The 72,089-nt window shown below is 32.4% G+C and overlaps 3 protein-coding genes across 3 annotated transcripts; 1 reads left to right on the forward strand and 2 right to left on the reverse strand.

The window, feature by feature from the left end:
* Positions 1 to 17,798: 17,798 nt before the first annotated feature.
* LOC139844351 (uncharacterized) lies at positions 17,799 to 20,824 on the reverse strand. The gene is made up of 3 exons (XM_071834572.1): positions 20,741 to 20,824; positions 19,193 to 19,518; positions 17,799 to 18,945 (listed from the first exon to the last, which is right to left on the reverse strand). Exons 2-3 carry the CDS (start codon positions 19,514 to 19,516, stop codon positions 17,890 to 17,892), a joined length of 1,380 nt encoding a protein of 459 aa, XP_071690673.1. The 5' UTR covers positions 19,517 to 19,518; positions 20,741 to 20,824; the 3' UTR covers positions 17,799 to 17,889.
* Positions 20,825 to 23,373: 2,549 nt separating this feature from the next.
* LOC139844353 (ATP synthase subunit d, mitochondrial-like) lies at positions 23,374 to 26,839 on the forward strand. The gene is made up of 5 exons (XM_071834573.1): positions 23,374 to 23,663; positions 24,990 to 25,071; positions 25,761 to 25,825; positions 25,917 to 26,003; positions 26,436 to 26,839. The coding sequence occupies exons 1-5, from the start codon at positions 23,493 to 23,495 to the stop codon at positions 26,535 to 26,537; spliced, it is 507 nt and encodes a 168-aa protein (XP_071690674.1). The 5' UTR covers positions 23,374 to 23,492; the 3' UTR covers positions 26,538 to 26,839.
* Positions 26,840 to 26,964: 125 nt separating this feature from the next.
* Positions 26,965 to 36,098, reverse strand: LOC139839433 (tetraspanin-3-like). Its single transcript, XM_071829495.1, has 2 exons — positions 35,333 to 36,098; positions 26,965 to 27,543 (listed from the first exon to the last, which is right to left on the reverse strand). The coding sequence occupies exons 1-2, from the start codon at positions 35,843 to 35,845 to the stop codon at positions 27,196 to 27,198; spliced, it is 861 nt and encodes a 286-aa protein (XP_071685596.1). The 5' UTR covers positions 35,846 to 36,098; the 3' UTR covers positions 26,965 to 27,195.
* Between the last annotated feature and the right edge of the window lie 35,991 nt (positions 36,099 to 72,089).

Genomic DNA, 72,089 nt, shown 5'->3' on the forward strand with positions numbered 1-72,089 from the left:
AGCGTTCCCAACATTCCATTCTTATTATCAAACTTCTGACCGTTTAGACCATCTATGATTTTTTTTGTTTCCTCTGCATTCAATGCTACGATATCTGAATCATCGGTTATCAATCCGAGGTGGTTTAAGGAGAATTGTGTTTTTAGATAATTAAACGCTGATGGAAGTATGGTGGAATGTAAAAGGTTCTCTGGTAACAATAATTGAGCACACATATATATCAAGGTTATAACAAGGTTGTTTTGAATGAAAAGTCGAAGTTGTCTTGCTGGAGCTGTGACAAAATTGGCTATTTTGAAAAGGGATCGTAAAGTTATTTTTTGTTAATAAATGCCAAAGGATCTGATGCGGCTACGTGTTAAACTTTTACTCAATTGTCGAGAGTTTCTCAGGTGCATAACTATATGCATAAATTTTTCCTTCCGTAGATGAAGTTCGGTTGGTTCATCCTCTCGATTGAGGTGTTTTCAAGAATCACGAAAGGTTTGAACGCAGATTGTAATCGTCAAGATACAAATGAGGTTTAAGATGAAATCAAGTGGCAAACTTGAAGAATTGTTTAGTTTCATATGTTATAATCAATATTTTAATTCATTTTAATTGTCCAGTGTTGGTAGTCCACAGTTGATATTTCACAGTAACAGTCCAGTAATTCATATATAATTTAATATATAATATTCGAATTGATTAATAAATATCGTGACCCGTGTACATGTCTCAGACTCGATCACAACTCAAAGTATATATATTATTTGAGAATCAACCTCAACCCTGTATAGAGAACTCGATCATTACTGCATATAGAGTGTCTATGGTGATTCCAAATAATATATATAGATGCGTCGATATGATATGTCAAAACCTTGTATACATGTCCCGATATTTAAAGTGCGTAAAATAAATAACAGAAAGTAAATGACGATAAATAAAGTGCGTAAAGTAAATAACAGAAATTAAATAACAATAAATAAAATTTAAGAGAATTAAATTGCGATAAAATAAACTGCGATGAATAAATTGCGATAATTAAATGGTAATACGGAATTAACAGTTAGCTAGGAACAGTTAGCTAGGATTTTGTTAGCGTGGATTCTTAATAGAATTTCATATTGTTAATTAATCTGTTTCTAATCAATTTTTATTGTGTCCATTATTTCTTCATTATGCCACTTGTTGGATTCTGATAGGTCAAAATCCAAATATGAAATTGAATTTGAATGAAAATAGTTATTCTTTGGTGAACGGATACGTATCTCGGTGGTTGTAAATAGGATAGTGAATAACTGTTGAATCAGATTCGAAGAATATACAGTGTAACTTATTAATGTGAAATTTAAATATTACTCGGGTATTACCTACCCGTTAAATATTTTCACCATTAACAGTTTGTACAAGAGAATTTTTAATTACAATCTTTATGAAAACATATATACATATATATTTTCTTCAGATGTATTCATGGATTTAATGAGTTAATATGATATTAAACTCATTTGCTTTTCGGTTGGAACTAGAATAAATAATCTCTAAAACTTTAGAGATTACATATTCGCCATGTCGAAAGAAGATAAATGAGATAGAACGATACGTAGAACGAAGATCATACTCAAAGTACATATGATGATATTGATGCATGGATTGTTGATGGTACTGATGCTGTTATTGATTGTACTGTTGGTGCCGGTGATGTTGTTGAAGCTGGTACATTTTGCACCATATTCTCCGAATTGATTATTCGAGCGCGAAGCTCGTCGACTTATTACTCTAGGATGATTGTCGGTAACGAGCGGATAAATAAGGTTCAGAATTGTGGATAGAATATAATCTTGTCGAGTTACCCTGAAAATAAGACTAAAAATGGTGTCTCGAACAGGTTCGCAGGTAAACACTTCAGGTTCATTGTCAAGAGGTGAATTCGGTTGGTGGAAGGGATTGCCTTCTACGTGTTTCTATTAATTAAGTCGACTACGAACCCATCAGATTAATTGATAATGGCTGATTGGTTGATTCATGCTGATGACGCTGTTTTCGGAGCTTAGGTGAACATTATGTCAGTATAGCTGTCGGAATAACTATCGGAATAGCTATCAGAATCTGAGGGACTCGAACTGGTTGCAGGAATCATCGCGTACGGTCAGATGAAGGATTTTTGATAAGAAATAGATTATAGGATGTAGATTAGTACCCTGCAATACATAATTTACATATGCATATATAATACGAAAATCCCATAAGTTACGGAGGAATCTACTGAATATGTTAGGCAAAGTTTACAGTAACAGACATGCTAAGATATGAATTAGCAGATACGCTAAGATATGAATTTGTCTATACACTATTCATGCAGTCAATGCAGTAAAATGTGTCTGGACTAAGAATGATAAGCAAGTGATTCTCAAAGAATGATAAGCAGGTAATTTTTGACACAAAATGATAAGCAAACTTTTGACATGCAGACACGGTCGAAGTCCAGACTCACTAATGCATTCTAACGACTTATCAGTTAGACACACTAATGCAGACATGGTTCGCTAAAACCTGGCTCTGATACCAACTGTGAAGACCCGTCCTAATCCATACGGACGAAGTCCATATCGATTATAAGCGATTCACAACAGTTGATTACATTGCGAGGTACTTGACCTCTATATGATACATTTTACAAACATTGCATTCGTTTTTGAAAAGACAATCTTTCATTACATCGAAAGTTGACGGCATGCATACCATTTCATAATATAGCTATCTATAATTGACTTAATAATAATCTTGATGAACTCAATGACTTGAATGCAACGTCTTTTGAAATATGTCATGAATGACTTCAAGTAATATCTCTAAAATGAGCAAATACACAGCGAAAGATTTCTTTCGTACCTGAGAATAAACATGCTTTCAAGTGTCAACCAAAAGGTTGGTGAGTTCATTAGTTTATCATAAATAATCATTTCATAACTTTTAATAGACCACAAGATTTCATATTTCCATTTCTCATAAACATACGTCCCATACATAGAGACAAAATAATCATTCATATGGATTGAACACCTGGTAACCGACATTCACAATATACATATAAGAATATCCCCATCATTTCGGGATCCTCCTTCGGTCATGATATAAATTTCGAAATACTAAAGCATCCGGTACTTTGGATGGGGCTTGTTGGGCCCGATAGATCTATCTTTAGAGTTCGCGTCAATTAGGGTTTCTGTTCCCTAATTCTTAGATTACCAGACTATATAGGGTGATATTCGATTTGATAATCCAACCATAGAATGTAGTTTCGATCACTTGTGTCTATTTCGTAAAGCATTTATAAAAACAGCGCATGTATTCTCAGCCCAAAAATATATAATGCAAAAAGCAATTAAAAAGTGAATAATGAAACTCACCTAATGTATTTTGTAGTAAAAATACATATGATGTCATTTAACAACTAAACAATGCAGGGTTGGCCTCGGATTCACGAACCTATATCATTCACATATATATATTAAAGTATATAATTGTATTTGAATAAGTTTATATATTATTATTAATAATCATACTTGTTATATTACATGTTATATAGATAAATTTAATATTTTTAAATTTATATGTTTTATATCACTAATATTCATTATAACATAATAATAATAATACTAATTTATATTAAGGTTTATATATACTAAAATATTTATATTTATATATTTATGGATATATTTTAGATATAGCTTAATTACTATAATTTTAGTAACAAAATAAAATGGTATGTAATGTTAATATTATTGTAGTATTTTTATAAAAATATCTATTCGTAATAATACTTCATTTTAACCATAAAATGATAATAATAATAATAATAATAATAATATTGTTTATGATAATAAGTTTCATCATAAACTCCGAGTTGAATTTTTATATCGCAAGTTACAGTTTCAATAACTAAATTTCATAATCATAATCATAATTGTACAGATATTCATATATTGTATAACCAGTTTCCAAATTTTTACCTTTACAACTTTTATTGCCAATATTATCATATAGTTATTATTAACATGTTCGAAATCGTATTAGTTAATGATAATAATGATAGTATAAATATTCCTACTTATAATAATAATAATACTAATGATAATAATAATAATATTAATACTAATACTAAGATTTGTAAGGCAATAATTTTATTAATCATTCTTATACTAATGATCATAATAATAATAATAATAATAATAATAATAATAATAATAATAATAATAATAATAATAATAATAATAATAATAATAATAATAATAATAATAATATTAATAAATAAAAAGAATAGGCTACCTTAAAAGAAGTCCCAAAAAAAATGTAATATCTCAGCCGGGTCTCGAACCCACGACCTCTCGAAAACCCGTTCATACTCTTAACCATTGGGCCATTGCCCTTTATCCGAAATATTACTGATGTGTTTTATACTTAACCCGATTTACATGCTTCCTATCTCCTTCTTCCTCCTAATTTTCAACTTCCATTTAACTCACATCTTAGTTCTTATCTTCACTAATTATCAGATATAATACAGAAACGATGTATACTTGCGATATCAACTAACAGAAAAATAAAAATAAAAAATTTGAGGAGCACAGCAGCCCCCTCTGCTCTCGTCGCTGTGATGAAGAAGAAAAAAAAATTATTTTGCAAGTGGTTACGATTTTGATGAAAATTATAACACGAATTAGTTTGTAAAGCGTTTATAGAAACTCATGGATTCATAAATTTTACCTTAATCTTAACATATAGCACTAATTTGAGTGAAGAACATTGGTTGACTTTTTAAGAACAAAACTTTGACTTCAAAATTGGTACTTGTTAGGAAGAATTGGAGATTAAAATTTTGAGGATAGTTTAAAAATAGAATTCCTATCGGAACTACATTTATACATTTTGGGATTTGATTTGATTTCGTAATTTCAGTTTAAAGAAGAAGACACAGAGGGTTCAAGCCAGTAAGGGGAAAAAAAAAATTTTGTTTAATATTTAATTTGCAGAGCATAGAGAAATCAAAAATGATATCGAGATATCAATTATCTTGCTTCTCATATTGGATTTGCTAGATTGAGTTATAGTCAAGAAAGTGATAGACAAAAGAAAAAGTTTCAGTACGTACGAATAAGAAAAAAAAATTTATTAATTAATGATAAAGGGGATTGTGATGTGTAACCAATTGATACAAAACAAAAATTACTTACAGTACAACTGATTTTGTTTAGATTTGAATTCACTATGTAATCAAGAGTTGGGACAGTAGTACAAATTTTATAAAGGTTGAAAGCAACCCTAAACCAAATCGTACTCAAGATTAGGAATTGATAATTAATTAAAATTTTAATAATATTAATAATATAATTAATAATAATAAATATAATATTATCAAATAATACTAAAATTTGATATTAATAATATTATTAAAGGTAAATGTAATATATTGTATTATTTTTTACTCCCTCCGTCCCACTACAAGTGTCCACTTACTTTTTGCACAAAGTTTTAGAAAATTCCACTAACTTCATTCTCCACCAATCAGAAATCTTCTCTCTCCAGAATAACCTCTTATCATTGGTTGAAACATCCAGTGGACACTTGAAATGGGACAGCCCAAAATAGAAAGGTGGACACTTTAGATGGGACAGCCCAAAATAGAAAGGTGGACACTTTAGATGGGACGGAGGTAGTATTATATTAATGTTGATAACTATAATAATAATGATGATGATGATAATATTACTCATGTTACTAATAATATTATTAATTACAATAATATTAGTAATAGTAATATAACAATTTGTATAACAATAATATTAATATCAAATTTTAGTATTATTTGATAATATTATATTTATTATTATTAATTATATTATTAATATTATTAAAATTTTAATTAATTATCAATTCCTAATCTTGAGTACGATTTGGTTTAGGGTTGCTTTCAACCTTTATAAAATTTGTACTACTGTCCCAACTCTTGATTATATAGTGAATTCAAATCTAAACAAAATCAGTTGTACTGTAAGTAATTTTTGTTTTGTATCAATTGGTTACACATCACAATCCCCTTTATCATTAATTAATAATTTTTTTTTTCTTATTCGTACGTACTGAAACTTTTTCTTTTGTCTATCACTTTCTTGACTATAACTCAATCTAGCAAATCCAATATGAGAAGCAAGACAATTGATATCTCGATATCATTTTCGATTTCTCTATGCTCTGCAAATTAAATATTAAACAAATTTTTTTTTCCCCTTACTGGCTTGAACCCTCTGTGTCTTCTTCTTTAAACTGAAATTACGAAATCAAATCAAATCCCAAAATGTATAAATGTAGTTCCGATAGGAATTCTATTTTTAAACTATCCTCAAAATTTCAATCTCCAATTCTTCCTAACAAGTACCAATTTTGAAGTCAAAGTTTTGTTCTTAAAAAGTCAACCAATGTTCTTCACTCAAATTAGTGCTATATGTTAAGATTAAGGTAAAATTTATGAATCCATGAGTTTCTATAAACGCTTTACAAACTAATTCGTGTTATAATTTTCATCAAAATCGTAACCACTTGCAAAATAATTTTTTTTCTTCTTCATCACAGCAACGAGAGCAGAGGGGGCTGCTGTGCTCCTCAAAATTTTTTTTTTTATTTTTCTGTTAGTTGATATCGCAAGCACTATTGTAAACGGCGTCCGTTGCGTCCGTTGCGACGCCCGTTGCGGCGTTTTAATGACTAAAACGTTTCGACCCCGTCCCGTTTTCTTATAAGCCGGTCAACGGTCAAAAGTCAGGTCAAATGATGAAAAAATTGGGTCAACGCCGGTCAAAAGTCAAAAATTCTGTTAAAATCGGTCATAAGTCGGTCAAATCAATCAAAATTGACTTAGTTTAGTATTCCAATTTGTATTATATTAACGCTAATAGCAATTATAGGTACAAACTTGTCAACGGATATTTTTAGCTTTAAAATATGTGAAAATATATATTTATATATATGAAAGTCAACATTAGTCAACATCCGTTTCGACCCCGTCTCGGCCCTGTTTTTTCCGTTGCGACATTTTGAGGTCGCTACCGTTTCGGCCCCGTCTCGCGTCTTTTTCAACCTTGATCGCAAGTATACATCGTTTCTGTATTATATCTGATAATTAGTGAAGATAAGAACTAAGATGTGAGTTAAATGGAAGTTGAAAATTAGGAGGAAGAAGGAGATAGGAAGCATGTAAATCGGGTTAAGTATAAAACACATCAGTAATATTTCGGATAAAGGGCAATGGCCCAATGGTTAAGAGTATGAACGGGTTTTCGAGAGGTCGTGGGTTCGAGACCCGGCTGAGATATTACATTTTTTTTGGGACTTCTTTTAAGGTAGCCTATTCTCTTTATTTATTAATATTATTATTATTATTATTATTATTATTATTATTATTATTATTATTATTATTATTATTATTATTATTATTATTATTATTATTATTATTATTATTATTATTATTATTATTATGATCATTAGTATAAGAATGATTAATAAAATTATTGTCCTTAGAAATCTTAGTATTAGTATTAATATTATTATTATTATCATTAGTATTATTATTATTATAAGTAGGAATATTTATACTATCATTATTATCATTAACTAATACGATTTCGAACATGTTAATAATAACTATATGATAATATTGGCAATAAAAGTTGTAAAGGTAAAAATTTGGAAACTGGTTATACAATATATGAATATCTGTACAATTATGATTATGATTATGAAATTTAGTTATTGAAACTGTAACTTGCGATATAAAAATTCAACTCGGAGTTTATGATGAAACTTATTATCATAAACAATATTATTATTATTATTATTATTATTATTATTATCATTTTATGGTTAAAATGAAGTATTATTACGAATAGATATTTTTATAAAAATACTACAATAATATTAACATTACATACCATTTTATTTTGTTACTAAAATTATAGTAATTAAGCTATATCTAAAATATATCCATAAATATATAAATATAAATATTTTAGTATATATAAACCTTAATATAAATTAGTATTATTATTATGTTATAATGAATATTAGTGATATAAAACATATAAATTTAAAAATATTAAATTTATCTATATAACATGTAATATAACAAGTATGATTATTAATAATAATATATAAACTTATTCAAATACAATTATATACTTTAATATATATATGTGAATGATATAGGTTCGTGAATCCGAGGCCAACCCTGCATTGTTTAGTTGTTAAATGACGTCATATGTATTTTTACTACAAAATACATTAGGTGAGTTTCATTATTCCCTTTTTAATTGCTTTTTGCATTATATATTTTTGGGCTGAGAATACATGCGCTGTTTTTATAAATGCTTTACGAAATAGACACAAGTGATCGAAACTACATTCTATGGTTGGATTATCAAATCGAATATCACCCTATATAGTCTGGTAATCTAAGAATTAGGGAACAGAAACCTTAATTGACGCGAACTCTAAAGATAGATCTATCGGGCCCAACAAGCCCCATCCAAAGTACCGGATGCTTTAGTATTTCGAAATTTATATCATGACCGAAGGAGGATCCCGGAATGATGGGGATATTCTTATATGTATATTGTGAATGTCGGTTACCAGGTGTTCAATCCATATGAATGATTATTTTCTCTCTATGTATGGGACGTATGTTTATGAGAAATGGAAATATGAAATCTTGTGGTCTATTAAAAGTTATGAAATGATTATTTATGATAAACTAATGAACTCACCAACCTTTTGGTTGACACTTGAAAGCATGTTTATTCTCAGGTACGAAAGAAATCTTCCGCTGTGTATTTGCTCATTTTAGAGATATTACTTGAAGTCATTCATGACATATTTCAAAAGACGTTGCATTCAAGTCATTGAGTTCATCAAGATTATTATTAAGTCAATTATAGATAGCTATATTATGAAATGGTATGCATGCCGTCAACTTTCGATGTAATGAAAGATTGTCTTTTCAAAAACGAATGCAATGTTTGTAAAATGTATCATATAGAGGTCAAGTACCTCGCAATGTAATCAACTGTTGTGAATCGCTTATAATCGATATGGACTTCGTCCGTATGGATTAGGACGGGTCTTCACAAAGAAGCCCGAATCACATTGCAGGTTCCTGATCCTTAAACCGTCCCGATGGGCAGGCGGGCTAGGTTTGAATCCTGAATGGATCTGGGAGAAAACCCCTCTAGGGTCAATCTGGAGCTCCATCTTTTAGGCAGATTGACGAGCGAGACTCGAACCCATGACCTAAACCCCAAACCCCACACACAAGGTGTGGGGATACCATTGAGGCAAACCTGCCATGGTGAACGGGTATATATGATAGTATGTAGTTTAGATGGATAAATTTGATATTTATATTTCATATCAAGTATTAAGTATATGTGGAAAATGGAAATGCTATTAGCCTAATTAAATTAAGGATAGGTCTAATGGTGGAAGACTGTATACAAGGAACGAGTAGAACTAAATTAACCTAAATATAACGATAACCGAAAAAATCGAACCGAATTAATTAACTTGAAGTTTGGTTAACATTTTGACATTAATCGAAAACTGTGATTCAGTTATGAAATGATTTTAACCAAACCGGAACTACATTATCCTATTTGAAACTTACAAAAAAATGTTATAAAATTGTTTGGACCGATATATATATATATATATATATATATATATATATATATATATATATATATATATATATATATATATATATATATATATATATATATATATATATATATATATATGTTGTAAATTTAGTAGTTAAATATGGATGGTAATTAGTCAAATATGGATAGTAAAATTTGTACTATATATATGTGCATAATGTAAGTTACAAAAACACACATATACATTAAAATACATCACACCTCTCTTCAACCTCTTTCTCTCCTATATCTTCTACAACACATCTCTCTTTTATTGGTTCTTTCAATTTGAATATATTGAACCAGGCCACTAAAGGTAGTTATAAGCCTACTGAAATATAACACGTTATCAGCACGAAGTGCTCCGTATAATCAAGGTTTGTCTAAGCAAGCACACGTCACTAATCAAGGTAAGAAATTATCTAACTTTTATTAACTTCACTAACATTTATATTTATGTTATTTAAGTTATATATGGTCGGTTATACCGCCTGAATTATATTTATGTAATCTAACTTTTATTAACTTCACTAACATTTATATTTATGTTATTTAAGTTATATATGGTCGGTTATACCTCCTGAATTATATTTCTGTAATCTAACTTTTATTAACTTCACTAACATTTATATTTATGTTATTTAAGTTATATATGGTCGGTTATACCGCCTGAATTATATTTTCTGTAATCTAACTCTTATTAACTTCACTAACATTTATATTTATGTTAATAAGACCTCATGATTGTACGCAACACGTCATTTGACAACACGGTACTTTATGTACGCAACATGTCATTTGACAACACGGTACCATGGGTCGAGATTAATTCCGATCAATACGAATACGATGGGGTCTTTATATGTTATCTAACATTTATGATTACTTATGCAATTAATCATTATTTATTTCATGCATACTAATGTTTATTCTTAAAAGTAAATCTTAAAAGTTAAAATAAGAAAAAATAGTTTGTATTTTTATTAAAAGTAAATCTTAAAAGTTAAAATAAGAAAAAGTAGTTTGTATTTTTATTAAAAGTAAATCTTAAAAGTTAAAATAAGAAAAAGTAGTTTGTATTTTTATTAAAAGTAAATCTTAAAAGTTAAAATAAGAAAAAGTAATTTGTATTTTTATTAAAAGTAAATCTTAAAAGTTAAAATAAGAAAAAAAATCTTGTCCTTTATATTACTCATACGCGTTTTGATATAGTGACTTTATTCGTTAACGTCAACTAACGACGTTACAACGGTCATATATACATAACGGTTGTTAACGTCAACTGACGACGTTACAACAACTATATTTTTCAAATATAAAATAAACATCTTCGTTTTCACATTTTCACAAATCAATCTTCATTTTTCAGATTACTACTCTCAAAAAGTTTTTGTAAAAATGATTCACACAAGGATGATTTTTCCTATTGTATTGGTCATATTAACTATCATCATTGTTGTTAATATACCACCGGGTGAACCTATATTCTATCCTGCCCTTGTGGTTTTATTATTTGTAATCATACCATTATTCTGTTGTTTGCTACTTATGAATTTAAAATGATTCTAATTTCATTTTATTATTTGTCTATGAATAGAAGTTGATTATGATTATGATTTATGTTATTCATCTTTTTGATAATAGAAAATGTCGAATTTGAAAAGGCTTAAATTTGCTCATTTAGAACAAGTGGGAACAACTACTTAACATGGGTTATGAATGTAGAAAAACATCTCGAATCAAACGGTATTTTAGAAACCCTGAATGAAAATAACAATTATTCCGAACAAGAGAAAGCAATAGTAAGTATTTTTCTTAGCAAACATATTGACGAGTCCTTAGAATCTACATATTATATGATCGAAAATCCAAGTGTATTATGGAAAATACTCAAAGATAGATACGATATTAATTATCAAAAAAAAAAAAAAATTATATAATAACGGTGATCCATGAAAGAATAAAATTAAAGATATTAGTAGACGCTCTTATAAGAATTCCGGAGATTCTTATTAATGATCTGGTAACGTGGATCATCAGTCTAGTATTTCTTGAATACATGAACATCTTGTTTAGCTCTACAAATAAGTCCCAAAAGAAAAGAAAACGAGAGTGAATCTGTTGACAAATCTTGATTAAATTAACCCTGAGCTACCTTGAGACTTGAATGGTTTGAATTTTCTAAGATGCCTAGTTTTTTTTTTATGTATCACTCATAAATAAATGGTTTTAGACCATAACGCATATGTTTTATTAAGTGTTATCTTTTATGTACTTCAGATTATAACTTGTTTGCAGGTAATATAATTTGATTATCTTGCTGAAATATAACTCATTATTTGCTTATCTTATTTGAAGTTTTAGTATGAATCCTGCTGAAATACAACATCAATTAAATGGTAAAGACCTATGTATTGCAGATAGTAGTAACATACACACTATGATCAAATCTAAGGAATATTTCATTGATTTAAATCAAATGAAGGAATTATAAATACTATATCAGCTCTTGCAAACTTGATATAAGGAACGAAAAAGGCAAAATTTCATATTACCAAATGGTACGAATTTTTTGGTAAACAATGTCTTGTTTTCTCCCAAATCAAAGAGAAATTTGTTAAGTTTCTCTGATATATATCATAATGGATATGATTATCAGTCAATGATAATCGAAAATGAGAAATATCTATGTAGCACCGAAAAGCGCATATGATAAAAAGCGCATATGATGAAAAGCGCAGCGCATATGATAAAAAGCGCATATGATGAAAAGGTCAGCGCATATGATTAAAAGCGCATATGATAAAAAGCGCATATGATGAAAAGCGCAGCGCATATGATTAAAAGCGCATATGATAAAAAGCGCATATGATGAAAAGCGCATCGCATATAATTAAAAACGCATATAATGAAAAGTGCATATGACGAAAAGCGCAGCACATATGATTAAAAGCGCATATGGTGAAAATGATATATGATGAAAAGCACATATGGTGATTAATGAAAATCACATATGGTGATTAATGAAAAGCACATATAGTGATTAATGAAAAGCACATATAGTGATTAACGAAAAACACATATGGTGATTAATGAAAATCACATATGGCGATTAATGAAAAGCACATTGAGAAATAATCACCAATGTTTCTTGAAAGAATTCAAGGGTATATATATGGACCAATTCATCCATCATGTGGACCATTTTTCTAATAGACGCATCTAACGCATGGTCTCATGTTTGTGTGTTATCAAGCCATAATATGGCATTTGCAAAGTTTCTTGCACAAATTATTAAATTAAAAACACATTATTCTGATTACACCATTAAAAGGATGAGACTTGATAATGCTGGTGAGTTAACATCTCAAGCTTTTAATGATTATTATATGTCTACAAGGATTGTTGTTGAACATCCAGTTGCTCATGTGCATACACAAAATTGGTTTAGCTGAATCAATAGATAAACGCTTACAGCTAATAACTAGACAATTAGAAATGAGTACAAAACTCTCAATATTTATATGGGGACATGTAAATTTACATGATGTGAAATTAATTCGCATTAAATCAAGTGCAAGTTATAAATATTCTCCATTACCAACTTAATTTTGGTAGAGACCAAATATTTTCCATCTTAGAACATTTGGTTGTGCGGTGTATTTTTAATTGAACAACCACAACAAATGGTTCCTCAAAGAAGGATTGAAATATATGTTAGATATGAAACATCTTCAATCATAAGATATATTGAACCCATGACGGGTGATGTTTTTACAGCAAGTTTTGTCGATTGTCACTTTAATGAAACATTGTTCCCTATATTAGGAGGAGAAATGAAATATAAATAAAATGATGTTTCATGGTGTGAACATCAATTAAGGAATATTGATCATCGCACAAAAGAATGCGAAAAGAAAGTTCAAATATAATGCATATGCAAGAACTTGCAAATTAATTACTTTATGCATTTAAAGATACAAAAAATAAGTGACTAAATCATATATACCAGCAGTAAATGCTTCAGCTAGAATTGAAATTACAAAAGCTGGCAATAATGTCACTCATGAGTCTTTGCTACGGCAGAAACGTGGGAGACCAATTGGTTCCAAAGATAAAAATCCTCGAAAAAAAAATCAGCTGATAATGAGGTAAAAGAAAGTGTTCAACAAGAACCACAAATCAATACTCCTTCTGCAGAGGATATTGATAAATGTAAATACATAAATTGCAATAAATTATGCAATATTATGAAACTGAAATGAAATGAAAAATCTTGATGAGATATTTTCATATAATGTTACAATGACATCATGAATAAAGATGATGATCTGGAACCAAAATCTGTCATTGAATATCAAAATAGACGTGATTGAACTCAACGGAAAGGAGCAATACGAGCTGAATTAGAATCGCTCAATAAAAGAAAAGTTTTTGGATCAATCGTTATCACTTTTAAAGATGTGAAACAATGGGATACAAATGAATTTTTATCCGAAAAGAAATGTGCAAATGAAGTTACAAGGCAAAACTAGACTTGTAACTCAAGATTTCCCACAAAGACCAGAAATGAATTAGGAGAAAAACTTATCCTCCTATAATGAATATAATTACTTATTAGATACTTAATCAACCTGGTAGTTATTTAAATGCATCTCATGGATGTTGCTACTACTTATCTGTATGGATCACTTAATAGTGATATATATATGAATATACCTGAAGGGTTAAGGTATCATAAGCATCTAATGCAAAATCCAAGGGAATATATTCCATTAAATCACAAAGATTTCTAAATGGGTTTATACAATCGGGACGTATGTGGTATAATCGATTAAATTACTACTTGATAAGAAAAGGGTATACATATAAACTTATTTGCACGTGTGTTTTATAAAAACAATGTTCGGATATGTGATCATAGCTGTTTATATCAATTATCTTAAATAAAGAAATCTATGAAGCCATTCAACTTCTAAAGAAAGATTTTAAAATAAAAAAAAATCAAGTATTACGTTGATTTACATATTGAGCATATAACTAATGACTTACTTATACATCAAACAACTTATACCGAAAAGATTTTAAAATATTTTAATATGGACAAGACAAAAACCATTAAGTACTCATATGGTTGTTAGATCTTAATATTGATACTAATCCATTTCATCCTCTAGAAGATCATGAAGATCTTCTTGGTTCAGAAGTTCCATATTTTAGTGCAATTGGGGCTCTTATGTATCTTACAAATTATACAAGATCTGACATTTCTTTTGCAGTTAATTTGTTGACAAGGTTCAGCTCAGCCCCTACCAAAAGACATTGGAATGGGATCAAACAAATAGTTTGATACCTTCGGGGAACTACTGATTTATAATTATTTTATTCTAACAACTCGAAACAAGATTTGTTTGGTTATACAGATGCAGATTATTTATCTGATCTACATAAAGCTAAATCTCAAACTGGATATGTATTCCTAAATGGAGGCACCGCAATATCATGACGTTCTCAAAACAAACACTTGTTGCAACATCATCAAATCATGCCGAAGTGATTGCATTACATGAAGCTACTCGGGAATGATTTTAGTTAAGATCAATGATACAAATCATTATTGATTCTTGTGGACTAGAACGCTATAAAAGCCCAACAACTATCTATGAAGATAATACAGCTTACATAGTACAAATGAAAGAAGAGTATCAAAAATGACAGAACAAAACATAAATGCTGACGAGGCGCTAAAGCTATAAACGGTCTTAACGGTCATAAGTTTGATGGAAAAGAATGGTATATTGGTAAGGCTCAGAAAAAGACTGAAAGGGAATAGGAATTGAAACAACAGTTTGAGCAAACCATGAAGGAGACTGTAGACAAATCACAAGGGTCAAACTTGTACATAAAAGATTTAGATGATACAGTTTCAGATGAAAACCTCAGATTCTTCTCATATACTCAAGATCTCGTAAAAGACAACCAGATTAAAATGAGATATGTTCAATCAACAACTCTGCTGATCTTTATACCAAAGCACTGTCAATCGCTGTTTTCAAAACATACGTTCACAATATTGGCATGAGGCAAGTTCAAAAGATGTGACGACTCAGCGTTGTCAACTTGAGGGGGAGTCAACTCTATGCTGCACTCTTTTTCCCTTAGCTAAAGTTTTATCCCACTGGGTTTTCTTTAGCAAGGTTTTTAACGAGGCAGTATTAATTGCTCTTTAAAAAAATTACCATCCAAGGGGGAGTGTTGTAAATTTAGTAGTTAAATATGGATGGTAATTAGTCAAATATGGATAGTAAAATTTGTACTATATATATGTGCATAATGTAAGTTACAAAAACACACATATACATTAAAATACATCACACCTCTCTTCAACCTCTTTCTCTCCTATATCTTCTACAACACATCTCTCTTTTATTGGTTATTTCAATTTGAATATATTGAACCAGGCCACCAAAGGTAGTTATAAGCCTACTGAAATATAACAATATATATATATATATATATATATATATATATATATATATATATATATATATATATATATATATATATATATATATATATATATATATATATATATATACTAGAAAAAATTCGACCGCGCGTTGCTGCGGTTGTGTTCAACTCGCGATCATATTTGTATATACGTTGTTTGGTACCTAATATATCTAGTTGGTTGGGTTGTTTGTTGGACGTGTACGTATATGTATGAAATATAGCTCGAAATATTTAGTGTTTTTTTGACGATGTCCGTTTCACGTATAGTTAGTCGCGTTGTGTTCGTAAAATAATATCGAGTTGAACGGTGGTCTCGAAAAAATTTAGCTCGCACCGAGCGAGAATATAGGGCCCGTTATTTAGTGTTTTTTAACGATGTCCGTTTCGCGCATAGTTAGTCCCGTTGTGTCCGTATGATTTTTTCGAGTTGAACGGTGGTCTCGAAAAAATTTAACTCGGACCGAGCGAGAAGATAGGGCCCGTTAAAAATACGGGTGGAGTCATTTTCTTTTGTTTTTTTTAAAATTATATATTTACGCTTTTTACCCCTAAAAAAGTAGAAAGTTGGGGGTCGTTTTGTATATGAAGCCGAATTTAAGGGGCCGTGTGTAGTGTGAACGCAAACTCAAAACGACATTCGGATTAAACTGAAACTACGATTTTGCCCATACATATTAGTATGTAGGGGTAATACATATATATATATATATATATATATATATATATATATATATATATATATATATATATATATAATTTATATTTTTATTTTTTTAATGCAAACTCATACACCAATACACGAGTAATCCACAAATGTATACATGTCCGACCTTGGACTTAAACTCCATCTTAATTGAAGAAGTCACATCGATATCGCTAGACCAATGGCCCTTTGATCGATATAAATATTATGGTTTGGTTTTAGAGTCAACCCATGACCCATATGAAGCACCTACATATAATGTTAATAAACGTTAATCCTTAATGATGTGTGCCTAGCAGAACACGTCAAGTGCTTTACGCATGACCAATAGAGTATGATTTATCCAACTCATATTTTTATGAGGCGTTTTGTAACACTTGTCCTTTAAGGTTTATTTTTATAAAGGAAAACGTCTTGGATATCATTGTAAGACGCTACGCTAGGTATAGCATGATGTATCCACAGCCAAAGGCCTTTCTTAAGTTCTCGCTGAATTCGGTCCACGTCAGCAAACGTGAGCTAGTACGTGGGTTGTACACGTAGGATGATAACTGCCATGATTCTGGAATATTCTTCTAAATGGCAGATATGGGTTAGTAGTCAATTGGTAACCGTCATTTACCATGACTATAAATACAAAGCTTGAGTTCCATCTGTGGGCAATCAACACTTAGTTCTCATGAACTTCTTTCATCAAATATATCATTACTTGGAGGCTCACAAAAAGACAAACAACCACAGGAACCCCTACACCCCTTAACTCTAACCGAGGTCCATAGATCGAAAGTTAGAGCCCTCATCTTTGTATTCAAGTCAATTTTGGCTTGATCAATACTGCTGCAAATACAGAATTTAAACAAAACAGCATATAACATTAATCAAAAGATCAGTATCGTGTACACATTGTACAAAACATTCCATAACAATCACATATATATAACACTATGCTGCTAATCTTAACTTATGTCCAACCATTCTAACCCAATCCTCAACCTCATCAGCCTGTAATTGCATCCAAGCTTCTCTATAAGTTGCACTTTCACAAAATATAACAAGCGCCATTTTGTGCAACGGGTTTTTAGCACCCCAACCAAGACTGCATAACTTATCTCGACAATCTTTAAACGAAGGTCCATTATTTCCAGTTACAAACAGTTTTAAAGCTTTTGACATGTCGTCTCCTGCAACAGAAATACTTGGATTTTTCAAAGTTTTCGCCTTTTTTGCTGGTCTTTTAGGTTCCGCATGAGCAGACCAATTTTGCTTTGAAGTTGAAGTTTCTTTTGTTCCGTTAATCGCTTCAGTATTTTGTATTGGAATAGGTTCGGCACTTGGATTCTTCAAAGTTTCGGTCTTTCTTGTTGGGCTATCAGGTTCGATACGAGAAGAACAATTTCGCTTTGAAGTTGAAGTATCTTGTGCTCCGTTTATCTCTTCGGTATTTTTGATTAGGAGAGGTTCGGCAGTTGAATTCTCTAAAGTTGTGGCCAATTTTGTTGGGCTTTCGGGTTCAACATGAGAAGAATAATCTTGCTTTGAAGTTGATGTTTCTTTTGTTCCGTTTATCTCTTCGGTATTTTTGATTAAGAGAGGTTCGGGACTTGAATTCTCTAAAGTTATGGTCATTTTTGTTGGGCTTTCGGGTTTGGCATGAGAAGAACAATCTTGCTTTGAAGTTGATGTTTCTTGTGTTCCGTTTATCTCTTCGGTATTTTTGATTAAGAGAGGTTCGGCACTTGAATTCTCTAAACTTATGGCCCTTTTTGTTGGGCTTTCGGGTTCGATATGAGAAGAACAATCTTGCTTTGAAGTTGAAGTTTCTTGTGCTCCATTTATCTCTTCAACATATTTGATTGAGATGGGTTCGGGAGAAAACAAAAACTTTCGTAAAGATGATTCCCCAATTTCATCTTCTATAATTATCCCGTCGTAAAGTTGTGCACAAAGATTAGGAAATAGGAGTGTTGTACTCTTCAATGATTCTACGTATTTGTTTTCCTGCGTTAATCAATATATAAGATATGTAATACTAATACTAATTAACATATACGTTTACAAATTCAACTATACGTTTACATTCGGTTTTGTTGAAACAAAATGTATCAGGGGTAGAACGGGAAAATTGATCACTTCTACCTATCTTACAATAATTTTGGAACAAACAGAAAAGCAAAGACGGACAATAGTTTTCAGATGCAAGGGGTAAATAACAAAATATAAAAGGTATATAGGGTAAAAAGGTTACCTGAATTTCTACTTCCCATTCCTCTTCGGTTAGATTAAACGTATTAGTCACAGGATCATACACATTCTCGTATTTGTTTTTTAACTTTGACCATGCTTTATACTTGGATTTGAGATAGTCGTAATGATTCTTCATTTGTTTTCGATCGACTATGAAATTATGACTACTTTTTAGCTTTTCTGCAACTTTCTTCCATGAAGATGCTTGCATGTATCCATTTACTATTTCCGCAATACATGCTTGCAGAAATGTTTCAACCACCTTTACACTTTTCCAACTAATCCTAAATTTCTTTCGTCTTTGAGATTCACCATTTTGTTCCATACCTAAGAAGTAAAAGAAAACCAACATATTACATTCAAACAAGTAGTTACTTTAAATGCAGTTAAGACACATAATAAAAGGTTTTTTTTTTTTTTTTTTTTTTTTTTTTTTTTTGCATGTTACCTTGAGTGCTAAATTTTCCGTTGGGACGCTATTCTTACCAAGTATTACCTTACATTAACATTTACCAAGAGGTAAACTATTGTTCATTTACTATCTACTATCCTGTACCAAATTATAATTAAAATTCATATGTTTATTAACAAAATGTAAGCTTTTCTACTCTGCCAAAGCGCACTGATAAAACATGCCTGTTCAAACAACAAAACACATATTACAATGTAACGATAATTTGCTATATTGAAATAATGTGCCAGTATAGATATAAAGTATCCAAAATTTTGATGTCCCATCAACAAACTGCTAAGAAAACCATGAATAGTACTCCGTAACAAATAACATACAACCTAGAGCAAGACATTATTAAATTTATATAAGCAATACTTGAGATAGATCAATATATCTATCGCCTTTTCGGTGATCTATTATCAGGGTTGCAGAACTCGGAATCACTCAGCGCGTACTCGGTTAAAACTCGGCCATAACTCGGAAATTCAGTCAAAATGGTCAACACTCGGTCAAAATCCGAGTACTTGGTCGACATCCGAGTACTCCCTAAAAAGTCATAGTTAAGTATTCCCTGAGTAGCATTTTTTGCAGCCTAGTCTATGATCCTTGTTTTATGCAATTTCAATTTAGCAGCATTATAATTTTTTTCCACATATGTAGTTATATCCTACTCCATAGCCATGTTTGCACCATGCCATTGTGGTAGTTAGCAGGCGTTTGGGTCGGGTTCCGTAAGGGAATCGTTTTCGAAAATAATTAGGATGATTAGATAACTAGCTATTTTAACTTTTTAATGATTCAGTATAAGCATAAATTATCATCCAAACTAGATTGTTTCCAACAAAGGGTGTTCTTCAAAATGAAAAAACAAAAAAATAAAAAATAAAATAAAATAAAATAACATCTTTAGTCTTATATAAGCATGATTCATCAGTTAGGCTCTTAGTTTACATGATTCCACAGTGTAATAAAGGAAAATAATTAATTATATCGGAACAGATATATATTCATGTTCCAAACAACAATAGGTGTAAAATTACTATTATTACAATAATAATTAAGTAAATATAGGTAATATACGAATCGATTGTATACCTCGTTCGATTTAAGGGATGAAACTGGTAATCTCCGAGTGTTCTAATTTAATCAGAAAATAAACCCTAGAAGAGGAAACAAAAAAGATACCCAAATTGAAAAGAAGTCCGTGCGTTAGTTTTTCTGATTTTAAAATTTTAATTTTAATTAAATTAAAATTAAAATTAAAATTAGAATGAATTAGTCAATTAATTAGATTAAATTAATAAATTAATTGATTCTATATTACTGTAAGGTTGAAAATTAGCTATACGGGGATTAATCGGTCGGGATTTTAAAATGATTAATCGGTAATTCGAAGATTACTCGGGGATTAATCGGATTGTAATTTATACAATTAATTAATAAATTATAGAAATTATATGTGTAAATATAGAAAAGAAAAATCATATTCATAAACATAAATTTTAACAAAATTGTTTAATATTGTTCACTTTATTAAAAAAAACTCTAAAATATTAATTTAAATTAATGTTAAAATGTTGATCAATTTCGACTTTAATCGATTTTGATTACCAAATTCGATTTTGATTACAAGCCATCCCCTCCCTTAGCGTAGTGAGATATGCCGCCCATTGCCTTCAGAATTGTCGTTGCCAGAAAAAGTTGTCCCAGGAACCTAGGGTCGCCCCTAAAGTTGCGGAGCTAGCTAAAAGTGTTATTTGTAGGGTCTTGAGGAAGTAGTATATATGTCTACGAACATGAAAATTAATTATATGTTTGCATCTATTTTTTTATATATTTATATATGTATATACGTATTTAATTTCGAGACATAACAGATATATATACAGTAACTCGTAATCCACAAATTATGAGTATTCAAATTTCATTAATTTACCCATCATTAAGCAGATGAATCCGATAGATATCCACTTAATCACTGTTATTGTCATACCTAGTGTGTCATTTTGGTACAGAAAAAGATTTAACTTAATGAATGATTTTTACGATTTGTGGGTATAGTTAGTATAATTTTACCACACACATAATTTAAATATAAAACATGTCACGATTCAGGTCTTTACTATTATCGAAACGAATTTTAAAGTTTATCCATGCAAATAAAATCAAAGAAAGTGCACAAAGTAACATGGTCAAACAACCCATTGTTCTTTGATAGACCTTGCTGTTAATTTATCCTTCTTTTGTAGTATATGTAGTTGTTTACGAGAATGCGACAAATTAACTTATATAATGTACACTCTTTCATGGTTTCAAAAACAAACTCAAGACTAGGAGCAATACACATCGAGATTTAAGATATATTTGACATCATATATGGCCGAGTTAAATCACATTGTCGTTGTATTATCGATTTTGGTTGTCGTGCTACATCCAACCACCACCATAGCAACACCGTATATTGTGGGAGATGACTATGCTTAGACCATCGACTACGACTATCAAGCTTGGGCAGAAGATAAAGTGTTTTATGTTGGTGACCATCTAGGTAAATAATTTTAACATTGTTGTTTTTAAGGTTCTATTTTGAAATGCTAAAACATCTTATGTTGCTATATTTACAGAGTTGGTTTATCAAAACTACACACATAACCTATATCAAGTGAGCGCAACTGCGTTTGATGATTGCGATATTACAAACCGCAACATTATTCCCATTCTGGATATGATGTGATAGGCTTAACCCAAGAGGGCACATTTTATTTTATTTGTGGTACACCAGGACATTGTTCTAATTATAACCAAAAGTTGACAATCGATGTCAATAATGCTTGATGACGAGTTACATGAGTTGATGCTAAATTCCAAGGTTATTATTGTAAACAAGTAATAGAACGGATGTTAAGTAAACAGTTGTATGTGTTGTGTAATAACAGATTCTTCTTCTTTATAACATACATTTCCATGTTTGGTAGTACACAACTATCATGTTATGGACATGTGTGACTATAATGGTTTTGCTTCTTTAGGTTCATGTTGTTCTTGAATTTATACTTTATTGGGGAGAAGAGTTTTTTATTTTTATTTTTTATTTTTTTTATGAAATACAAACTATAACGACCGTGATAATTTTGCCTTTTTTACAGTTCAAGTGTGCAGAGCACACTTATGTGGGCAGAGCGCACCCATTCCCAAGGTTGTCGTCATAAAAATTATAACGTCCATTCTTTTAAATTCGAGAATCAGGCGAGAAAGAGGATTGGCCGGGAGACGGTTGGCGGTAATTTAGAAAATGTTTCGCCATAGTTTGTTATCTTCCTTTCGAGTGTAGTTTGAGGTGTTCTTCGGTTTATTTGTATGTAGTTTGCTTCTTGGAATCAGTCACAGAGGATTTTTTTTGTGTGTGGTTAATTCCTTGTTATACTAGATTTGTTTTTCGGTTTGCTAGATATGTCAGGAGAGACTCGGTTATATATAATTTATTTTATTTGTTTTTGTAGTTTTCTAGGTTCGAGTCTTGTCCCGTCTCTCGCTTTTGTATCTTTCGGTTGTCAACGTTTTCTTTTTTAAAATGTTCACGTTTCTACATGATTTATCGTAGTTTTAGCAAGCACAAAAAAAAAAAAAAAAAAAAAAAAAGTTATTTCATTTTTTATTTCAATAAAATTTATATTTTCACATTTAACATTTTCATGATTTTTATCGTGTCAATCACGTTGAAACCCTAGTTCCCAAAAACACCCCTAAATTGAAAAGCTACAAAGTGCAATCTGCGCGAGTTCCATATCTCCGAACCTACATTCATTTCATCATCTTATCAAATCAAATTTTTTTTTTCTGCAAGAAAATGAGCGGAGTAGGAAAGAAAGTGGCTGACGTTGCATTCAAGGCTTCAAAATCAATTGATTGGGATGGCATGGCGAAAATGATCGTCACCGATGAAGCCCGTAAAGAGTTTTCTTCACTCCGCCGTGCTTTTGAGGAAGTCAATTCAACTCTCCAGACTAAATTTAGTCAGGTAATATTCAAATCAATCAATTGATTATGATTAATATATATCTATATCTATATTATATATTTATATAGAAGATTATCGTAATGAATCCACCGATTTCAGTTGTTGAAGGATACGGATCTACGTCCGATAAACGATAGCTAGGGTTCCGTTGAATCGATTTGATACAGAAATGATAATTTATTCATTGAATTGATGTATTTTGTAGAGCTGGAGATATTGTTTTGCTGATATATATTTGATTATATCTATCCATGTATATCTATCTATTAAATTTTGTCGTGTTAATGTGCTGAACGATGTGGATCCACATTTGATATTAGATAGAGTGTCGTTGAAGTAAATAAATTTGTGTTAGGTTTTATATGTGAATGAATTTATACTTGATAGTTTGATGTATTTTATAGAACTGGAGATAGTTTATATCCTAATCAATTGCTCTAAATGCCTCAAACTAGCTAATTATATTTATAATGTATTATGCACGTGTGCGTATTAAATCTGTTGATGTTGATATGCTGATCAATGTTCGGTCTAAATTAAAATTCGGATTAGGTTTATTACTGAAATGATTTTTTATCCGAAAATTTGATGTTTTTATATAACTGGTGATTTTGATATTTCCACGTAAATCACTCAACATATACGTGGTTATATGCATCTCTATGTGTATGTATTAAATCTTTTGATACTGATGTGTTATGGGATCTAGATCTATTTTTGGTATTAGAGAGTTAGGGTTTCTATGCTTTGAATTTTACATTTGGTTTGATATTGAAATAGTCTTTATTCAATGACTCGATGTATCTTACAGAACTGAGATATGTTTTATTCTAATAATTGCTTAACTATAGCTGATTGTATGCATGTTGAAATAGTTATGATTTCGGTGAACCAAAAGCATTCAGAATAGGTATAATGTTGAAATGATTTTTATTCGACACATTGATGTATTTCTTGAAGTAGAGATGATCTTTATCTTTATTAATCTATAAATTAATTAAATTGTCTGTTCTGAATATAATCTAGTAACTTGGACTGTGCACCGAGAAGATATTGATAGATTGTTGTGTGAATTTTACTTTGAGATAATTGAACTTATTGATTCAGATACGCTTCAAAAGTCATAGGTGTTAAAATCGACTTAGTATTTCATATATTGCTTTCATATTCAGATTAATAACTCATCTTTATGGTAAAGCATACTGCCTAACTGTTATTTTCTTGTATCTATGACTCTTTTGTTGCTACTTTACTATGACACTTGAAAATCGAGTGTTGGAAATGTTATATTTCAAATGGAATGATTTTTCTTATTGGATACTGCAGGAACCTGAACCTATTGATTGGGAATATTACAGAAAGGGACTTGGATCTCGCATAGTTGATTCATACAAAGAATATTACAACAGTATGTCTTGTTTTGCCTATGTTTAACGTGTATACTTCATTGCATAGAGCTATAGACCATGTTTAGAGAACAATTTAACTCGTAAACTACAATGGGAATTATATAGTACGTGTTATCTTATCCAAAATCTCATATTGGTGGTGGATCTCCTTGCAGATCTCGCATGTATAGTGCAATATGCTTTATTTTGTATGATTGTTTTTGATTTATACGCAGTTTTTCCCAAATACATATTTATTTAATTCTTGCTTGATAACGTATATTTCAAAATCAATACCAAAATTGTGCAGGTATCACGATCTTGCGTAATTAACATGCTTACTTGTAAATGAAAACATAAGTGACATGCACTTTAGTTAGGCGATCCTTGTCACAAAGTTTCATCTTTTGATTTTTTTATGTGCACAAATGATGTGGGAATGAAAAACAATGTGCAAGTAGTTATAGGCATTTCTATTTGTAAATCATATTCTTCCTTATGTTGCTTTGTTCCTTTCAACTGTCATCTGTCAGAACAAGCAAATCTTTATTTGTTTAGGCACTGATTGATAATTATAGCGTAATGCAAATGGTAGAAAATGATCCAGATTTCATCACTTAGCATGCTGCATTTCTGATTCTTAGTTGATTTAGTAGGTAATGTCTACATTCATGATCTTAAGTTATGATAACCCATCTTCACTTTACAGGTGTTGAAATCCCCAAGTTTGTCGATAAGACAACTCCGGAATATAAACCCAAGTTTGATGCACTGGTATGAAATTATACATGGCTGGCAGTACTAAACAACGATTATCTTAACATGCATTTGTTAAGGCCATCTTATATTCTTATTTATATGACAGTTGGTTGAATTAAAAGAGGCTGAGCAAAAATCTCTCAAGGAATCTGAACGACTTGAGAAAGAAATTGCTGATGTCCAAGAACTGAAGGTAACAAATTTAGATGTGTCAAAATGGGTGGTTTGGATTGGATTGGATTGGATTGGGTCGAAATGGGTTTGGTCGAGACAAGTAAAGTTTATAACTGGGGAGACAGGTATGGTTGGATCTGGTTGGTAAATAATAAGATATTATTTGACGATCCAAACAATTGGGTTGGGTAAATTTTTAACTATTGTGCTCAGTGCTTTAACCCTGTTCATGGCCCATTCTGATCAAACAGTTAATTTTAAACCCTTTATGACCTTGTTGATTCAGATTTCCACCATTCCGCACCCTTTAAAGCGTTCACCAAATGGGTCAGTTGGGTTAATTTTTAGCTTTTGGGCTCAGTGCTTTGCTTCACTTTTAGTTTTAATGACCTATATTTATTTATATTTATTTTCATTTTTTGGTATCATATTATTCTTTTCGTAATAACAGAAAAAGCTTAGCACTATGACTGCCGATGAGTACTTCGCGAAGCATCCAGAGTTGAAGGAGAAATTTGATAACGAAATCAGAAATGATTACTGGGGCTACTGATTTTCAATGGTGGTTTCTTAAGGTGAAGCATTATGAATCAGTTCCTTTTTGTTTTAGCGTTTACTAATAAAGCAGAAGGAACCAAAATAGTGGGTCTTTGGTTTGTTTGAGCAAATTAAATTGGAGTTTGGACTCCATTATGATGACGAATACAACCCAACATAATCAAACTTGCATATTTGAGTATGACTGGATATGTCGTCATGTTGAATACAATCATTGCTCACTTTCGTATTTGAATTTTGCATTCTCATTTGTGTACCGCTATTGTGCAATCGTGTGTCTAATTACAATGTTTGATATGGAATCAAAACCTTTAATCTGGACACGGCAAAATTGATTCGTCGGCTCAGTGAGCCTTTATAACGTACGTTTGAGCTCTGCTAAGTTGAAACTCGAACAAATTGAATTATAAAACAAGCATGCTCATTACGTTTTCATTCATTCATTCAAAAAAAAGGTATACACATATACAGATGTTATTTTCAAAAGGCACTCCTTGTAATTTCGGTTACTAAATTGATAAACGGGAGACAAAACACAAAATGTTACAAAGAAATATGCAAATACTATATGTACTTTCAACTTCCATCACAACCCTTCAAAAACCTAAAGAAAAAAAGGAAAGTAGAGTGTCTGAATTTCCTTTTAAGAGCAACTAAAACCGTATCCAGCTTGGGCGTGCTTTCTCCATTCGGGTCTCTCCATATGGTTCGTCATTATCCATCCTCTTATTGTTCCTAAAAGCGGCAATTGCAATAACATATGCAATAACTAAAATGATGAGAACAACAATGTTGATTATAGACACTTTTCGCCAACTCTTTCTGACATTAGCCAACACCCCAGCCTTGCACGAGTTACAACTATAGCACAATTGCTCTTGGTCATTGCTCCAACGGTTACAGTCACGATTGTTCACCGCCAAAGTTGAATCAACTGGGTTCCATGTCGTCTCGTTTATATATGTATACCCACATTCAGTTGGTGGCTTGCAACATCCAGACTACAATTAGACACCAACAAAAGATTAGAGAATAGAATGTGTATGGAACCATATTTCATAATGCAAAAAAATGTCCTAAGAAGTAAGAATAGTTATCAAGTTCCTTTATCTATTGGGTCGAGTTTATGGGGTTAAATATTAGTCATTTGCCAATTTAGACCAGAGATAATGCGCCCGTGCTTCACCCAACCCACTGTGATGTGTCACCATAAATGCCCCACAAACGCATGTAATGAGGCGTTTGTGTTTGGGAGTTTATCAAAGGAACATGAGAGACTTCGGGTGCATTAATTTGTGAATTTTTTTTTTTTCCCCTACACTTTTCAACACTTTCTAACCCGGACCCTCAATTATATTTTGCCACATCACCCACAAACGCCCTCAACAACATTCCTCATTACAATCCCGATACTTAAAACATCACAGACATAACCCAAATAAATCTCCTCATCCACTCCACATAAGCGTCAACATTATCCTTGGTCTTATTGCCTAAATGGACCCATTGGCTACACATTATTACCCTTGTTCAAAAAATATATATGAATATGGCATATAAATATATAATACTTTATGGTTCAAAGACAAAGGATTCACCAACTACAATAATAAAGCAAATATTTCAACATCATCCTTATCATAATTGAAATCATAATAATATCCTTAGATGACCCTAAAAATCCAAATTTTGCGAGGTCACAATCTCATGTTGGTCACTTTACACATGGCTATGATGAAATACACGAAAATAATATCAACAATGTTTTAAATAATACATCGAATGTCTCAAAATGAGTGTTGAACTTAGAGGTGGATCTTATAGAATTTTCTTGATGGAGTGAAAATGATTAACATGACATATAACTTCAATTATTTTAGGGGATACAAGTAACGTATAATTATAATAATTATTAATTATTAATTATTATTACCATTACTCAGCGTAATATTTATGTTTGTGAGGAGACTACCCATTTGTCCCCACAAATATCCACTTTTGATTGAACTCTTAATTTGTTAATTAAGTTTCTTGTTTTTAATAGAATTGCTCTTTGCCTTTCAAAAAAAAAAAAAAAAAAAAAAAAATTTGTTAATTAAAAACGTATGTTATATATTACTAGACCAAATGTCTTTTTTTTTTTTTTTTTTTTTTTTTTTCCTTTTCGAAAAGCATATATATTAAAACCACAAACGAACCGGGAAAACCCGTACAACACGAGCAGAAAAAACGCAAACATGTTAAGACATACAGAAAAGATTTTTTTGGCAAAAGGACTGTAAAGGTTATATTATTATAATGTTCATGATAAGTATCTTTAGAATTACAAAAAGCTTATACTTTAAACAAATTTTGATTAGATGTTTCAAGTGTTGAAGTGAGAGTAAAATAGAAGCAAATAAACAAGTTAAGACAGTAGAGGTGTGGAGTGTAATTAAAGAGAAAATACAAGGTCAGAAGAGTAAACATCAATGAATGTGAAGTAAAAGTGACCAGTTGAGATTTGAGATATTTCTCTTTGCAACTTTGACCAAGCAACCTAATTTAAATCACTGTGTATTTTATTTTAATATATACCGATAGAAAAAGACTTTACACCATTTTTAACAACATGACATAAAAACAAACTTAGTTAAACAGTTTGATGCTTTTTAGTGTAATTAGGCTTAAATTGTTTATGTATTATGCTTGAGAAGGGTTTTATTCGACCGAGTGCTTCGCCATGGGGCGATCCGGTTTTAGAAAGTTCGGGTTAATCTTTAGCAAGATGTTGTACAACTCTACTCAAACTTCGTTGCTATCAAATAAGTCAGGAATGACCAGATGTAACCGGGGGCCCAGGATTCTTGACCAGAATTTCAAAACTGTGCAAGATCCTTTAATGTTGTTAATACTGAAAATAATCTTGCAATTCCCGACCTCTTGTAAAGCGAGCAACGGTCCAGAATTCATAGATATGAACTTCGTTATTAACAATGTGGTTGTGTGTTTGTCTTTTTTTTTTTTTTTTTTGACCAGTTGAGATTTAAGGTATTTCTCTTTGCAACTTTGACCAAGCAACCTAATTTAAATCACTGTGTGTTTGTCTTTTAATATAGAAAAACGTTGGTAGCTGTGATTTATTCATATTTGCATCATTATACCTGAACTTTTTTTTGCGTAATTATTACCTCAGTTTTGCTTAGTATCGTGATTGATACTCAAACTTAACTGCAGTCAAAGATTAATAGTTAACCATCACATGTGTCATGTGTCATGCATGTGGGGACAAATTCCTCCCTTTCCACTCAAATTAAAACTCAACAATGGAAGCCCCCAATCATGCATTGTTTTAGTCTAATTTTGACATGGTTGTTCATTTACTAAACCCTTTTCCCTTCCGCTATACAAATATCTCAAAATACTAAAACTAGGTATAATTCTTGAATAGTAGCGGTCATCTTCTATTTATCATTTTTTATATGCATATAGGCTACGTTTGTTGTGTTTTGCCTGAGGCTTTTAATAGCTCGGTTTGTTTGTCACTTGTGTGTGTGCCTTTCATCTATTTGGTAATTGATTCGATTCATTTTTTATATATTCTTGTTTTCAGAAAGAAAAAAAAAAAAAAAATCCTATTTTTGTTATTTTATATTAATATTTTATTTAATTATTTGTTTATATATTGTAGGAAATAATAAAAGGTGGAAGGAATTGTCAACTATTATGCGTGTGTAAGAATATATAGTACGTGTGATTTACAAGATTAGTCCCTAAAGTATTCATCAACTTCTCCAATTTTTGTTTGTTTAAAAAGTACTCCGTAGTACTTGTATCTTTTTCATCGTCTAATTCCCTTGCGTCTCTCACTCTCATTCTCTCGCTCTCTTATTCTCTTAAGTCTTAACCAAAGTCATCGTTTATTTTTAATATATTTATATTTTTCTTAAACGATCCCTACCATGAAAGTGACTACCCACCATCAACTATAAATTGACCATTAAGCGTTTTAGATCCGTCCACTACACTGAATTAACGACCTTCATCGACATAAAATGATTATAGAAAAAAAAAAATATCTTGATTAACACTTGCATTAAAAGAGTAGCGATACCGAGGGGTAGGAGTGGTCAGTATTTGGTTTGAAACCGTGGAACCCGAAAATCAAACCGAAACCAAACCGGAAAAAAATCAAACCGAAATTGAAAAATGGTTTTCGGATCGAGTCAAACCGAATTTGAATTCGGTTTTCGGTTTTGAAAATTCTGAATTCGGTTTAACCAAAAACCGAATTCAAAACCGAATTCAAAATTTTTAAATATTAAATTTGTATATTTATATTTTAATGTCATTATAATTTAAGATCCAATCAATAAAATATATTCTCACCCATATGACGAGTTGGTAGCTTACATTATAATTATGCTACTCAAATTATTATGTTCTTCTTCTTAATAACAGAAGCAGTAAACGTCATAATTAAGCTGTAAATATTAATAAATCATCGAATTCTTGATAATTTAATAGTACGTCATTGTTTTAGGATATAAATAACTAAGACATCAGTAACGCTACAATTAAACTACCATCGTTCTTAGTTTTTCATAATATTCGATTTTAACCGAAAACCGAACCGAATCCGAATTCGAATTCGGTTTTCGGTTCGGTTTTCGATTTTGCCTAAAAAAATTTCAAAACCGAACAAACCGAAAACCGAACCGATGAACACCCCTACCCAGGGGCATCCGAGTTCATGGAATTAGAACTCCGTGACTTCGAATTCAGGAGGAGTCATCTTTAAACTGTGTCTTTTGGACAGTTAACTTGAAATTTCACGTAGATAATTTCTCTAGATTATGCATTATAGACAGTTAATTTGGAGCTTCCAGCTGACACGTGGTCCGAATATGATCGGGTGAGTAACTTTTGACACATATCAGTGACTCCTAACATGTTAAAAAAATAGTCTTGGTTGATTTTAGTTGCATAGTAACAACTTTTGCATATTTTAATATGGTAAGAAGTAAAGATTAAAAATCTATACTATACCGTATAAACCGTATAAAATTATTAAGTGGTAGGATCAAGAGGGAAGTAATCATTCGGGGGAAGCGGGGGGAAGCAATTTTTTTTTTTCGTTTTTTTAAAAAACTTTGTTCACGAACATTATATATTGGATGAAAATATGAACATTTAATAAAGATACTTTGTGATAAATGTTTTTATTTTGGCGGGAAAACGCTCGAAGAAGTAATATATAACAATTGTGTTTTCGAGCGTATGTTGAGGTTTTAGATATTAGGGTTTAGATATTAGGGTTTATAGGGTTTAGATATTAGGGTTTAGAAATTTAGGGTTTAGGGTTTAGATTTAGGGTTCAGATTTAGGATTTAGATTGAGTTTTTAACACGAACGGTTTAGAGTTTAGGGTTTATGGTTTAGGGTTTAGGGTTTGGTGTTTTGGGTTTATGGAATAAACCTAAAACACCAAACACTCCATAAACCCAAAACACCAAACCCTAAACCCTAAACCATAAACTCTAAATCGGGCTAAATTTTACTTCACAAAACATGAAAAAAAAACGTTCACATTGTTCACGAACAATATTATCTTCAATGTTATTTTTGTCGATCGTTTTCCCGCCTAAATAATAACATTCATCACGAAGTGTCTTTTCTAAATGTTCATATTTTCGTGTGATCTTGATGCCCGGAAAAAAATCCAAAAAAAAAAGAATTTTTTTTTTGTTTCCCCCGCTACCCCCGATTGGTTACTTCCCCATTGATCCTGCCCCAAATTATTAATACAGAATTATAGAATAAACATATATAGGATATACATGTTTTATACTAGTTCATATATAATCAAAGAGACAAAAAATGAGATTAGGTTCACTGTCACGTGTCAGATTCAGATAGCCGGATGTGGTTCGGTTTATTCACAACATCAATTTAATATTCTTATCTTAAAAAATGCTAAATTACACTTCGACTCCCTCTCACTTTTTTGCCTGATTTAAATACTCGTCAAATTTTTAGTTTCAACTCTCTGCTATCTTTTACTCGATTTCAACCGTCTATATTATTTATGGTTTGCTCCCTTCAATTTTTTTGTTTAAAAATATAAATTCTTCGACTATCATAATTCATTCATCAACCTTTTTTACAATTTTTTTATAACTATTTTTTTTTTTACTTTTTCTCCACATTATATATATATACACACACACACACACACACACACACACACACATATATATATATATATATATATATATATATATATATATATATATATATATATATAATCAAAAAGTAAATAAAAAAAGGATGGTACGTTAGGTATTTCATATGTTGAAACAAATTATTGATTCTTAAGTTTTATTAAACTCATTAACGTTATTATATTTTTATTGAAATATATAGGCCGACACAATACGCGGCTAACCACCCTGCTTGTTTCAAATCACCTTAAAATTTAAAATAACAATCTAATGGATAAGGCTCACAACACTGTAAAAAATCTAAATTCGCCACTACATACAAGGTTGAAAAAGACGCGAAACGGGGTCGAGAAAGTCGGGACCTTAAAATATCGAGACGGGGTCTAGGCGCTCGAAACGGGGTCGAGACGGACGTTACACACACACACACACACACATATATATTTTAAAGCCAAAACATTCGCTGATCAGTTTGTACCTATAATCGGTATAATTGTTAATATAATACAAAAAAATAACTCTAAAGTACGTCAATTTTGATCGATTTGCCCGATTTTTGACCTATTTCCCGCATTTGACCTGACTTTTGACCGTTAACCGAATTATTAGACGACGAAGGTCGAGACGGGCTAGTCACTAAAACGGCACAACGAGCTTCGCAACAGACGTCATTTAAAATACTAACTACATATACCATACTTATTTTTATCTTTATAATTTTAAAGTTGCAAATTTGAAGAACGGACAAGGCTTATGAGCTACCTTTACGATAAGTTATAGCACCGTCCAGCAGCTTTAAGAATGTTTATTTTTGCCACTTATGTTATCATTCTTATGTTCACTCGTTAACACGTATATAAATTATTAACATGCATTATCCTAAAAAGTGCCAGTCGACCCTATAGTAAAAGATAAATTATAGTAATTTTTATTTTAGTAAAATTAAAATGAAAAAGATAGAATAACGTTTTGTAATAGTAAAATGTTACCCCCTCTCTCACATATTAATTTTCTCCAGATAAAAAACACACAATATAAAAAATGTTACTACGTATAAAAGTAGTATACTTTCTGTTTACTTTCCAGTTTACCTTATTCTTTTTCTCTTTCGATTTTATCCACATACATCAAAGACATCTTAAAACTTAATCTTCCTATTATTTTCTATTTACTGAAGTAAATAAACAATTAATTTAGAACATTTAAAAATAAAATAATGGACAATAAAATAGGGACGGAAAACACAGTTATATAAAAAAAGCAAAGTACTCTAGCTTTAATAAAATGTTAAATAAGAGCCTTTCTAGCCAATAACGCGGGAAAGCCTAATACTACGTTAAATTATTTATTTACGGTATTTATTTATTATAAACTTTTTTTTAGGTAAGCGAGGAAACCCTCCTATGAACGAGCAAATTGGCTCCCCCATAGAAGGTAAAAACCTTGGTTAATCAAGCCCCCAAGCGCGAGACCTGGTACCGGGTGAATTGCGCATTATGCGCACCCTTTAGTCACACTCCTTTTTTGAACAATTTAATTATATTAATATTAATAATTAATTGAATATTTGAATTACACATAAAATATAAATATTAATATTTTCTTTGAACGTCCATATTTAATACTATTAGTTATGCCATATAAGATTATTGAATCTACTGCTATTTTAACGTTATATAAAATTTTCTTGAAATATATGTATTTGATATTTGATCCCCCAATAGAGAATTGGTGCTCAATCACTAATGAGCACGACATTACTCACACATATTAAAAGATAAATAATAAAATAATAAAATAATTAATTTACATTATATGTTTATAATTTAATTATTAATTAATATTAATATTAATATATTATTATCCAAACGTACCTAACCGTCTAATCTCTTGGCACCATCATGCCTTATCATTTTCTTTCACATTTTTTAAGTTTAAAATAAAAAATCACAGTGAAACACTAATACAACTGTATTAAATTACACAAATAACCTACAAATAACCTATGTAACAGGATCAAGTTTTACTCAATTCTTAGTATTTCCTTTAATAATTTAATAATGGGAGTATAAGTTTAGTTTTTCGCAACAAATAAAGACCATCAAGTTTTACTTAACATAATAGATAAGGTTATAACTATGATGTAATTAACATATACTTTTAACTATAAAATGTAATGTAATTTATGTATTAGTGAGTTGTATGAATATATAAGGTTAAAAAAGTCATTTAACTTTCAATATTTTGCATATGTAAAGCCCAATTCAGTTGAACTCTCAAGACTTTCCATTGTAAATAAAGTTTCTAATAACAAACTACATAAACTACAACTAGAAATTCAAAATTAAGCAAGTATAATTTAACATCATAAACATGAACACAGCTTATGTTTATGTTGGAAGTGTTAGTAACTAGTATTTTAATTTGCTTACCAATATAATCTCTTTCTAATTTTAATAATAATAATAATAAGGATTTTACTAATGACAATTATAAAAACTTTAGTTGACAATAACATTGATTAGTATATGTTGAGCCAAGATTTATGATTATTGCTTGTAAACAAAATTTAATAAAACTAACTAACCTCAATAGGAGCAAGTTTCCGTTGATAATACATATCAGCAGACTCTGGAAACCCACCAATAACCCGACCCGTTTTCTTACAAACACCCGAATCATGAACACACGAACTAATCTTCCTCCAATACTCGTCACTCGCGACCCGATCCTTCAACCAACCCGAAAAGTCAGGCAAATAATAGTCCTCATACGCACGGTTCATAACGGGTCGACCCGACCCTTTATCCGTTACCACGTAAGCAAATATAACAAACCCAAGTAACACAGCGATAATAAAAAACATAGCCCAAAGATATAAATACATAAGAAAAGTATTCCGGTAACACGCGCCGGCGAACCCCGCGAGTGAGACTACCATGATCGCAACTCCGATAACAATTAACGGCCATTGTAAAAAGGTTAAGCAATCGGTGTTGTTTGCGCGTGTGCTTAACCAAATTCCACCACCAAGAATCGGAATTGATAGTAGGAATGTTAAGAAATTCAACATTCCTATTAAGTGATTACTTGTTCTCATGATTGTTGTGTTTATTTAGTGTTTGTGGAATTGGATGTTTTTGTTATGTTTGAAGGTTGGTTTGGTTACATGTGATGAGATGTATGTGGTATGTATGTTTGTCTGCTGTGTGTGTGTTTGAAGGGAGGGAAGAGTACAAAGAATCAAAGATGAAATAGTGTAGTATGAAAGATGTGTCTTGTGAAATGACTAAATTGGGGTTCATCAAGATTATTTGTACACGTGTATTAACATGTCGACTAAAGATTATTGATCGAACCTAGCATGTTTGTTTGCGGGATATTTAAATATATGAGGTCCCGTGTGTGTGTGTATATATATATATATATATATATATATATATATATATATATATATATATATAGGGGCAGGATCAATGGGGAAGTAATCAATCGGGGGGAAGTAAAATTTTTTTTTTATTCGTTTTTTTTGAAATTTTTTTTTTCCGGCATCAAGATCACACGAAAATATTAACATTTAGAAGAGACACTTCGTGATGAATGTTATTATTTAGGCGGGAAAACGATCGACAAAAATATCATTCAAGATAATATTGTTCGTGAAGAATATGAACGTTTTTTTCATGTTTTGTGAAGTAAAATTTAGCCCGATTTAGAGTTTAGGGTTTAGGGTTTGGTGTTTTGGGTTTATGGAATAAACCCAAAACACCAAACCCTAAACCCTAAACCCTAAACTCTAAACCGTTCGTGTTAAAAACTCAATCTAAATCCTAAATCTAAACCCTAAATCTAAACCCTAAATTTCTAAACCCTAATATCTAAACCCTATAAACCTTAATATCTAAACCCTAATATCTAAACTCCAATAGCTAAAACCTCAAAATACGCTCGAAAAACACGATAATTGTTATATATTACTTCTTCGAGCGTTTTCCCGCCAAAATAAAAACATTTATCACAAAGTGCCTCTACTAAATGTTCATATTTTCATCTCATCTATAATGTTCGTGAACAAAGTTTTTTCAAAAAACGAAAAAAAAAAGTTTTTGCTTCCCCCCGCTTCCCCCCGAATGGTTACTTCCCTCTTGATCCTACCACTATATATATATATATATATATATATATATATATATATATATATATATATATATATATATATATATATATATATATAGTGGTAGGATCAAGAGGGAAGTAACCATTCGGGGGGAAGCAAAAACTTTTTTTTTCTTTTCGTTTTTTGAAAAAACTTTGTTCACGAACATTATAGATGAGATGAAAATATGAACATTTAGTAGAGACACTTTGTGATAAATGTTTTTATTTTGGCGGGAAAACGCTCGAAGAAGTAATATATAACAATTATCGTATTTTTCGAGCGTATTTTGAGGTTTTAGCTATTGGGGTTTAGGTATTAGGGTTTAGATATTAGGGTTTATAGGGTTTAGATATTATGGTTTAGAAATTTAGGGTTTAGGGTTTAGATTTAGGATTTAGATTGAGTTTTTAACACGAACGGTTTAGAGTTTAGGGTTTAGGATTTAGGGTTTAGGGTTTGGTGTTTTGGGTTTATTCCATAAACCCAAAACACCAAATCCTAAATCCTAAACCCTAAACTCTAAATTGGGCTAAATTTTACTTCACAAAACATGAAGAAAAAAAACGTTCATATTCCTCACGAACAATATTTTCTTGAATGTTATTTTTGTCGATCGTTTTCCCGCCTAAATAATAACATTCATCACGAAGTGTCTCTTCTAAATGTTCATATTTTTGTGTGATCTTGATGCCGGAAAAAAAAAATTCAAAAAAATGAAATTTTTTTTTTTGCTTCCCCCGCTTCCCCCCGATTGGTTACTTCCCCATTGATCCTGCCCCTATATATATATATATATATATATATATATATATATATATATATATATATATATATATATATATATATATATATATATATATATATATATATATATTAAAAAGCAAGATAGAATTTTATAAATCACGAAAGATATAATACACGAGATTTAGTACACGAGTGATTACATGCCTAAACTATAAAATATATAAAGGGTTGTAAAGATGGCAACCCATGTACAATGAAGACTAAATCGCAAGATACACACTCAGATTATTCAACCAAATTAACCACTGGAGTTTCTTTTCTTATGCCCTTTGCGAAATCCATTCAAAAGACTCGATTTGAATTTCGTTTGACACGGCCGGAGTACACCACGATTTGTCTAGAAATATCTTGTTATTTCGGTTCTTTCAAATAAAATATGGGAGATGATACTCACACACCAAGAATTGATCCATACACACCAACTTATTATTATACCCTTAATTTAAATTATGAAGGTTCAAGTCCCTAGATAAACTTAAGGTTATAACTGTCAATTTTGTGCTAAAAAGTGTGGATGGATCAATTTTGGGTGTGTGAGTATCACCTCCCATAAAATATGCACACACCCACTCGACCGTTTGTCAAACCTTTTTTTCCTAATTTGACGTTGTAGCCGGTGCCATTCCTTTGAAAATTTCGTTAACACTAAGGTTCGTGAAATTACCAAGACCCCACCAACTAAAAAGACGACTTCACGCACCATAGCTTGCGAACATGAAATGAAAGTATGATCCACAGATTCCAGGCTGTCGTCACAAATGGGGCATCTAACACTATGAAAGTCGATTATCCTTTTGTCAAGTTCAACTCGGACCAGAAGCCGCTTCTTGATTAACCGCCAAACAAATACTTCGAGCTTTTTAGGACCAAACCGTTACGTATCGTTGTTGTAGTACCCACGTGCGAATGCAGCAGAACCTTATCAATTATACCCGATAACTTCTTCACTGTAAATCCTTCGTCACCTGCTAGCTGCCATGTCCACTCGTCTTTGCGATTAGGATTAAATCTGCAATTGGAAACTAGCGTTATAAGGTTATCTAACTCTCCCATGGCTCGTCCAGTAGGTTCGTGCGTCCAGTTCCACACCCAAATTGCCTCTGTACCGTCGCTGTTGAATCTGTCTTTTAATCACGACATCTTTATCAGCTTCTAACGTGTATATTCTTGGAAATCGCTCGTACAATTTGCTGTTATCGACCCATACTTCATGCCAAACCGAGGTAGTAGATCCGTCCCTAATTGACTTTACAAACGAATTCTTGAACGGAATGTTTAAATCTTCCAACGAACAACATGAAAGAATTATGTTTCTCCACTGCCTACGGTAGGAGATTGATGTGAATCTACCCCCAAACTTAGACCTCCACATGGACCATTGATGCTATGAATGACCTTCACACAAAGTGAGTTGGTTTCGGTTTTAAATCTCCACCATCACTTTTCCAAGTGAGCAAGGTTTTTACTTTTGAGATGCCCAATATTTAGCCCCCCATCCCCATAAGTTGATAAAACATTTTCCCATTTGACCCAAGCCATTAGAACCCGAATCCGACCAGCCCCAAAAGAAAGATCGTCTCACACCCTCAAGAATTTTTAGTACACTCGGCGGGGCACGAAAGAGTGAGAAATAGTACAATGGGAGACTAGAAAGAACCGATTTTATAAGAACTAATCGACCACCAAACGACATCGAACACATTTTCAAATTGCAATTCTAGATTGAATTTTATCAATGACCGGCTTCCAATCATTAACTTTTTTCATTCTAAAACCAATTGGCAACCCAAGGTATGTAAATGGAAGCGATCCAACTTGACATCCCATGTAATTAGCCATCGAGTTCACCTCCACCGACTCGAACCCAATGCCATATAAAATACTATTTTGAAAGTTCACTTTTAAGCCCGATGCTAGCTAGAAATATTTGAGAAGGTTTTGAAGGCTAAGAGCATTCAACCGACTCCATTCCCCTATGAAAATAGTGTCGGCCGCGTATTGTAAATGAGAAATTGGAATCTTATCATTTCAAACTTTGATGCCTTTGAACAAACCTATATCACAAGTCGCCTTTGTCAAAATATTTAATCCTTTAGCTGTAAGGATGAACAAAAACGGGAAAAAGGGTCACCTTGTCGGACTCCTCTACCTAACAAAAATTCATTTGTTGGTGAACCGTTAACAAAGATAGAAACCGAGGCCGAATTAAGACATGAAAGTATCTGATATGGCCAAAACGGACGGTTTTATTTGTGCGGTGTCGTTAGGTCGTAACATGTCAGAATCAGCTACCAAAAGAGAGTAAGAGTTTTATCATTTATATTTAGCTGGGGTTTACTAGCTATAACTCACCTTCTTGTCTTCCTTTTAACGAGTAACTGGTAAATATAACTCAGGTTAGTATTTTTGTATGTTTTCTCAGTAACGTGGGACAAAAGTGTCTATATAGTTAACCCTATTGACAAAAGGTGATAGATTAAGAATAACTAATAATACGGTAATTTAACTGGAAAGATAAAGATAGATAGGTATGGAGAATAGAACTCTGATGGTGAATTATCACAAGAGTTCAACTTCCTAGAATAAACACTAAACCTCAATCAACTGGGCTTTGAACCTAATTATTTGTCACAAAGAGTTTAGGCTTTGAAGATTCTGGCTAAGACGGATATCCCTACTCCCAACGTTAACCTAAAAGGGTTTAAACGATCTTATGGATAGAATCCTAGGCACATGAACAAAGTGGAATACCCATAAAGGAAAGTCTCAGCTTTTCTTAATCCTAGTTGGTCTAACTAAAGCAATATTCCACCGCTTAACACTACGCTATGCCTTAACATTAACAGACGTGCAATCTTAGATATTCTAAGGTACTACTAATTGGATTAGAGGTCTCTCCTTTGCGATCACTTATTTAACCCCGGATCATCTTACAACATCTCAAGAACGTTGCTTCTGACGCGAATCATGCTTTTGAGTAAGCCAGTGTTCACTTAACTCTATGCTGCCTACTCTAATCACAACCTAAATGGGCAGCTCTTCTTTGACGAATAAATGGTTACTCGTACGTAGGTACTATTTTCCTATTGTGACGTTAAGCACACATAACTACTTACCTTGTATCCTAGGGTTGATCAGGTCCTAATACTAGGTTATTGCTACGTGAATAAGCGGAAAGGGTGATCCGTAAATTAAACTTCTAAACCGTCAGGGTTTCAGCATAACAATAGGATAAGGTTCAGATAAATTATTCAACATATAATAAACATTTGTAACAGATAGATAAGCATGTAAGATGAAAGCAACTTAAAATAGCAATATAACTTCATTAAATTAAGGAAAGCGTTCACCGTTTACAGACGAGATCTGGACCATTACAAGTGCTGACATCCTCTAGACCGCTCCTATTACAATCTTCGGCGTTCGCCTCCGGGTACTTAATTTCCCGCTCGGAGGTGAGAAGGCCTTGAAAGCTCTAGTGAGAGAAAGTGAATTGTAATGAGAGAGTGAGGAGAGGTGTTTTGAAATTGGATGACAAAAAACCTTTAAATAGACTTGGATTTTGCCTGCAAACGGCTGGCAGGCCGTTTGGCAGGCCGTTTGCAGGGGCCGTTTGCCAGGTCAGCCCATTTGCAAGGGGCCATTTTCCCTGGCCGTTTGGCAGGTCGTTTGTGAGCCAGGCAAGCCGTTTGGCTTGCCTGGTCAGCTAATTTTCCTGGATCGTAACTTGATTTCTTGTCTTTCACCGTTTTCGCTCTAGAATCTTCGTTTTAGCTCCGTTTCTCTTGATTCTTCTTGCATCGTCTTCGTAATTACTTTATCTACAAATTTAACTGAAAAACGATTATTTTACCGACAAAATTTTGAACTTTATGCTTTTGAGACTCGATATCGGGGATAAAAACATGACTTTTTAGCCGATATCAAATATCTCACACTTTGACTTTGCTTGTCCTCAAGCAAACTTTCGAACCTTAAACACTGAAGACTTTTATTCGTAGTGATCAAGTGGTCTTTGTTTCGCATGACGGAGGAGCGAAAACTTAGTTTTATTCTTTTTGTTATTCTCAAACCCTTTTCTGCAAGCATGGGAGGAGGTTACATAACTGAGTCTATCTCACTCGGGTCACTCGTTTCACCAAAGTGTTTAGGGTGTCCTATGATTCTAAGAAATGAAATCGCTCTTAGCCAGTCATGCTCACATCCTTCGTCATAGGCTTGATCAAGACTCAAATCTCCATCACTTATTTGAGAGAATTTTCAGTTATTAACTCAGCTTGGATCGTGAAGAGATGGTGATTTGGAGATTTCTGGGGTGCGAAGGGTTTTGATAGATAGGAGTTTCTTTTGAAAGATCGAATTTTAGTCATCCTTTCAGCTTTTTGTCAGGAGTTTCACGGTGAGCATCCTTCTTTTTGACTGCCAGGAGTTCTTTTACTCGAATCTTTTCAGAACCTTTATTCATCGAAATATTTTTTTTAAATAACAAGCATCTTTCGCTTTTCTCTTCGAGGTCTCCTTTTCTTGGCGGTCTTCTTTGATAGTTGACTCGGATGCTCGCATTTTTTTTAATGCGGTTTTATAGAGGGTTTCCCGAAAGGAATGATTTTGTCAGGATTTATTTCTTTATTTATGAAGCGAATAGAGTAGATAAGTAGTGGTGGATGGAATTGTGGAATGAAGATGGGAATGAAGGTGTGTAATGGGGGATGTTTTTGTCTTCACGAATAGCCGAGGTTCTAACTTCGTCATCCTTGTCAAAATGTGTGATTTCGAAATGTAGATCAAGAGCAAGTTCTGATTCCGAGATGTTAACATTGGCGCGCTCAACGGAAGTATAGTGAAGCACTAAAATTGAGTGCTTATAAAGCCTTATTTGGGGGTGCCTCACAACAATTATAATAGGTCGAATCGTGCCTTTCGTTCTGCAATGCTCTTTTGGAAAATTTGGTTTGATTTTCGCAAAAAGTTTTAACCTTGTTTTACTCTTTGGTCTATTTTGTAGCAAAAACTTTTTGATCTTTTATAGAATTTTATAATCCTTAGTGCTTATAGTCCGGAAAGTTTTAAATTTTGTGAAAAATTTAGTTTTATCAACACTTGAGGGTTTTACAAAAATCGTTATGTGCAATATTTGCTATCCCGCACTTTAAAATAACATTGTCCTCAATATTAAGGATACAGCGTATCCCACACTTAGGTTTTAAAAGAGGCGTTTTGTCATTAAAAGTTTATGTTGATAGGGTTGCCAATCCCACACTTAGTTTTTAAAGTGGTATAGTAGTTTGCGTATATTCTATTTGAAAAAGTGGTGAAGACGTAGTACTCCCCTATGGTTGCTAGGCGTGCAGTCGGATGGTGTGCTAATTATGGTTTCTTCAGTTCTCGTGTTGGCGTCATCCTTGTTCAGCGCGTCTTTGCTCCAAGTTGTGCTTCCATCTCGTATGGTCTCGATCGTCGTTTGTTTGTGACGTTTTATTCATGCAATTTTATTCTAAACATCATACATACTTAAAAACATAAAGTAGTTATGCCCGAGATCGAGCGTACAAACATAGAGTATCATAAGTAATTATCAAAATAGTTCAGAATTAAGGACAGTTATTGTTAAGGTGGAGGATGTGGAAGGGAGTAAGATACACTGGTGCGCGGCTGATAATGCTAAAAACTAACATATATTTCATAGCATTATCCCTCAAGAAAGACAAGCTTTTAGTTGCAATTGTTCTATTTACAAGTGATATTCGTTTAAATAATAAAAGGTAAAGACAAAAGACAGATTGGACGATTTGAAGACGCAAAGGATCAAAATGCTAAAAAGTACAAGATACAATTCAAGTGGTTCAATTTTTTGATGAAGAACGTCTAAAAATTACAAGAGTACAAGCCGCTAAACGCAAAGTACAAGATATCTCAGCGTACAAAAGGACGTTCAAAAATTCGGAACCGAGACATGAACCAACTATCAACGTGCGACGCAACGGACCTAAAATTACAAGTCAACTATGCACATAAATATAATATAATATATAATTAATTATGTAAATTATATATATTATATTTATATATTATAAAAATAAACGTCGGCAGCCTAGGATCCAATTTGTGTGAGCTGGAATTCGAACCTCCGCACTCGCGGAGCTGTGAAGCACAAATGCTCCGCACTCGCGGAGCTGTACAGTGAAACGTGGGCCTATAAAAGGCCGCACATTCTGATCGATTTCAACATCCTTTTTCTTTCTTTCTATCTACGTAATATATATATATATATATATATATATATATATATATATATATATATATATATATATATATATATATATATATAATTTTAATTTTAATTTTAATTTAAGTTTAATAATAATAAGGTTATAGTGGAGAATGTTTTAAGTTTGTAAGTCGAAATTCTGTCCGTGTAACGCTACGCTATTAATACTCATTGTAAGTTATGTTCAACCTTTTTAAATTAATGTCTCGTAGCTAAGTTATTATTATGCTTATTTAAATCGAAGTAATCGTGATGTTAGGCTAAATATTAAAGATGGGGTAATTGGGCTTTGGACCATAATTGGGGTTTAGACAAAAGAACGACACTTGTAGAAATTGGACTATGGGCTATTAATGGATTTTATATTTGTTTAACTGAATGATAGTTCGTTAATTTAATATAGAGATTTACAATTTGACGTATATAAAAATAACCATATACACTCGATCGGACACGATGGGCGGGATATTTATAAATACTAATAATCGTTCATTTAACCGGACACGGGGATGGATTAATAGTCAATGGACTCATTAAAATAGGGGTGAATTATGTACAAGGACACTTGGCGTAATTGTTAACAAAGTATTAAAACCTTGGGTTACACGCAGTCGATATCCTGGTGTAATTATTAAACAAAGTATTAAGACCTTGTTACAGTTTAAGTCCCCAATTAGTTGAATTATTTGACTTCAGGTATAAGGATAATTTGACGAGGACACTGGCACTTTATATTTATGACTGATGGACTGTTATGGACAAAAACCAGATGGATATATCAAATAATCCAAGACAAAGGACAATTAACCCATTGTAATAAATTAAAATCAGCATGTCAAACATCATGATTACGGAAGTTTAAATAAGCATAATTCCTTTATTTTATATCTCATCGCAATTTTATTTACTGTCATTTTATTTATCGCACTTTAATTTATCGCACTTTAATTATCGTTATTTAATTTACGCTTTAAATTAAGTTATATTTATTTTTAATATTTTACATTAGGTTTTAATTGCGACTTAAGACATAAAATCGACAAACCGGTCATTAAACGGTAAAAACCCCCTTTTATAATAATAATACTACTTATTTATATATATATATATATATATATATATATATATATATATATATATATATATATATATATATATATATATATTTTACAATTATAGGTTAAAATAATTATAGCGTTAAACTTGTTTACTGTATCCCTGTGGAACGAACCGGACTTACTAAAAACTACACTACTGTACGATTAGGTACACTGCCTATAAGTGTTGTAGCAAGGTTTAGGTATATCCACTTTATAAATAAATAAATAACTTGTGTAAAATTGTATCGTATTTAATAGTATTTCGTAGTAAATATATAACTATTTCGTACCCCTCTGCTTTAACATCAAGTATTTTTGGCGCCGCTGCCGGGGAAAATTCAACGCCGAAGCGAAACGCTATAAAAAAAACCTGCGTAATTTGAGCCTGCTACTCATTTAAACCTGCATACTCCGCACTCGCGGAGCTTTTTGGCCAGCTAGGATCCGCACTCGCGGAGCCGTCTGACAGGCTGAACCTCAGACTGCATTAATTACGGATTAGGGTTAATTATTTAATTATTATTATTATTAATTAGGGTTTAATTAAATTAGTAATTAGTTTTAAGTTTTAATTAAATTAGTTTTATTAAGTTTTTATAATTATATAAATTAATACTTTTATAAAAAATAATAATATAAAAATAATATTTTTATAAGAAAAAGTAATTTTATCATTTTTTGTTCCTTTTTATAAATCGTATCTTTTTAATCGTTTATTCGTAATATTTGTATATTTTTCGTTCGTAATTAGTTTTAAGACTAGTTTGTGCCGTAGTTATTTTTATATTTCTAGTTTTTAGGCTTTGCCGTAAAATCCCTTAAGTGCTTTTCCTTTAGATTAAGATTTAGACGCCTTAAAATTTTACGACGTCGCTTATCGTTTTAATATTTTATAGATTTTAGTGCCTAATTAAGTTATTGCCGTTTTGGATATAGAATTCCTTTTAAGCTTTAATATCATTAGACGCAACTTTTAGTCTTAAGTTTTTTTTTTTTTTTTTTTTTTTTTTTTAGAATTTTAAGTTTCGACGCCTTACTTTCTTTTTATTATTTTTCGATTTTTATTTTTCAACGTTTTTCGACGCACTTATTCTTTCTTATTTCTCGACGCTCTAGTTTTTAGGACATAGAATTTTTTTTTTATTATTTTCTTTAAATTTCGACGAAAAATTATTTTAAGCGGTTAAATTGATAGACATCCAAAATTTTCTGGTTCGTAATAATAGTTGAATTTGTTAGTGGCGAGTTGTGGGCTTCCGATTTAAAGGGTCCTGGCTACCTGCTGCATCTATTGGCTATTTGAAACGTGGGCAAAATCAGAAAAGTCTATTAATTTGATAACTTATATAATTTTTATTTTTATAACTAATAGGATATTCAGTGAATGCACCGAGCAAAACGTTCACCACCTTTCATACGTTCACCACGTGTAACTTGATTAAGACATCCAGCCAATATTGTCGCCGTTGATTTTTCTTTAGAATAGTCATCTAGTCGACCAAGTACTCCAATTCAAATTTCTGATAATCCATTTTTTGAACCCGACTTCAAAATTGAAAACCCGGAGGATATTCAAGAATAATTCCAAGATCCAGAACCACTAATCATTACTCCTGAACCACAAACCGTTAAATCAGAATCCTCTAGTGATTCGTATTCAACAATTTCAATTATGGAAGTAACGGAACCTCTAAGTATGGAAGATCGAATGAGAGCCACACGCACGGGCCAAGGACACGCCATTATTAAACCATACATTAATACACCAGATTATGAAATCAAAGGACAAATCCTACACATGGTAACTAATCAATGCCAATATAGTGGTACGCCAAAAGAAGATCCAAATGAACATCTTCGAACCTTTAATAGGATCTGTACTCTATTCAAAATTAGAGAAGTTGAGGATGAACAGATCTATCTCATGTTGTTTCCCTGGACTTTAAAGGGAGAAGCCAAAGATTGGTTAGAATCGTTACCTGAAGGGGCGATTGATACATGGGATGTCTTAGTTGAAAATTTTCTTAAACAATTCTTTCCGGCATCTAAAGCCGTGAGACTTCAAGGAGAAATTGTTACGTTCACACAAAAGCCAAATGAAACTCTATATGAAGCGTGGACAAGATTTGGAAAGTTGTTGATAGGATGTCCTCAGCACGGTTTAGATACTTATCAAATAGTACAAATATTCTACCAAGGTATCGACATTGCTACACGAAAAGACATCGACATAGCAGCTGGTGGTTCCATTATGAAGAAAATCGCAACTGAAGCTTACAAAATTGTTGATAACACCACCTCCCACTCGCATGAGTGGCACCAGGAAAAAGATATTTTTCGTTTTTCTAAAGAGGCTAGAGCCGATTCTAGCCATGACTTTGATTCCGTTTTCGCAAAAATAGATGCTTTCGAGAGACGAATGAAAAAGATGAATAAAGATATTCACGCAATACGAATCAGTTGTGAGCAATGCGGTGGACCACACTTAACGAAAGATTGTCACATCGAGCAAACGATGGAACAACGTGAGAATGTTTACTATATGAACCAAAGGCCGGGAAATAATTATCAAAATAATTATCAACCGCCAAGGCCAAACTTTAATTGAAATTAAAACATTCTTTACAATCCAAATGGACCCAACAATAACTCGTACAACCAACAAGGTCCGAATAACCAACCAACTCAAAACAACACTTTCAATCAACAAAGACCTGGCTTGTATAAACCACCATAACAAACCGAAGAGAAAAAGCCAAATCTGGAAGAAATGATGGCAAAGCTAATGGAATCTCAAACACAATTTATTACATCTCAAACCCAAACAAATGAGAGGTTTGATCAGTCATTAAGAACTCAACAACCTTCCATTTTGAATCTAGAAAAACACGTAGGTACTCTTGCTAGCATGATGAGTGAGAGGGAACAAGGAAAGCTACCGAGTAATACTGAAGTAAATCCTCGGAATGAGAATGTTAATATGGTATCAACGAATTCTGAAAAACCATCTCCAGAAGATGGGAAGGTTTTAGATGTGAGTAACAATGAAAAAGTTACACCACCACCACCACCCGAGTATGTAAAGCCAGTGGTGGCACCTTATAGACCACCCATCCCATTTCTAAGAAAAGGAGTTGAGTATGAACAAGTAATAGGTAATAAAGTTTGTGATACCTCTGAAAAGAAGAAGAAGAATAAGAAAGTACAAGAAAAAAAACCCGTAAAGATAAACCCGGTGAAGACAGTTCCACCAAAACCTCCACCCAGGTTGGGTGATCCGGGTGAATTTATTGTTCCTTGTCAACTTAGTGATTGTGTCATGTATGATGCACTAGCAGATTTAGGTGCGAGTGTGAGTGTTATGCCTCTTTCATTATATAAGAGATTAGGAGTAGGTGAGTTAAGTCCAACAGAGACGAGTGTTGGACTCTTTGATCAAACCATTAGGCACCCAGTTGGAATAGCTGAAAACCTACCCGTTCAAGTGGGTAATTTAACCTTTCTAGTCGAATTCATTGGCATTGACATAGAAGAGGACTCAAACATTCCTCTAATATTAGGTCGACCATTCTTAGCATCCACCGAGGCGTTATTTGATGTAAGAAAAGGTAGAATGACACTTAGTGATGGTGACAAATCAGTCACCTTTGTGATTCGAAAGTCTAAATCTCCACCAACCAAAATCGTTGAACCAACAAAAACGATTGGTAATAACCATGTTATTTTACCAACTCCAACGGTAGTGCTTAACAATAATAAAACGCCTAAGTGTAGGGAAAATAAAGTAACACCTAATGATGACTTGATAACAAAGAACCCCGTTGTTGATACGAAATTAAATGACCCCATTATTAATAGTTCAATGAAGAAACTTATTAACCGAATTCGCGATGCTAGAACCAAGGGGAACTTTAAGTTATGTAACCGGTTAGTATCCAATCTTTCGCCTAAAGAAAAGGCGAAACTAGTTGAATTTGTGGATATTACACAGGAATCTGACCAATGGCTTAAAGCAAAAGTCACAGATATGCAAGTTGATTATGGTCCAAAAGAAATTGACGATGAAGTTAATCACAATTTTGACACCACAACTACCTAAGTGTGGGGAGATTCAAATGTTCTAAAAGAAAAACCCTGTCTAGAGTTAGTTGTTCTGTTCTCGTGTAGTTTCGAGAATGAAATTCGATTGGTCTTTTCCACTAGCAGACACTAAAGAACTAGTTTTCTTCCCTCATTCTGAATTTTTTTTTTTTGTAGGTTTTGTATGAAATTAATACGCTTTTTAAATTTAAGTTTTGTGTGAATTTAAAAACAAAATTTACTTTATTTCATTAAGTTTAAAAAAAATGATATCTAAAATTCATCGTAAGTTGAAGACTAGGTCATGGAACCGAAATTGCTTTACCCGAGGGCGGGGCGAAAAATTTTGTTATCATTATTTTTAATTTTATTGATCTAAAGTATACCAAAAAATTTAAAAAACAAAAAATCTTTGCTTTTAAAACAATCGCTTTAAAAACGACAAATTTTAAATTTTGTCGAGGGACGGACTAGGTAAACTTACCGAAACTACCTAAAGTAAAAGGAAACAAAAATTTTAAAAAAATTATTCATTTAAATTGTTTTAATAAATAAAGGTTATATAATATATATATATATATATATATATATATATATATATATATATATATATATATATATATATATATATATATATATATATATTATATATGTTTGTAGTTTATGTTATGTACAAAACAGGGTAAAACAGCTCATTTTCAAAGACTGACATTAAGTTTAGCAAAAGCTACTAATTTTGACGACAAGACGCAAAATATCAAATGTGATATAAAATAATATGTTCGCAAACTCGGTATTTTTAATCACTTTTCTACACTAATCACCCTCATGAATTTATAATTATAGTCTGATTTCATGCAAATGAGGGCATTGCATGATCTCAAGTGTGGGGAAGGGTTATAAATTCTCTCGGGTTTACACTTAGTTTAATTGCCAAATTTTATGAAAATTTGAAAATTTTTCAACTAAATGAATTCAAAATCATGTTTATACATATTTATGAACGATAAAACTAGGTGTTAATGCCGAAATTATTGTTACCTCGGAGAGAACATAAATAGAGAAACAACCCAAAACGTTAGAATTTATTTAAAATGGAATAGAGGAGAATAAAAAGGCAAAGAAAAAAATAAATAAAAGCTAAGTGTGGGAAGAATTTACCAATTTCTTTAAAACACATATCACATATTTGTACAAGATTATTGCAGGTACTTTTGCTTTGGACTAAACTAATCAGTTTTACCCGATTTATTGTAATACCTTTGAAAGAATAGATGGATCTGCACGATGAATCAATTCCATCATTAAAAGGAAGTAAAGTCTTCCAAAAAAGACACGCGCTTCTTGATTTAGGTCAGGAAGTTGTCGTCCAGACCAGTTGTAGAGTCTACGAAAAAACTTGAAAAGTTTTCTCGAAAATCAGCTGGAAATCCACGGACCTCAGCATCAAACAGGGTCGCCAAGTGGTCAGACTTATCCTAACCATGAGAGGATTTGTCTAGTAAAATGGGGAGGGCGCCGTGCAAATTAGCTTGATAAGACTAATGGATCAGACCCCCAGAAAGGATAATCTCCTTAAAGATTAAAAATCAGCTTTTAAGACTGATATTACTCAATCCTTGAGATTGACTTTAAAGATTGAGAATTACAAACTCATGGAATTCGATGATATGTAAACTCGAGCTTGAACGATAAAATATTTTGATCAAATTAAAACCGATTTGTTTTTCTGAAAACCTATTTTCAATGCGTTCATTACCATTGAACGTAAAATCCTAGGAATTCACCTGGAATTCATTAGGTCACCTGAACCAAATCGGGTGTCAACCGTAAGAACGGTGGTTGCATAGCATGTTCGAAGACAGGACCTTGTGCCAGACCGAAAAATTATAGGGTGATCTTTACTATTTCTCCTACAAAGGATAGTAATTGCATCTGACATGTTGTGGACCATGAACATCTGCATGTCATTAGACATTGCCTTAACAGTTGCTTGTTCAACGCTTTCCTTTACAACCGGACGGTAGTTTACCAAAAGGTAATATACGGAGCAAGTATACTGGACGTGTTGCTTTCTCAATACAAGGTTAGCAAGTGGGTGACATAAAACCGCAAGTTTTGAGCTAAAATTTTCAAATCTGAAACCCACAAAACTCACAAAAATATTTTGCAAACACCGGTGAAGGGTTATTCCGGAAAACTTATCTAGGGTAAAAGCTAGATTGAATTTTCAAAAAGATCAAATATTTTCATAAAGATCCAATTTCCTTAAAGGATCTAAATTTTCATAGTCATGTGGGACTGTAAACCACAATGTTACTACCATTGTTCATATCGCCGTATAGAAATCACTGATGTACAAAGTGTGAAGAATAAAGAAGTGATTCTAGTATTTTTATTTCAAGACTATATTGCTTGAGGACAAGCAACGCTCAAGTGTGAGAATATTTGATAATGCTAAAAACGAACATATATTTCATAGCATTATCCCTCAAAAAAGGCAAGCTTTTAGTTGCAATTGTTCTATTTACAATTGATATTCGTTTAAATAATAAAAGGTGAAGACAAAAGACAGATTCGACGATTTGAATACGCAAAGGATCAAAACGCTAAAAAGTACAAGATACAATTCAAGTGGTTCAATTTATTGATGAAGAACGTCTAAAAATTACAAGAGTACAAGCCGCTAAACGCAAAGTACAAGATATCTCAGCGTACAAAAGGACGTTCGAAAATCTGGAACCGAGACATGAACCAACTATCAACGCGCGACGCAACGGACCTAAAATTACAAGTTAACTATGCACATAAATATAATATAATATATAATTAATTATGTAAATTATATATATATTATATTTATATATTATAAAAATAAACGTCGGCAGCCCAGGATCCAATTTGTGTGAGCTGGAATTCGAACCTCCGCACTCGCGGAGCTGTGAAGCATAAAAGCTCCGTACTCGCGGAGCTGTACAGTGAAACGTGGGCCTATAAAAGGCTGCGCATTCTGATCGATTTCAACATCCTTTTTCTTTCTTTCTATCTACGTAAAATATATATATATATATATATATATATATATATATATATATATATATATATATATATACATTTAATTTTAATTTAAGTTTAATATTAATAAGGTTATAGTGGAGAATGTTTTAAGTTTGTAAGTCGAAATTCTGTCCGTGTAACGCTACGCTATTAATACTCATTGTAAGTTATGTTCAACCTTTTTAAATTAATGTCTCGTAGCTAAGTTATTATTATGCTTATTTAAATCGAAGTAATCGTAATGTTGGGCTAAATATTAAAGATGGGGTAATTGGGCTTTGAAACATAATTGGGGTTTAGACAAAAGAACGACACTTGTGGAAATTGGACTATGGGCTATTAATGGACATTATATTTGTTTAACTGAATGATAGTTCGTTAATTTAATATAGAGATTTACAATTTGACATATATATAAATAACCATATACACTCGATCGGACACGATAGGCGGGATATTTATAAATACTAATAATCGTTCATTTAACCGGACACGGGGATGGATTAATAGTCAATGGACTCATTAAAATAGGGGTGAATTATGTACAAGGACACTTGGCGTAATTGTTATCAAAGTATTAAAACCTTGAGATATCCTGGTGTAATTATTAAACAATGTATTAAGACCTTGTTACAGTTTAAGTCCCCAATTAGTTGAAATATTTGACTTCGGGTATAAGGATAATTTGACGAGGACACTCGCACTTTATATTTATGACTGATGGACTGTTATGGACAAAAAAACCAGATGGACATATCAAATAATCCAGGACAAAGGACAATTAACCCATTGTAATAAATTAAAATCAACATGTCAAACATCATGATTACGGAAGTTTAAATAAGCATAATTCCTTTATTTTATATCTCATCACAATTTTATTTACTGTCATTTTATTTATCGCACTTTAATTTATCGCACTTTAATTATCGTTATTTACTTTACGCTTTAAATTAAGTTATATTTACTTTTAATATTTTACATTAGGTTTTAATTGCGACTTAAGACATAAAATCGACAAACCGGTCATTAAAAGGTAAAACCCCCTTTTATAATAATAATAATAATACTACTTATATATATATATATATATATATATATATATATATATATATATATATATTTATATTTTTACAATTATAGGTTAAAATAATTATAGCGTTAAACTTGTTTACTGTATCCCTGTGGAATGAACCGGACTTACTAAAAACTACACTACTGTACGATTAGGTACATTGCCTATAAGTGTTGTAGCAAGGTTTAGGTATATCCACTTTATAAATAAATAAATAACTTGTGTAAAATTGTATCGTATTTAATAGTATTTCGTAGTAAATATATAACTATTTCGTACCCCTCTGCTTTAACATCAGCGGCCTCTTCGAATTCCTCAAAGCGGACTGTCCCTCGTCAGTCATCTCCTCGTTTGTAGTGAACTATTGTTCCAATTCTGCCGTGTTCATACATGAGGATATCCTGAACTGTATCTCATCCGATCTCGCGATCAGTCCTGTGAGCGAGGAGGTGCTCGTGTGAATCATAGGCCCTGTATGCCAACCCATACCTTCCTACAGATCCATACCCCACTGTGGGTTCACACCCATACCATCAATACCCTGCATGACTCCCTCAATCGTATATCGGTTCGCAGCCTGATCCCATACGGAAGACTGAGCGTCGGTGGATGTATCTCCGTGAGTGCTCATGTGGGATGTGTCGAAAAGGTTATCGACGAAACCCGCTGTGACGCCCCATACAAATCAATGTGTACGGATCATCAACAACATGATCATTACAAGGTCAAACACTATATGCTGTTTTAAAAAAAGTTTTGCATTCATAAGAAAAGGTGATGTCTTAATCAACATTAAATGTTTTACAACGAAAGTATGCTTCTATGAATACAAGCAATTAATGACAGTACGTGACCCAATGGTCGTTATGAATACATTGTTCAAAAGTAATAAAGTTTGTGAATACAATATAAACGTTTCATGCGAAGACATCTCTAACACAAGTTGTAACATCCCGCGTTTTTTCGTTAAATTTATTTTAACACCGTCTTTTTTTTAGATAATATCTTTCGTTATCTAAATTCGTATCTTTCGTTAACTAACGTTCTTAATATTTCCATTATTTGATTTAACTTCTCTCGTTTACCCTAGCATTTTTAAAATATTTCGTTTAGGTAATTCACGCACCCGCATCAAAATCGATGGACTAGTTTTGCCACTTGACCAAAGAGGTGGCTAGTAGTTGACTAGTCAACCACCTCCACTCATTCATTCATCTCTTTCTTTCTTTCTTACTTCCTCTTTTTCTCTCAAACACTCAAACAAGAAATCATCATCCATTTCACATCTAGGAAGCTCACAACATATCCGACTACATATTTGGAATCCTCTCTTCATCCTCTACATTTTGATACAAATTTTATCTCGTTTGGGTAACATCTCTAAAACACTAGATTTCTCTAAATTTATTTTATTGACTTGAAATGGTGTTAATTAGTGTCTATGGCTCAAGTCTAACATGAATATATGTTTGGTTTGCTCGATTTGTTGATTTTAGAGTAACTAGCATGAACTTGAAATGGGTGTGCTTAATCCTTGATTTTGGTTGATTAAATGTTGTTTAAATGTTAAAGTTCATGTATTAAATGTGTTACTAGCATCATTGGCTTCATTTTGATGTGTAGGTTGATTTAGAAAAGCTTCATTTACAAAATTGATGAATTCTTGATTCTTGGTTAGGGTTTGATGAACTTTAAAATAGATTTTTGATGCATTGAATGCTATGAAATGTTATTAGTAGGTGTTTAGTTGTATTGAACGTTTAATGATCATTTATTGAGGTTTTCATTGTTGTTAATGCTGGAATTGATTGATGAAATGTGTTTAGTTGTATTCCTCTTTAAATTACCTTTCCAACGATATAAGATACGTGTTTTGAATGTTTACGGTTCATAAGTTATGGTTGTTTAAAGTTGGAATCATCTAAGTGTTAAACTGCCCCAGAATTGCTGAACCAGGTCCAGATGCGGCGCATCTGCCTTGGATGCGGCACATCTGAGGCAGAATACCCAAAAACGTCATTTTTTGTTTAATTCTAGCTATGCTATGCACCCCCGATTGATATGAAACTTGGCCAACATGCTTATACATGACTTCTAAGCTCAGAAAAATAGTTCGGGACCCGATCCGAATGTGTTGACTTTTTTGTTGACTTTGACCAAGTTTGACTTCTAGTCAAACTTAACCAAACACTTATGCAATCATTCTAACATGCTTTTATACTTGATTCTTGCATGAAACTTGATAACGTGACTCACATGCTATATATTCGAGTCGTAACGAGCCATAGGACTAATTGAACACATTTCACCCGACCATGTGTCGTAACCAGTTAATTAATATAACTTACTTGTTTAGGTCAAGGCTAAGCAACTTTCATGCACACGTTTACTTTGTAAAGTACATTTATACTCGTGCACTCGAGGTGAGATCATAGTCCCATCTTTCAACTTTTATACTTTTAAATTATGGAGAAACATATACAGTTTTATACTACATACTTTTATGCTTTACACACAAGTACGAAGAAACAAACATTCCACAGCGAGTTTGAACAAAAATCCTCAATTCGATTATCATTAGTTACACTTGCCGGGTGTAAGCGAGAACTTATGTTGTATGGCCATACGGGTTTGACATGAAGGTTTTTCGTATGCCCGAGAGACATATTTAATTAATGTGGCTAATATGTTATGATCCAAGTCGGGTCATAGCCAATAACAAGCTTACCGACACCTTAAATGTATTTAAGCTTAACGATTAAATCATTAAGTAAATACGCGACACTTGGATTTTAGAGAATTGGTTTTCTAAAATATTATCACTTGAGATAAATTATTTGAATAATTTATATATAATTGTTTATAAGTTTAAATGATTATATTGTGTTATATTTTATAAAAGGTTTATAAAATGTGAAAGTAATATAACAAATACATGTTATATATATATATATATATATATATATATATATATATATATATATATATATATATATATATATATATATATATATATATATATATATATATATAAGTTATAGCATTGTTATAAACATTGAAAGTGGGCAGATTTTGGGACTCCAAGACACTTCCATGCTTGTGTTTTGTTACTTTTAAGACTACACAAGTCCATATATGCATGTGGGACTCTTGGACCAAAGATTGACCAATTCTCTCAAGTGAAACTATAGATTAAAAGCTTGTAAAAAAAAACTGCAAAAAACATTTTGCTGTGTGCTGTTGGCCGTGGCCTTTTTGAGCTCAAAAGGGTGTTCTAAATTTGTTTTTTCAAGCTTATATCAAGTGTCAATCAAATCCTAACTAAAGGCAAAGGTGTTGGGGTTATTGCTTGGGGTATTACACACTTGAGGCTTCAAGTTAGAAGCTTACATTCAATCATCTTCATCATCATCTTGCTCACTTGAAAACAACCCTCAACTAGCTTGAGGAGGTATATATCTTACTTCCTTATTCTTATATGTAAGCATATGTTTCAAGACTTGATAACAATATGGAATTCATTTAAAATGATTTAACATATAAACTTGTTTTTATAAACAATCATGCTTCCGCTTTCTTTAATTATCATAAAATGGTTTTGTGATTATGTTGACATTAAGAACTTGTTGTTATATTGAATTCCATTAATGGTATCTAGAGCCGAAGTCTATGGATTATGCTTCTTATATATTCTTTGAACCCACTATATTTGCATTTTAAGTACATGCATGAAAATAGAATGCAAAAATTGTCGGGTTTGGGTGGGTTTGGTTGTTTGGCCGAATTCAAAAGGGTCCCAAAATGGGTTTTGGGCTCTTCCATTTTGGTCATATTTGTTGTATGTTGTTGTTCACAATCAAGCCTTGACCTTGTGTTTGGATGGTTGAATGCATGGTTGATTTAATTCATTCTTTTGGTATGTTATATTAATTTATTCATTTGGTATGTAATATTAATTTATTCATTTGGTATGTAATATTAATTTTGGTTATGTAATTTATTTTATATTTGGTATGTAAAATAGATTAGGTTGTATTTCATTTTCTAGACAAAATGTATTAGGATATATTTTGTAATAAGATGAAGATGATGATGACATGGAAGAACACAAGAAGAAGCATTTGGATGCAAGATTTAGTGGGAGATATAAAATCTCCTACTTTGTGTTTTGACCCTTTAACCGGCGACTTTGTTTTCGGCTAAACAAATGTCTACCAAATTGGCTTGATTGTGAACATATTTGTTTTGCATGCATGGTTGTTTATTGTGTTTGTATGTTTGTATGCTACAAGTTAATCACACAAGTTAACAACAAGCAAAATGGAAATTTAATTGGTTAAATTAGACATTAATAACGACATGCAAAACGACAATTTAATTGGTTAAATTATAAATGGCTAATTGGATTATAATAATTGGTTATTAAAACACATATAAAATGGTTTATATCAATGTAATGAAATTGGCTTTATTACATAACTGAAAAATGGATTTTCAAATAAACCATACACTAAATGCATGTTGGTGTATGGTACAATAGTTTTCTTAAACTAAAAATAATGAAAACTTAAAATCCCTTATTAACAAGGCAAACAAGTTAAACGTCATCCTTTTGTGTGACACTTAAAAATATTAGGGAACTCATAATGGGATAAAGGTCACCTAACCGTTATGAGCAAACTAATATGATTAAGGTGAATTTCGCACACTTGTGGGATAAAGGTCACCTAACCACTTGTATGTTAAATTTACACGTTTACACAAGTAGGACGACTTGATTTGGGAATCATGAACTTTGGGTCACCGAAGCATGAGGAACAAATAGGGGTTGATGGGATAAATATGCCATGCAAAAGGATTGCATGATCCCATAACTTAGAAGTTGCAAAAGGATTGCAATTGTCATATATTGACTACCTAGCTAAATCAAATGATGGGATAAAGGTCACCTAACCGAAATTTGGTCTACCATTGGATTCTAAAATTTAATAAATATCAATTGGATTTAAAGGGTATTGATTGTTAAATTAAAATTGATACTTAAACAACTTTGTTAAATTTTGTAGATGGCCGCCAATAACAACAATATTCCAAATGCACCAATCAACTTTAACAACCTATCGTTGAGGTCAATCCTCGAAAAGGAAAAACTCAACCATACGAACTTCATGGATTGGTTTCGCTATCTAAGAATTGTCCTCAAACTAGAGGATAGTGTAGTGACCCGAACTTTTCCATGTTTATATATATATTAAATGAAATTGTTATTTACATGATTAAGTGTTTCCAACATGTTAAGCAATCAAACTTGTTAAGACTTGATTAATCGAAATAGGTTTCATGTAGACAATTGACCACCCAAGTTGACCGGTGATTCACGAACGTTAAAACTTGTAAAAACTATACGATGACATATATATGGTTATATATATAGTTAACATGATTTTATTATAAGTATGTATCTCATTAGATATTTTAACAATGAGTTATGTACATAAAAATGAGACTATTAATTTAAGAAACTCGAAAACGATATATATAACGATTATCGTTATAACAACGTCTTACTAGGTACATATGAATCATATTAATATATTGATACACTTGGTTAATTATGTTAAATGATAAGTAAATATATTATTAATTGTATTAACAATGAAATACATATGTAAAAATAAGACTACTAACTTAATGATTTCGAAACGAGACATATATGTAACGATTATCGTTGTAACGATATTTAACTGTATATATATCATACTAAGATATATTATATATCATAATATCATGATAATATTTCAATTTAACATTTTATTTGTTATAATAAACAATGGGTTAACAACATTCAACAAGATCGTTAACCTAAAGGTTTCAAAACAACATTTACATGTAACGACTAACGATGACTTAACGACTCAGTTAAAATGTATATACATGTAGTGTTTTAATATGTATTCATACACTTTTGAAAGACTTCAAGACACTTATCAAAATACTTCTACTTAACAAAAATGCTTACAATTACATCCTCGTTCAGTTTCATCAACAATTCTACTCGTATGCACCCGTATTCGTACTCGTACAATACACAGCTTTTAGATGTATGTACTATTGGTATATACACTCCAATGATCAGCTCTTAGTAGCCCATGTGAGTCACCTAACACATGTGGGAACCATCATTTGGCAACTAGCATGAAATATCTCATAAAATTACAAAAATATGAGTAATCTTTCATGACTTATTTACATGAAAATAAAATTACATATCCTTTATATCTAATCCATACACCAACGACCAAAAACACCTACAAACACTTTAATTCTTCAATTTTATTCATCTAATTGATCTCTCTCAAGTTCTATCTTCAAGTTCTAAGTGTTCTTCATAAATTCCGAAAGTTCTAGTTTCATAAAATCAAGAATACTTCCAAGATTGCAAGTTTACTTCCAAGTTTTCTAAATCCATTCCAAGTAATCATCCAAGATCAAGAAACCTTTGTTACTTACAGTAGGTTATCTTTCTAATACAAGGTAATAATCATATTCAAACTTTAATTCAATTTCTATAACTATAACAATCTTATTTCGAGTGGAAATCTCACTTGAAATTGTTTTCGTGTCATGATTCTGCTTCAAGAACTTTCAAGCCATCCAAGGATCCTTTGAAGCTAGATCCATTTTTTCCCTTTTCCAGTAGGTTTATACAAGGAACTTAAGGTAGTAATGATGTTCATAACATCATTCGATTCATACATATAAAGCTATCTTATTCGAAGGTTTAAACTTGTAATCACTAGAACATAGTTTAGTTAATTCTAAACTTGTTCGCAAACAAAAGTTAATCCTTCTAAATTGACTTTTAAAATCAACTAAACACATGTTCTATATCTATATGATATGCTAACTTAATGATTTAAAACCTGGAAACACGAAAAACACCGTAAAACCGGATTTACGCCGTCGTAGTAACACCGCGGGCTGTTTTGGGTTAGTTAATTAAAAACTATGATAAACTTTGATTTAAAAGTTGTTATTCTGAGAAAATTATTGATATTATGAACATGAAACTATATCCAAAAATTATGGTTAAACTCAAAGTGGAAGTATGTTTTCTAAAATGGTCATCTAGACGTCGTTCTTTCGACTGAAATGACTACCTTTACAAAAACGACTTGTAACTTATTTTTCCGACTATAAATCTATACTTTTTCTGTTTAGATTCATAAAATAGAGTTCAATATGAAACCATAGCAATTTTATTCACTCAAAACGGATTTAAAATGAAGAAGTTATGGGTAAAACAAGATTGGATAATTTTTCTCATTTTAGCTACGTGAAAATTGGTAACAAATCTATTCCAACCATAACTTAATCAACTTGTATTGTATATTATGTAATCTTGAGATACCATAGACACATATACAATGTTTCGACCTATCATGTCGACACATCTATATATATTTCGGAACAACCATAGACACTCTATATGTGAATGTTGGAGTTAGCTATACAGGGTTGAGGTTGATTTCAAAATATATATAGTTTGAGTTGTGATTAATACTGAGATACGTATACACTGGGTCGTGAATTGATTCAAGATAATATTTATCGATTTATTTCTGTACATCTAACTGTGGACAACTAGTTGTAGGTTACTAACGAGGACAGCTGACTTAATAAACATAAAACATCAAAATATATTAAAAGTGTTGTAAATATATTTTGAACATACTTTGATATATATGTATATATTATTATAGGTTCGTGAATCAACCAGTGGCCAAGTCTTACTTCCCGACGAAGTAAAAATCTGTGAAAGTGAGTTATAGTCCCACTTTTAAAATCTAATATTTTTGGGATGAGAATACATGCAGGTTTTATAAATGATTTACAAAATAGACACAAGTACGTGAAACTACATTCTATGGTTGAATTATCAAAATCGAATATGCCCCTTTTTATTAAGTCTGGTAATCTAAGAATTAGGGAACAGACACCCTAATTGACGCGAATCCTAAAGATAGATCTATTGGTCCTAACAAACCCCATCCAAAGTACCGGATGCTTTAGTACTTCGAAATTTATATCATATCCGAAGGGTGTCCCGGAATGATGGGGATATTCTTATATATGCATCTTGTTAATGTCGGTTACCAGGTGTTCACCATATGAATGATTTTTATCTCTATGTATGGGATGTGTATTGAAATATGAAATCTTGTGGTCTATTATTATGATTTGATATATATAGGTTAAACCTATAACTCACCAACATTTTTGTTGACGTTTTAAGCATGTTTATTCTCAGGTGATTATTAAGAGCTTCCGCTGTCGCATACTTAAATAAGGACGAGATTTGGAGTCCATGCTTGTATGATATTGTGTAAAAACTGCATTCAAGAAACTTATTTTGTTGTAACATATTTGTATTGTAAACCATTATGTAATGGTCGTGTGTAAACAGGATATTTTAGATTATCATTATTTGATAATCTACGTAAAGCTTTTTAAACCTTTATTGATGAAATAAAGGTTATGGTTTGTTTTAAAATGAATGCAGTCTTTGAAAAACGTCTCATATAGAGTTCAAAACCTCACAACGAAATCAATTAATATGGAACGTTTTTAATCAATAAGAACGAGACATTTCAGTTAGTATCCGAGCGTTGGTCTTAGAAAACAAGAATTTTGCATTAGTGTGACTTATCGAGTTTGTTAGGATGCATTAGTGAGTCTGGACTTCGACCGTGTTTACTTGAAAAATGATTGCTTAGCAAATTTTGTTGGAAACTATATATTTTTAACATGTGAATATTATGTGATATATTAATCTCTTAACGCGTTTGATATTATGTGATAGATGTCTACCTCTAGAACAAGTCCCATTGACTCACCTAATAATAATGAAGAGTCAAATGTAAATTGGAATGATTCGTGGACTGATTCACAAGTTCCCGTAGAGGAACCGGAAGAAGAGTCGGAACCGGAAGAAGAATCGGAACCGGAAGAAGAATCGGAACCGGATGAAGAAATAGAACCGGTGGGGGAAATAATAAAACGGTTAAGTAAAAGAAAATCCTCAACCAACCGACCAAGGTTAATTATGGTCAATGGTGTTTCCGCCAAGGAAGCAAAATATTGGGAGGATTACCAATTCTCCGATGAATCGGATTCCGACGAGAATTCCGATGATGTTATAGAAATTAATCCAACTGAATTTAAAAAGGCAAAAGAAAATAATAAGGGAAAGGGCATAAAAATAGAGAAATCTAATTCCAACCCCGATGAACTTTATATGTATCGTCAACCCCCGAAGTCCTTAAGTTACGATGTGTTTACTTTGACGCATATATTGCGGGGAACCCAAATGCTATTTTACGCAATGGGTTAAGAAATTATTTTGACTCAATATATCCGAATATTGGACTTCGTGATTTAGAAAAAGCGGCTAACATGCAACATAAAGAAGCATGTTATGCTTACGGATTAGTAATGTTCGCTTCTCACCAAAGTGAGAACAAGAACATCGGGCTACAACTATTAAACAAAACGTTCCCACAAGTGACGGAGTCGGTAATTGGGGTAAGAAATGAGGTTTTTAGATTGTTACGGGACTGTTGGACATTACGTAACCCTCGTCCCTTTGACGACGTTACAACACGCTGTCTTATCAACGGCCATAACGGTTATGTTCCACAAGACCAAGGATGGGAAGTAATCCTAGTAAAACCAGAATGCATGACTTGTTTCTGGACGTATGAATTACGTGTCTTTATTGCCTTTGCTGAACGACTTGTGTACTAGCTAGAATTATCTTCACAACCATCTTGTATCAAATTAATTGTGTGCTATATTTCATGCTATATGTAAAATAAGCGGCATTGTAAGTTTGTAAAATATTGTGTAAAAGTTTGAACGCGAAATATTATTATAATCAGTTTTTCATATAGAATTGTAGTAGTTGAATTGTATATTAGCTACTAAGTATGAACTTAACGGGTAGGTACTACCCGAATTTAAACTTATAAAACGCTAATATGAAGAAAAAGCTTTTATAAATGAGTTCATATTATGCTACGAAATACTATTAACTACTCTTAATATTCTGTATGATTAACTTGTTCCATTTGACTATTTTGAAGGAAATGGCACCGACTACTCGACACACCGTGAATATGAATGAAGAGGAATTCCATACTTTTCTAGCTTCAAACATAGCCGCAGTACAGGCTGCGCTACATACCAACAATAACCTTGGATCTAGCAGTACAGGAAATCGTGTAGGATGCACCTACAAAGAATTCACTGCCTGCAAACCTTTGGAATTTGATGGAACCGAAGGACCGATCGGATTGAAACGGTGGACCGAGAAGGTCGAATCGGTGTTTGCCATAAGTAAGTGTACTGAAGAGGACAAAGTGAAGTACGCTACGCATACCTTCACAGGTTCTGCGTTAACATGGTGGAATACCTATCTAGAGCAAGTGGGACAAGACGATGCGTACGCACTACCGTGGTCAGCATTCAAGCACTTGATGAACGAGAAGTACCGTCCCAGAACCGAGGTCAATAAGCTCAAGACAGAACTTAGAGGGTTACGAACCCAAGGATTTGATATTATCACGTACGAAAGACGATTCACAGAATTGTGCCTATTGTGTCCGGGAGCATTCAAAGATGAGGAAGAGAAGATCGACGCGTTTGTGAAAGGATTACCGGAAAGAATCCAAGAAGATATAAGTTCACACGAGCCCGCCTCCATACAACCTGCATGTAGAATGGCTCACAAACTAGTAAACCAGATTGAAGAAAGAATTAAAGAACAGACTACTGAAGAGGCAAATGTGAAGCAAGTCAAAAGAAAGTGGGAGGAAAACGGTGATAAGAATCACCAATACAACAACAACAGCAATTACAACAATAATCGCAACAATTATCGCAACAATCACAACATCAATCGCAACTACAACAAACGGCCTAACAACAACAACAACAACAACAACAACAACAACAACTACAACAATCATCCCAACAACAATAATAACCGCAACAACAACAACAATCAGAAGCAGCTATGCCAAAGGTGTGAAAAGTATCACTCGGGGTTCTGCACCAAATTTTGCAACAAGTGTAAAAGAAATGGTCATAGCGCGGCGAAGTGTGAGGTCTACGGACCAGGGGTTAATAGAACGAAAGGAACAAATGGTGTCGGAACGAGTAATGGCGGAGCAAGTAGTGTCGGAGCAAGTTATGCCAATGTAGTTTGTTATAAATGTGGAAAACCGGGCCACATTATTAGAAATTGCCCGAACCAGGAGAACACGAATGGACAAGGCCGCGGAAGAGTTTTCAATATTAATGCGGCAGAGGCACAGGAAGACCCGAAGCTTGTTACGGGTACGTTTCTTATTGACAATAAATCTGCTTACGTTTTATTTGATTCGGGTGCGGATAGAAGCTATATGAGTAGAGATTTTTGTGCTAAATTAAGTTGTCCATTGACGCCTTTGGATAGTAAATTTTTACTCGAATTAGCAAATGGTAAATTAATTTCAGCAGATAATATATGTCGGAATCGAGAAATTAAACTGGTTAGCGAAACATTTAAGATTGATTTGATACCAGTAGAGTTAGGGAGTTTTGATGTGATAATCGGTATGGACTGGTTGAAAGAAGTGAAAGCAGAGATCGTTTGTTACAAAAATGCAATTCGCATTATACGAGAAAAAGGAAAACCCTTAATGGTGTACGGAGAAAAGGGCAACACGAAGCTACATCTTATTAGTAATTTGAAGGCACAAAAACTAATAAGAAAAGGTTGCTATGCTGTTCTAGCACACGTCGAGAAAGTACAAATTGAAGAAAAGAGCATCAATGATGTTCCCATTGCAAAAGAATTTCCCGATGTATTTCCGAAAGAATTACCGAGATTACCCCCACATCGATCCATTGAATTTCAAATAGATCTTGTACCAGGAGCTGCACCAATAGTTCGTGCTCCTTACAGACTCGCACCCAGCGAGATGAAAGAACTGCAAAGCCAATTACAAGAACTTTTAGAGCGTGGTTTCATTCAACCAAGCACATCACCGTGGGGAGCTCCTGTATTGTTTGTCAAGAAGAAAGATGGTACATTCAGGTTGTGTATCGACTACCGAGAGTTGAACAAACTTACCATCAAGAACCGCTACCCACTACCGAGAATCGACGACTTATTTGATCAACTACAAGGCTCGTCTGTTTATTCAAAGATTGACTTACGTTTCGGGTATCATCAAATGCGGGTGAAAGAAGATGATATTCCAAAGACTGCTTTCAGAACACGTTACGGTCATTACGAGTTTATGGTCATGCCGTTTGGTTTAACTAATGCACCAGCTGTGTTCATGGACCTTATGAACCGAGTGTGTGGACCATACCTTGACAAGTTTGTCATTGTTTTCATTGATGACATACTTATTTACTCAAAGAATGACCAAGAACACGGTGAACATTTGAGAAAGGTGTTAGAAGTATTGAGGAAGGAAGAATTGTACGCTAAGTTTTCAAAGTGTGCATTTTGGTTGGAAGAAGTTCAATTCCTCGGTCACATTGTGAACAAAGAAGGTATTAAGGTGGATCCGGCAAAGATAGAAACTGTTGAAAAGTGGGAAACCCCGAAAACTCGGAAACACATACGCCAGTTTTTAGGACTAGCTGGTTACTACAGAAGGTTCATCCAAGACTTTTCCAGAATAGCAAAACCCTTGACTGCATTAACGCATAAAGGGAAGAAATTTGAATGGAATGATGAACAAGAGAAAGCGTTTCAGTTATTGAAGAAAAAGCTAACTACAGCACCTATATTGTCATTGCCTGAAGGGAATGATGATTTTGTGATTTATTGTGACGCATCAAAGCAAGGTCTCGGTTGTGTATTAATGCAACGAACGAAGGTGATTGCTTATGCGTCTAGACAATTGAAGATTCACGAACAAAATTATACAACGCATGATTTGGAATTAGGCGCGGTTGTTTTTGCATTAAAGACTTGGAGGCACTACTTATATGGGGTCAAAAGTATTATATATACCGACCACAAAAGTCTTCAACACATATTTAATCAGAAACAACTGAATATGAGGCAGCGTAGGTAGATTGAATTGTTGAATGATTACGACTTTGAGATTCGTTACCACCCGGGGAAGGCAAATGTGGTAGCCGATGCCTTGAGCAGGAAGGATAGAGAACCCATTCGAGTAAAAACTATGAATATAATGATTCATAATAACCTTACTACTAAAATAAAGGAGGCGCAACAAGGAGTTTTAAAAGAGGGAAATTTAAAGGATGAAATTCCCAAAGGATCGGAGAAGCATCTTAATATTCGGGAAGACGGAACCCGGTATAGGGCTGAAAGGATTTGGGTACCAAAATTTGGAGATATGAGAGAAATGGTACTTAGAGAAGCTCATAAAACCAGATACTCAATACATCCTGGAACGGGGATGATGTACAAGGATCTCAAAAAACATTTTTGGTGGCCGGGTATGAAAGCCGATGTTGCTAAATACGTAGGAGAATGCTTGACGTGTTCTAAGGTCAAAGCTGAGCATCAGAAACCATCAGGTCTACTTCAACAACCTGAAATCCCGGAATGGAAATGGGAAAACATTACCATGGATTTCATCACTAAATTGCCAAGGACTGCAAGTGGTTTTGATACTATTTGGGTAATAGTTGATCGTCTCACCAAATCAGCACATTTTCTTCCAATAAGAGAAGATGACAAGATGGAGAAGTTAGCACGACTGTATTTGAAGGAAGTCGTCTCCAGACATAGAATACCAATCTCTATTATCTCTGATAGGGATGGCAGATTTATTTCAAGATTCTGGCAGACATTACAGCAAGCATTAGGAACTCGTCTAGACATGAGTACTGCCTATCATCCACAAACTGATGGGCAGAGCGAAAGGACGATACAAATGCTTGAAGACATGCTACGAGCATGTGTTATTGATTTTGGAAACAGTTAGGATCGACATCTACCGTTAGCAGAATTTTCCTACAACAATAGCTACCATTCAAGCATTGAGATGGCTCCGTTTGAAGCACTTTATGGTAGAAAGTGCAGGTCTCCGATTTGTTGGAGTGAAGTGGGGGATAGACAGATTACGGGTCCGGAGATTATACAAGAAACTACCGAGAAGATCATCCAAATTCAACAACGGTTGAAAACCGCCCAAAGTCGACAAAAGAGCTACGCTGACATTAAAAGAAAAGATATAGAATTTGAAATTGGAGAGATGGTCATGCTTAAAGTTGTACCTTGAAAAGGCGTTGTTCGATTTGGTAAACGAGGGAAATTAAATTCAAGGTATATTGGACCATTCAAGATTATTGATCGTGTCGGACCAGTAGCTTACCGACTTGAGTTACCTCAACAACTCGCGGCTGTACATAACACTTTCCACGTCTCGAATTTGAAGAAATGTTTTGCTAAAGAAGATCTCACTATTCCGTTAGATGAAATCCAAATCAACGAAAAACTTCAATTCATCGAAGAACCCGTCGAAATAATAGATCGTGAGGTTAAAAGACTTAAGCAAAACAGGATACCAATTGTTAAGGTTCGATGGAATGCTCGTAGAGGACCCGAGTTCACCTGGGAGCATGAAGATCAGATGAAGAAGAAATACCCGCATCAATTTCCAGAAGATTCGTCAACACCTTCAACTGCTTAAAATTTCGGGACGAAATTTATTTAACGGGTAGGTACTGTAGTGACCCGAACTTTTCCATGTTTATATATATATTAAATGAAATTGTTATTTACATGATTAAGTGTTTCCAACATGTTAAGCAATCAAACTTGTTAAGACTTGATTAATCGAAATAGGTTTAATGTAGACAATTGACCACCCAAGTTGACCGGTGATTCACGAACGTTAAAACTTGTAAAAACTATACGATGACATATATATGGTTATATATATAGTTAACATGATTTTATTATAAGTATGTATCTCATTAGATATTTTAACAATGAGTTATATACATAAAAATGAGACTATTAATTTAAGAAACTCGAAAACGATATATATAACGATTATCGTTATAACAACGTCTTACTAGGTACATATGAATCATATTAAGATATTGATACACTTGGTTAATTATGTTAAATGATAAGTAAATATATTATTAAGTGTATTAACAATGAAATACATATGTAAAAATAAGACTACTAACTTAATGATTTCGAAACGAGACATATATGTAACGATTATCGTTGTAACGACATTTAACTGTATATATATCATACTAAGATATATTATATATCATAATATCATGATAATATAACAATTTAACATCTCATTTGTTATAATAAACAATGGGTTAACAACATTCAACAAGATCGTTAACCTAAAGGTTTCAAAACAACATTTACATGTAACGACTAACGATGACTTAACGACTCAGTTAAAATGTATATACATGTAGTGTTTTAATATGTATTCATACACTTTTGAAAGACTTCAAGACACTTATCAAAATACTTCTACTTAACAAAAATGCTTACAATTACATCCTCGTTCAGTTTCATCAACAATTCTACTCGTATGCACCCGTATTCGTACTCGTACAATACACAGCTTTTAGATGTATGTACTATTGGTATATACACTCCAATTATTAGCTCTTAGCAGCCCATGTGAGTCACCTAAAACATGTGGAAACCATCATTTGGCAACTAGCATGAAATATCTCATAAAATTACAAAAATATGAGTAATCATTCATGACTTATTTACATGAAAACAAAATTACATATCCTTTATATCTAATCCATATACCAACGACCAAAAACACCTACAAACACTTTTATTCTTCAATTTTCTTCATCTAATTGATCTCTCTCAAGTTCTATCTTCAAGTTCTAAGTGTTCTTCATAAATTCCAAAAGTTCTAGTTTCATAAAATCAAGAATACTTCCAAGATTGCAAGTTTACTTCCAAGTTTTTTAAATTCATTCCAAGTAATCATCCAAGATCAAGAAACCTTTGTTACTTACAGTAGGTTATCTTTCTAATACAAGGTAATAATCATATTCAAATTTAATTCAATTTCTATAACTATAACAATCTTATTTCGAGTGGAAATCTTACTTGAAATTGTTTTCGTGTCATGATTCTGCTTCAAGAACTTCGAGCCATCCAAGGATCCGTTGAAGCTAGATCTATTTTTCTCTTTTCCAGTAGGTTTATCCAAGGAACTTAAGGTAGTAATGATGTTCATAACATCATTCGATTCATACATATAAAGCTGTCTTATTCGAAGGTTTAAACTTGTAATCACTAGAACATAGTTTAGTTAATTCTAAACTTGTTCGCAAACAAAAGTTAATCCTTCTAACTTGAATTTTAAAATCAACTAAACACATGTTCTATATCTATATGATATGCTAACTTAATGATTTAAAACCTGGAAACACGAAAAACACCGTAAAACCGGATTTACGCCGTCGTAGTAACACCGCGGGCTGTTTTGGGTTAGTTAATTAAAAACTATGATAAACTTTGATTTAAAAGTTGTTATTCTGAGAAAATGATTTCTATTATGAACATGAAACTATATCCAAAAATTATGGTTAAACTCAAAGTGGAAGTATGTTTTCTAAAATGGTTATCTAGACGTCGTTCTTTCGACTGAAATGACTACCTTTACAAAAACGACTTGTAACTTATTTTTCCGACTATAAACCTATACTTTTTCTGTTTAGAATCATAAAATAGAGTTCAATATGAAACCATAGCAATTTTATTCACTCAAAACGGATTTAAAATGAAGAAGTTATGGGTAAAACAAGATTGGATAATTTTTCTCATTTTAGCTACGTGAAAATTGGTAACAAATCTATTCCAACCATAACTTAATCAACTTGTATTGTATATTATGTAATCTTGAGATACCATAGACACGTATACAATGTTTCGACCTATCATGTCGACACATCTATATATATTTCGGAACAACCATAGACACTCTATATGTGAATGTTGGAGTTATCTATACAGGGTTGAGGTTGATTCCAAAATATATATAGTTTGAGTTGTGATCAATACTGAGATACGTATACACTGGGTCGTGGATTGATTCAAGATAATATTTATCGATTTATTTCTGTACATCTAACTGTGGACAACTAGTTGTAGGTTACTAACGAGGACAGCTGACTTAATAAACTTAAAACATCAAAATATATTAAAAGTGTTGTAAATATATTTTGAACATACTTTGATATATATGTATATATTGTTATAGGTTCGTGAATCAACCAGTGGCCAAGTCTTACTTCTCGACGAAGTAAAAATCTGTGAAAGTGAGTTATAGTCCCACTTTTAAAATATAATATTTTTGGGATGAGAATACATGCAGGTTTTATAAATGATTTACAAAATAGACACAAGTACGTGAAACTACATTCTATGGTTGAATTATCGAAATCGAATATGCCCCTTTTTATTAAGTCTGGTAATCTAAGAATTAGGGAACAGACACCCTAATTAACGCGAATCCTAAAGATAGATCTATTGGGCCTAACAAACCCCATCCAAAGTACCGGATGCTTTAGTACTTCGAAATTTATATCATATCCGAAGGGTGTCCCAGAATGATGGGGATATTCTTATATATGCATCTTGTTAATGTCGGTTACCAGGTGTTCACCATATGAATGATTTTTATCTCTATGTATGGGATGTGTATTGAAATATGAAATCTTGTGGTCTATTATTATGATTTGATATATATAGGTTAAACCTATAACTCACCAACATTTTTGTTGACGTTTTAAGCATGTTTATTCTCAGGTGATTATTAAGAGCTTTCGCTGTCGCATACTTAAATAAGGACGAGATTTGGAGTCCATGCTTGTATGATATTGTGTAAAAACTGCATTCAAGAAACTTATTTTGTTGTAACATATTTGTATTGTAAACCATTATGTAATGGTCGTGTGTAAACAGGATATTTTAGATTATCGTTATTTGATAATCTACGTAAAGCTTTTTAAACCTTTATTGATGAAATAAAGGTTATGGTTTGTTTTAAAATGAATGCAGTCTTTGAAAAACGTCTCATATAGAGGTCAAAATCTCGCAACGAAATCAATTAATATGGAACGTTTTTAATCAATAAGAACGGGACATTTCAGATAGGGCGTATATGTTGGAAGACCCCATTCCCGATCAACCGGACGAGGATGATACGGAAGGCATGGCTTATTGGGAGAAATATTGCACCTATTCGGTGCAAGTTTCTTGCCTCATGGTTGGGACTATGATAGCAGAACTCCAAAAGGATTTCGAGCATCATAGTGCATATGACATGATCACACAATTGAAGGAGATGTTCCTTCAACAAGCTCGTGTCAAGCGCTTCGAAACGGTTCGAGCGCTTCATGCATGTCGAATGGACGACTCCCAATCCGTTTCATCTTATATCCTTAAGATGAAAAGCCTAATTGATCGAGCGAACCGTCTAAACTGCAACGTGTCTAATGAATTAGCCACGGACCTTATCCTTAATTCTTTGTCAAAGAGGTTTGACACATTTGTAATGAATTACAACATGAATAGATGGGATAAGAGCATTGGCGAATTACATGCCATGCTTAAGACGGCCGAAGCAAGCATGGGTAAAAGGGCTTCACCCATGTTTATGATCAATGAAGGCGGGTCCAAAAATAATAATACTTCTAAGCCAAAAGGGACTAAGAGGAAAGGACCCGCCTACCAAGGCAAGGGCAAGGGAA

This window comes from Rutidosis leptorrhynchoides, chromosome 4 (genome assembly GCF_046630445.1).
Source record: "Rutidosis leptorrhynchoides isolate AG116_Rl617_1_P2 chromosome 4, CSIRO_AGI_Rlap_v1, whole genome shotgun sequence".
Taxonomy (NCBI): domain Eukaryota; kingdom Viridiplantae; phylum Streptophyta; class Magnoliopsida; order Asterales; family Asteraceae; genus Rutidosis; species Rutidosis leptorrhynchoides.

Bases quoted from the DNA above. Each gene is read 5' to 3' on its own strand.
- LOC139844351 (XM_071834572.1), bottom strand. From the start codon at position 19,516: ATGGAACAAAATGGTGAATCTCAAAGACGAAAGAAATTTAGGATTAGT. The intron at 18,946-19,192 runs GTAACCTTTTTA...TGATTAACGCAG, and splicing joins AATGGGAAGTAGAAATTCAG to GAAAACAAATACGTAGAATC.
- LOC139844353 (XM_071834573.1), top strand. From the start codon at position 23,493: ATGAGCGGAGTAGGAAAGAAAGTGGCTGACGTTGCATTCAAGGCTTCA. The intron at 25,072-25,760 runs GTATGTCTTGTT...TTCACTTTACAG, and splicing joins ATACAAAGAATATTACAACA to GTGTTGAAATCCCCAAGTTT. The intron at 25,826-25,916 runs GTATGAAATTAT...TTTATATGACAG, and splicing joins AACCCAAGTTTGATGCACTG to TTGGTTGAATTAAAAGAGGC.
- LOC139839433 (XM_071829495.1), bottom strand. From the start codon at position 35,845: ATGAGAACAAGTAATCACTTAATAGGAATGTTGAATTTCTTAACATTC. The intron at 27,544-35,332 runs GTTAGTTAGTTT...GTCTAATTGTAG, and splicing joins GGAAACTTGCTCCTATTGAG to TCTGGATGTTGCAAGCCACC.